This window comes from Homarus americanus, unplaced genomic scaffold (assembly GCF_018991925.1).
Source record: "Homarus americanus isolate GMGI-L3 unplaced genomic scaffold, GMGI_Hamer_2.0 scaffold7329, whole genome shotgun sequence".
Taxonomy (NCBI): domain Eukaryota; kingdom Metazoa; phylum Arthropoda; class Malacostraca; order Decapoda; family Nephropidae; genus Homarus; species Homarus americanus.
This window is the reverse complement of record NW_024722981.1, coordinates 524,246-595,189: the sequence shown is the minus strand read 5'-3', so window position 1 is coordinate 595,189 and position 70,944 is coordinate 524,246. Positions and strand designations below refer to the sequence as shown.

The window sequence follows — 70,944 nt, the reverse complement described above, 5'->3', positions numbered from 1 at the left end:
TGTGAGTTGTCATAACTTATCCGAATTAGTTTATGAAATGAAAAATAAAACAGATTAGATGACTCTCTTACCAGTGTCATCTAAGTTGGCTCTCTACCGTAATAACTACAACAAGAACAGTTAACTTTTTTTGTATTTTAGCTAAATTGTGATTCGACATTTAAAAATATTTAATTAAGTCAGTTACGATCATAGAAGGAACAGCTGACACCCCTTGTTAACCCCAGAGAGTCCTAAGTGACCCCCCCCCCCACTCCTTCCTGTAGGATAAAGAGACCCCAAGGTGCCAACGCAGAAGTAAACAGGTCAAGGAACTAGTCCCCCTCCTCCTCCAGGTGTGTGATTAATGAGGTCGAAGGTAATGGGTTTCTGGAAGTCCCCTGTGGGTGGCCGTCTTCGCCTTCGGGAGGGATTTTTTATCTAGCGGGAGTGTATTACAGGAGATTAGTTAGCAGTCAAGGAACGCTTATGATAGGGAAGAGTAAAGGGGAACAGTCTGCTGGGTTGATGTTCGATATTTAGTAATTAATAACAACCAAGATTAACCTTTGCATCTATTAATTTTTATTGTGTTTGAGTGCAAATTAAAAAAGTCTTATTACTACTACTATTATCATCACTACTACTATTACTACAACTAATACTAATAACGATAATAACACTACCACTATATTATTATTATTACTATTACTATTATCACCATTGCTAATACCAATACTAACACGACTTCTTTATATGAGTTTACACACTGGAGACATTGTCAACATGGCGAGCATACAAATGAAGTGAGTGTTAAGGTAGAGACACACAGGTAGGGTCAAGAGCTTCGGTAAGTGGAGAGACTATCTGAATAAGCGAGAGGAGGAGGATGAAAGATGCTTGGTGTAGGAAGGGGAGTCAACCTGAGATGCCGACAGTGGTAGAGACTTTGAGGAGATGAGGTGAAGGGGGTGAATTTATGTGCAGGTGGATGCAGAAGAAGGTCTATGGGGCTTAAATAAGGTTAAGAGATCAAAAGAAGAGGAAAAGAAAACAGCAAATGATGTTAAAACAATCTATAGAAATAATTGGATGAATCATGGTGGAGATATTATTATTTCTTGTCTCTTTCACCTTTCTCCTTCTCTCACTCCTCTCCTCCCCAATCACTGTCTCATTAACTATCTCTCCAAATTATCTCTCTCTCTCTCTCTCTCTCACACACTGTCAACACCTCATGAGTAGATGGCAACCTCACAATACCTTATTCACCCACACAGGTCACATGAGGTCAAAGTTCTCTCCCAGGGTTAAAGGTCAACTCTTGGTTTCCTTTAGTAGTTCCAAGGATATCGGATGTATAGTGAAAAAGACAGTAGTTAGCCAGCAATTTGGAGATAAATGTGTAGTTATTCAAGGTTACGGGATATTGGTAGTTAAGGAGGAGGGGACATGAATGGTAGGGTGAAGGGAGACGCAGGAAGTGTAAGTGTAAGTGTAAGTGTAAGTGTAAGTGTAAGTGTGTGTAAGTGTAAGTGTAAGTGTGTGTGTGTGTGTTTGTGTGTGTGTGTGTGTGTGTGTTAGATGAGGTTGTTAAAGGTTCAGCCTGTGTCATTCAGTGTTGTTTTTGTTTCACAGGAGGCTAAGACGATGGTTAACTGGCTGTAGTGTATAACTTGGTAGACTCTGATCTATGGTTGGTGTTGTGTGTTATGGTGCCAGAGAGAGAGAGAGATCATTCATTATACAAGTTATAATGAAATAAAACGCCATTTGAGAGCAACACCAAAGATATCTACTCAAACACACACGTCCACCCCATCTCTACACTCTACCATAAAAGTTTACACCAGTGATTTTGCCTCAAGGGTCGTGAGTCTCAGCTGTTCTTGCTTCCTGGCGGCCATCTGGTGTCAGCTGAGAGGGAAAGTAGTCTAAACCCCACCATTACCCTACCGTATGTCACCCACTTGCCGCCTCCTCCTCTGACGTATAACATTGTTTTGATTGTCGTACGGGAGCACACTCATTAACGTACTTTGGCTACTGTTGTTGTGTAACTTTAAAAAATGTTAACGTTTAATATCTAAGAATAATTTAATAGTGAATGAGAGTGACGGTGATGATAATGGTGACTGAGGTGATATACAGGTGATAGGATATGGTGGAGGGTGATGGTGAAATGGTGGGGATTGATGGTGAAATAGTGGAGATTGATAATGAAATAGTGGAGATTAATAGTGAAATGGTGGGGATTGATAACGATGAAAGACAAGATTTTTGGTGATAAAGAAAATACAAAATAATGATGACATAAATGATAATGACAGTGAAAAAGAAGAGGTCCTCCATAAATAATAATGATGACGATTATGATGACGATGATGCTTCAACACACACACACACACACACACACACACACACACACACTGGAATGATGAAGCAGGAGAGAATGATTAGTGAGAGGGAAGAAGTCTGCGGTAAAACAGAAAGTGTGCAGGGTGTGGTGACGGGGAGGAGGGAGGAAGGAGAGACGGAGGAAGGAGGGAAGAAAGGGGTAAGGGGGACTGGAGGTATGAAGGAAGGGGTAAGGGGGACTGGAGGTATGAAGGAAGGGGTAAGGGGGACTGGAGGTATGAAGGGAAGGGGGGGTGTAATGGAAGGATTTTTTTTTTGTGGTGGTGGGAAATATGGTTGAGTCACGTCACTTGATATCTTTGTACGTGCGTAAGAGTACTCATATCACACACACACACACACACACACACACACACACACACACACACACCATTAACTACTGCAATATGAAAAATAAGTATAATAATATTTCATGATTCTTTTTCCACGAGGAGCATTATACATATTATAGTAAGCCAAGTAAACACAGCTATGACCTGGAAAGATATTACCATTACCGTTGATGATAACTGTGATGTACAAGATGATAAAATTTAATAAACAAAGATTATCATGTTGGTGAGAGCTCAACTGGTCAAACGCTTGATGTGGACCGCAATTTAACATAGGAAACTGAATGAATTTGTATCTTATATAATAATCACCAATTTAACAAAATCATATAAAAAAATTAAATATAGGCATTTATATCAATATTCTTTTTTAACCGTTACTCAATTTATAAGAGATTCGTGAAATGTTGAGCAATGAGCCTTTTATGGTAAGACTCAAAGGCCGCAGAAAAACTGTTCAGGTGCCGCATGCGTCACTACAGGTTGGAAGTGGCTGTGAAATTATAATGAGTCATCTTAGAGGGAAACAGATGGGAAAACAAATTATAATGACACTTAGTGATGACAGACTTTATGAGATGTGAGGTGGTGTTGGGTGGGTGAGAAGGAGGGTGTGAGGGTGCAGGGTGTGAGGGGTGGTGGGTGTGAGGGGTGGTGGGTGTGGGTGGTGGGTGTGAGGGTGGTGGGTGTGAGGGTGGGTGGGTGTGAGGGGGTGGTGGGTGTGAGGGGTGGTGGGTGTGAGGGGTGGTGGGTGTGAGGGTGGTGGGTGTGGGGGTGGTGGGTGTGGTGGTGGGGTGGTGGGTGTGGGGTGGTGGGTGTGAGGGATGGTGGGTGTGAGGTGGGTGTGAGGGGTGGTGAGGGGTGGTGGGTGTGAGGGTGGTGGGTGTGTGGTGGGTGTGGGGGGTGGTGTGTGGGGTGCAGGGTGTGGGGTGCAGGGGTGTGAGGGTGTGGTGGGTGTGAGGGTGGTGGGTGTGAGTGGTGGGTGTGAGGGGTGGTGGGTGTGAGGGTAGTGGGTGTGAGGGGTGGTGGGTGGGTGAGAAGGTGGGTGTGGGGTGCAGGGTGTGAGGGGTGGTGGGTGTGGGGGTGGTGGGTGGTGGGTGTGAGGGTGTGGTGGGTGTGGGGGTGGTGGGTGTGGAGGTGGTGGGTGTGGGTGGGTGAGAAGGTGGGTGTGGGGGTGCAGGGTGTGAGGGTGTGGGTGGGTGGGGTGATGGGTGTGGTGTGGGTGTGAGGGGTGGTGGGTGTGATGGGTGCAGGGTGTGAGGGTGGTGGGTGTGAGGGGTGGTGGGTGTGAGGGGTGGTGGTGGGTGTGAGGGGTGGTGGGTGTGAGGGGTGCAGGGTGTGAGGGTGCAGGGTGTGAGGGGTGGTGGGTGTGAGGGGTGGTGGGTGCAAGTCTTCCCCAGCAATTGTTTAGTCTGTTTGTCTGTCTGTCAGTCTTCAGCGTTGAGATGCGATACATATACGCAACAGCTGTCATGGTTCATTGAATATAAGATAACATTAAAGGCAAGAAACAGCAGTCAACACTTACCACTGCTATTGGGATACGGTCCAAACATGGAACAACTCTCGCGGTCCACGGTCCAGGAATGAAACAGCTGGTGCGGTCCACAGGCTAAACAGAGGACAGGTGGCTGTAGATCCTCACTGCCGGGAAAAACAAACATTAACGTTGAACAAATAAAAGGTTCTTATAATTGTCCATTTCTTTTAACTGTGTTCACGTAAGTATTTTTATTTTTATTATTATTATTATTATTATTATTATTATTATTATTATTATTATTATTATTATTATTATTATTATTTCACAAACTCATACATACATTACTACCTATACAAGTTTATATGAGTCTATATAAAAACAAACAAATAAACAAAAAAGAGAAATAAAAGAGGCTTAATGAGACTCAATTTCTTAAACCTTTTCTTCATTAAAAAAACAAAAAAAACAATACTTTTAGAACTCGTAAAAAAAGACTTGTAGTTTTTGTGTTATCTTATTTATATAAAAATTATGATGTCAGTTTTATTATTTTTTTTTCTTCTTTTGTTGGAGTCGAGTACAAGACAGAGACACGATAACAGGAAACAGCAGGGGGGCGGGAGGAGGAGGTGGTAGGGGGCGGGAGGAGATGGTAGAAGGGGTGGTAGGAGATGGTAGAAGGGGTGGAAGGAAGTAGTAGAGAGGGTGGAAAGAAATGGTAGAGGAGTGGGAAGGGTTGGTACTGATGTGGGAAGGAGTGAGGGAGTGCCCCGGGTTACACAATATGGGAGAGGTACAGGTGGTGGTGGGGGGGGGGTGGGGGGGGTTTAGGTAATGCATATAGCCTTGACTTGTACCTTCACCTGCTTCTCATTAACAGGACGGCTATACACTCCTCTTACCTAGGTAACTGACCCTCTTTCCTTTAGACGTAGATGAGGGGAAAATCGAGAGGACTGGTCAAATAGGCCCAAGATTTTTAGGCTTCAAAAAGATAGATAGATAGATAGATAGATAGGGGGAATGGAGGGAAGAAGGAAAGAAGAGTGAGAGTGGGGGGGGAGAAAGAGGGTTTGTGATGTAGATGGAGAAAGAGATAAAATATAATAAGGAATATAAACGGAGGCGAAGAGAGAGAAAAGGAAATTGAAGGGAGAACGAGGTTAAAGGTAGAGATATCCAAAGAGAAAGAGACCCAGTAAGAGAGGAAAGCAAAAGAGAAAAGTAAAATAAAGTGGTGAGAAGAGAGAGAGAGAGGGAGATTAAAACAAAATGGAAACATAATAAGAGTTAGGAATCAATCTCAAGTAACATTCCATTGGTCATCCTTGTAAAGTCGTCCAAAATTACAGGTGTTCATATAATCGTTATCTGGTCTTATTGCCCGAAAACACAGGTATCATCTATGAAAATTGGTCCTATAAATTGACAGTGAACACGTCCCATTAGACTCTAAAGGCTAATAGCTCATTTTTTAATAGTTATGGAACAAGAGTCTTATTTTCTGTACTTTTTTGGTAGATGATTCGCATATTTTTCTACTTTGTTACTCCTGAGATTTTATAAAGAATTGATGTTAAGTAATGGATGGAATTGATAAATAACATGGCCACTTAATCACACTGTAAACATAATTTTGAATGTATTTGTTATACTCTATAAATACTAATCCCACCTACCGACTGATTAATTAGCGGAGATAACTTTTTGATTAGCTAACAAGGATATCTATCTCTCATAATTTTTAATGAACTAGTGTAATTATCATCATTGTTACACGTTTAAGGACCTTAGTTGTTGAAGCGTAGTAGTAACGTGGGAGAATTTTTTTTCTTACTAACTGCCGCAGGGAGAGACACAGAGAGCCAGTGTAGTCATGGTGGTGGAGCCAAGGCAGTAAAAGTGAGCACGGCTGTATCATAAACAAAGATGTTCACGAGTTTCATTTCTTCGTACGTGTCTGGGTCGTAGGTGTTGACGCATGGCTGTCATCTACGTCACCTACATCAGGGTTACTGTTATTTTCTCCCTAAAACAGAAAATCAGGAAAGGGGGGAAGGCGAAACAGGAGGAAGGAAGGGAGTGAAAGAGGAACAGAAGGACGGAAGAGCAGGGAAACAGAGGGAGGGGGGAGGGGGAGAGAAACAGGAGGGAAGGAAAGGGGGAGGGAGAAACAGAGGGAGAGAGACAGAAACAGATGGAGGGAAAGAGAAACAGAAGGGAAAAGGAACCGTAGGGAAGCATCGAAAGAGGAAGGAAAAGAAGGAAGGAAGGAGGGAGGGGGGTGGGGGGGGTAAGGAGAGAGGAACAGCTGGAGGAAGAGAGTAAGGTATAAGAGAGACGTAAGGGGGGTGGGGGAGGGAGAGGGCTGGCAAACATGACCGAGGAGATGGGTCAAAGGCTTACAAAACACACAGTCAGGGAACACATCAAGAGCCGAGCCTCAACACCATGCATTAACACCCATAAGAAGATACAGCAACATAGCAAAGGTTAGCGTGGTGGCTTTGTTCTTGCTGTTACATGTCGTGTCTAAGAGGTTGTATTGATTGCAACATTCTACTTGCACAACTCACTGTAGGTACCATCCCTCTATTGTCATTCATTTCTATAGAATCTTTGTCTTTGAGGCGATATGATTGCATTTTCTTGGTTTTAATTGGGGTTAAATATTTGTGGGGAAATTATATTGTATTTTTTGATAAGGGAAACATTTTAAGGAAATATGGACACGTAAGATGAAATATATAACAAGCAATTACCAGTTATTCGGTATTAATCACAGACTCTGGTAACACAAGGATCATTTTTTCGTGTCGCATTGAAATCACTACAGACGAGGTGGTGATAAGTCGTTAAGTTAACTTATATTTATTGTTTCTTCATTCCCACGCTGCTGGAACAAGTCACAGAGATACAGGTAACTCTACACTCGACACCTTTATAATTATTCATGTGAAATCTTTCTCTTGTGATCTATAGTGACACAGGTTGATGATGACCCTGTTAATAGCACGATTATTGTACTTATAATGATAACAATGGTTTATGATCACCACCTGTACCTGGGTTGAGGTAATTGGCCATCACTTATGACCTGAAGTTAATTAATGATGGAACAAAATATAACAATATTATGTAGTTTCATAACTTATACAAGAAATTAACAATTTGACCTTTCACCAAGTTTCTATTTTTCTCTGTAACTCCAACCTTATCTTCATTTATCATTCTGTTTATTCATCGCATCAAAAACCTAAATGAAATATTATGTTATTGATAAAATATAATCATTAAATTATATTCCCTGGCTATAATGTTGTCTTTCTAAGGATCTTCATTAGCTCAGTGACATCGGTTTCGTCTCTGACTTCGTGAACTTCGCTTCACCGGTAATGAAAGGTTTCTAACTGCTTCCGTTTTGGACAGCATAGTTTCTGCTTGTACTAATATTATCATGCAAAGATTAACGTAAACTCTGACAACGGCCGACATGTGTTGTAATGATACACCTCCTCTGATCACCTTAACAGAAAACACATCCAATAATTTCAATAAGTAAATAACCTTTGACCTCTGATACATCGTTTGGACGCTGCCTCGGGAGTTTAGTCTAGATAGTGCAAAGAACTTAAAGCCAGTGAAATGCCTTAACAGTAACTTGTCTAGAGAGGTGACGGGAACTTCCTGACGATGATTACACAGAAGATGTGATTAGAGTGGTAATTGTGTCTATGACGTCTTAACCGGACCACTTTGAGGTATTGGAGAAAAGTGTTGACCTTGGTATAGGTTGTTGACCCCAAATGACATTCTTCAATTGGACTGATTGAGTAATGACGCCGAAAGTTGGATAAAATGCCCATTTCTGATCATCTATTAACGGAAACTAAACTAAGTCAATAAACGTACAAATGAAAGTAATGAGAATCCACAACACTGATACCAGAACAAACCCTCACAGCTGTTCCGTTCTCAGCACATCAATGAAAAATTTTACCCATCAATTTTATGGTTAACTTAGCCATTATAGTGCCCACTGGGTATAAGAAACAGCCTCTCGCTAACGCCCTTGTGATCTGGTATACCGGACAGCACCACCATTACCTGTCAGAGCGTAAGATGAATAAGACTTACAGATCTAAATCTTCCTTGCTATAAGAAACCTGATATTACCTCACCAAGATCAGCGTAGAGATGAGGAGGGTGAGATGATATTTTCTCTAACATAGCTGTGAGAGTGTCGATGATTTTGTGTATGTATGTGTGTGTGTGTGTGTGTGTGTATTATGTGAAGTTAGTTTAAGTGACGAAGGAATAAAGAAAGTAAATGAGATGTTAAGGAAAAGGACGAAATCGGGGTTCCACAAGAGTGCCAGTTTAGTTGTACTACACACCTTGCCAAGAGCACTGGACCACATCCTCTCACCCCCCACCCCAGCCCCCCTCGGTACTCGTCTGTTAATACAATCCTACAAACATTCATTTCCTCAACAGCTGTCAACTATCACTACATATTTCCCCAAAGCATTAATTATGACAGACCTGTGTTTGTGTTGTTCATTCATTTAGGTTACTGAGTTAATGTAAAGAGTCTCTAGATGTAGGTTAGGTTAGTTTAGGTTAGGTTAGGTTAGGTTAGGTTAGAGGAGAGGCGTGGCAGTACCTGGGGGAGGATCTACGAGCTACATGAGGCGTCTGGAACACACACTTTCACTCCTATGTAATTGAAGTGTTACTGTGTGAGGTTATAAAGGGCCTATGTGCACCTTGAGACACAGCCAGGTGAATAATGACGTAACATCTTCATTAACCTTTACACCGACCATTTATATAACCCCAACTTAACTATATTCATGTATATTCACAAACATATATGTATAATTATAAAACAAATTCATGATCATTTGTTACCTATTCATAGAAGTGAGTTGGATTATCGGGATTATGACTCTACCTGTGTGTGTGTGTGAATCAGCTGAGGAGTAAAGGTGTGTTGACAGTCACCTGGTTGTGTGGTTTTTGTGAGATCATCATCACCTACAGTACACCAGGTGGGGTATGTTATCAAGGGCTCTGACGTCGTGGCTAGATGAAACCAAAACTTATGTGAGAGTTTTTTATAAGTCTAAGATTATTATTATTATTATTGTTAGTTATTATTATTATTATTATTGTTGTTGTTATTGTTATTATTATTGTTAGTTATTGTTATTGTTATTATTATTATTATCATCATCATTAAATAAAGCTACTTTATGTCGGTAGCGCCCCTGGGTTGAGTATAGCGAGGCCAGACAACTAAGGTTATGTCAGGATTATCGACCACTCTCGCCGGTATTAATCGTAAAGACATTAAAAAATCTTCCACTTTGATAACGAGGTTTGTTTTATTTAGTAAATGTTATGTCTTAAGACTAATTCACTTAACAGTAATAATGTTTAAAAACTGATCCTGAGCTTGAGTTGGATTGAATAGACTCATTGCTAGATATTCAGGAATACTAGTTGACCTTCTTTGTGCTGTTTCGTCGTGCGGCTGCAGCTTACAGGTGCGTCAACCAAATAAGCCCAGGTGAGGCCACACGAGCTATCAGCGTAACAAGAGCTTGGGAGTAAGACGCGAGAGGTCTGGACTACACACGCTGCTATACATCAGTCAGTGTTTATCTGATTTACCGTGAAGTCAAACCAAGGTGAACAACTTTTATAAAACGCTTTAACTATTAAGAAGAGCGAGACATTTAAATAAAAAAAAGCTTTAGCCAGAAGTGTAATTACAAATATTGATTTATTTACACGCACGCACGCACGCATACGCACTTGTATTGTTGTCATTGTGACTCAACTTAATATAATGTTAAAACAATAAAGTAATGAGAATCAACAACTACACAACCACTCTACAGACTGAATTAGTTCCAAGCACAGCCATAAAATCACTGCCACAGACAGTCTCGTCCTCCCTGACTCTCTATCCTCACTACTTGCCTTTGACACCCTCAACCTGCCACGTGCTTGTCTATGAACCCAGACACAAATGTACATGTACTGTACGTGGTTTGTTGACAGGGGTATCCAGATCAAGCGACTGTGCACCCCCCCCCCCTAACATAGGCCTCAGAGAACAAGACAGAGTTGATGCCTAACCTAACGTCTCGCCTCGTAAGGACACTGTTGAATTGTATTCTTGTTCAGTCAAAAGGAACCCTTAAAACTGTAATTAGGAAAGAACTTACTGATAAATTTGAAGTAAGCTGACAAGTCTTCCATGATGTATTTGGCTTTCATTTAAAACAAGAGCTTAAATTATCATTCCAACAATATATACATAAGAATGGAGGAAACTACAGCGGGCCTATTATCCCATACTATATAAATTCCTTAAAGAAATAGTAAATCTGAATCAGCCCATAAACAACAACTATCATCTCAATCACTGGAGATTCTTCCAATACCAGAATTTAAAGTAGATGGGTAGAAACAAAACAAACGCGAAAAGAATATTTACGACACAAAGCCATTTAAAATACATTAGCATTGTGAAACCGACAGATACCCATAACTTGTGTTGAAGACAAATGAAAGTATGGAACACGAGACCTCGGTGGGTGTGTGTGTGTGACTTGAACCAATGAACTTGTGGGGTCGGGTTAGGCCTACCCGCCCCCTAGGTGGCCTTGCTCTAGTTAGAGAATGGACCAGTGTCGCTCTATATAAAGGGAGACCAACCTTCCTCACCATCACAATCGACCATGTCTCTCAAAGTAAGGAGCTCTCTGGTGACCTCTCAGTGTTCTGGGCGTCAAAAAAACCACTTAATCTGATTAGTATTTGTTGATATACTGTAATGCCCTTGAGGAACAATCTCGTTAATTCAGGTTTTGTCTCACTCCCACAGACCAATGGCTACCAGTGTATAATATCAGTGTATTGTGTTGCAGGTGGTAATGTTGGTGTGTGTTATGGCGGCGGCTGTGGCCGACAGAGCTCCAGCCTACCCAGAGTATGCGGCGCCCCCAACATACCACATCCCCTCCCCTTATAAGCAGCCCGAGTACCCCACCGTGAGTATAGTACCACCACACCTGTGCACAATGATCCCTCACACTTTTATATATAATTACTAATCCTCTTAACAACACTCAACACATTTTTACTCACCTGTATTATTGTTTTTACTTCTCATCAAACAATATTTTTTTCCATGAATAAAAACATATTTCCTTGTATAAAAGTCATTAAGCAGTTTCTAATTCTCTGTTTCGTCTCTTGTTAACTTTACATATGCATAATTACCAAAATCATTACCTGTTTCAATATCGTAAATCATTTTCCATTTCAATTTATTTATGTATGATAAGCATTCTGTAAAACCTCCAATCATTTTTATTATTTCTTTTGGTTTCAGTAATAATGTTTTGTCATCAGAAAACTGTTATTACTTTTGAATCCAAATTATTTATTTTTGTTGTCACTTATCGCTGATACAATTAGCGGAACATCTTCCTCTAAGTTTTTTGGCCCATTATTTATTCTCCTTGGTTGATCACAATCATTCCAGGTGTCTTTATTATGTAAGATATTTGAGTTAGAACTATTTATTTCTTCTTACCAGGAGCCTCCGAAATATTCTTACAACTACGGTGTCGCCGACGACTACTCCGGCGCTAACTTCGGTCACTCGGAGGCCCGCGACGGCTACAAGACCGAGGGCAGCTACACGGTGGACCTCCCCGACGGCCGAAGACAGACCGTCACCTACGTGGACAATGGCGACGGTTTGGAGGCCGAGGTGACCTACGAGGGAGAAGCCCAGTACCCCGAGTACAAGTCCGCCCCAGCCTACAAGCCCGCCCCAGCCTACAAGCCCGCCCCAGCCTACAAGCCCGCCCCAGCCTACAAGCCAGCACCGGTGTACAAGCCTGCACCAAAGTACCCAGTCTACGGCTAAGTTTTTAAATGTGTTACGAGACGCAAGACCTCAAACCTATATCGGAACCTTAATTTATTTGTTTCAAGAAAAAGGAAGATCTTGGCTACAGGTGACCAGGGAATATTCCATCACCTACCCTGACTCAACCTATAACTCTCAGCCGGAACACCTTCTAATGTATTCATGGCAGATATATTATATGTAATTAATGATTATTTCATTTGTATTTCATTCATAGATATACAGTATATATTGAATTTATCAACTCGTCTTAATTCTATAACCTGTGTGTAGTTATGTGATGTGAACAAAGATGAGACATTACAGGTGATTAAACATTATAATGAACAGGAAGTAAAGAGAAAAGTGTCAGTCAGACTAAAAACATCACACATCACACACAGGATTTTAGGCCGAAACACTTTTCCTCTCGCGATTGAAATTTAAAGTGTCAACACACCTACACACATACAATCTTAATAATTTGTTTCTTTCCTGTGATACAAATTACATCATAAGTAACTCATTTTTATTTTCTTCACCGTACACATTCCGACCCTCTCATCATGTGTGCACAGTGCCTCCCTACCTGCTCCCAAACATACACAGTCCTTTCCTCCCTCCTCCTACCCCCCCCCTCCTTCTCTCCCTCCTTCCTTCTCTCCATCTGTTCCTCCTTTCTTCCCAATTTCCCGCCTTTCCTCTCCCTCCTCCTTCCTTACTAGGTGGTGTAAGTGTGGATCAGCCTCTCTCTCCCTCCCTCTTCCCATATCTCGGCTCATGTGGTTTGGGAGTGGATTAGTCAGCCTTCCAGCCCTCCTTCCCTCCCTCCCACTAACTCTCTCTCTTCGTCCCCCTATATTCAAGGAGTGACCACACCTCCACCCCGAGGATGTACTGCGAAGGAGGAAGAAGGAGGAGGATAGGAGGGAATAGAGACTGGTAATGTATAAGGAGATGGAGGAGGAAGTGTGGGAGGGTGGAAAGGAGAATGAGGGAGGGTGAAGGAGAGTAGAAGGGATGGAGGGAAGTATAAGGAGAAGGGAATATGAAAATAGGAGACGGAGAGAAAAAAAAGAAGAAAGAAAAGGAGTGGAAATGAGATGGAAAGAGAAAAAAAACACACACAGATAGATCTTTCGGTAACAAGACAGGGAAAGAGGAATAACAGACAGAATAAGAGACTGGCAAAAAGCTAGACAGACAGGGAGGAAATATATTGATAAATAATCAGAAGATAAAGGAATTAGATCAAGGATACACACAAACACACCCTCCCACTACAGTCCAACAAATAAATAAATTCACGTCAATAATGAACACCAAAGCCAAGAGGCGTAGAGTGGACAAAGGCAGCATGGTAATGAATGTTGGCTCATGTATGGGAGGGAGGAGGGGGGAGGTTACAGCACCGCCCTTATACCTATGGCGAAAGTACAGGGACGACAGACCGTATATAAACGGCTGCGTGTGCCTCCCTCACCATCACAACTCAGCCATGTCCCTCAAGGTATGGAGGAGATCATCTGCCAGACATAATACAGTGCTCAGTGTGACCAAGTGGAGGCTGAAGCTGTCTGTGGTGTTGAGTGTGAAGGATCTCCCTGATTGGATGACTGTGCTGATATCATAGAACCCAAGAGACACAATTATTTGAGTCAATATTCTGATTTAGAGTTTAAGACCTTGCCAACTCATTACTAGATATTCTTTTACTATGTTGCAGAATTGTAGTTGAATCTGTGACCATGTGTTTTGGAAATGTTGTCATTAAGTAAAGTTTTAAGGTTCACTGATACTGTTAGATTTCGGTGTTGCTAAGACAGATCTTTTGTGGTTGCTGAACAAATTAATCACAGTTTCCCTTCCCGTTTGACTGCTATAAACTGCACTATGTAAAGCCTCTTTCAGTTTTTGTATATTTACATTTTCATTTCAGTTAATCGTTGTTGCCTGCGTGTCAGTGGTGGCCCTGGCCGACCAGGCCCCCGTGTACCCTGCTCCTCCTGCATACGGCTACCCGGCCCCTCCTACCTACAAGGAACCCGAATACCCTGAGGTGAGAACAAACTATATCAATTAACGAACACAACTTGTGTTTTGTTGCAAACATGTCAAAAAATTTTTAGTGTTCTGTTTCTGCCATGTTTTATACAGTGACAGTAATGATAAATATTAGCTGACTAATTGTATTACAAGTGCTATTTCTAAATTCTATACCATACGGCTTCAGGCCCCACCGAAATATGCCTACAACTATGGCGTAGCCGACGATTATTCCGGAGCCAACTTCGCTGCTTCCGAAAACCGCGACGGCTACAAGACCGAGGGCAGCTACACGGTGGACCTCCCCGACGGCCGCAAGCAGACCGTCACCTACGTGGACAACGGAGACGGTCTGGAGGCCGTGGTGACCTACGAGGGCGAGGCCCAGTTCCCAGAGTACCAGCCCTCCTACCCCGCCCCACATCCACCTGTCTACCATCCCGCCCCCTCCTACCCCGCCCCCACTCCACCTGTCCCCACCTACGAAGAGTGAACCAAGTTACACGACGGAGAACTGAATGTCTTGCAACATTAAAAAATTTTATGACGTCTTTATAGATGTACTTGTTTTATTATTTATTGTTCAATGCTTGACTGAATAAATAGTATATACATTATCTGGGATTTTCTCGTCTACTTTTTCCAGTTTTCTTTCAGGTATATTCTTTAACCGCGTGTTACGCACTTGCCATTTTATTCTGGTTATCGCCAGACGATTTTATTCAGCTTAGGGTAACCTGCCGCTGTGAAAGGGTTAAGCCTCTCACCTGTACCTTACGTGTCAAGTGTTAACCAAAAACCGCTGAACAAGTTGATCTACTTATATTTTACAAAACCTCATTGGATTGCGGCGATCAGTGAATTACTTAGAAAATTCCATAATCAATCATAACTATACACATAACTAAGCAACAGTTTAATAAGTCATCGCTCAACGTGTTGTCAGAAGGTTAGAGGCAGATTATAAATTTTCGCTATTTATCGTAGTTACTGGAGTGTCCGGGATCTCTCACGTACACTAATATACAAGGACATTGTTTCTTTATATTTATCACCTGGTCATGTGTGCAGGTATAGACACATATTAGTGCCATTTACCTGTCAGGAATAGACACCGTACAACGCTCTCCTTTCTTTAGTATCCTCTGGTCTTCACAGTTGAGATGAAATGCGGTCGAGTGCGGTGACAGCCATTGTGTCTCCTTGTGTAGTGAGGTCCAGTGTTCCTTGATGCCACGAAAGGCTGATCCACTGTCAAGTTCATTCTGAAAATGACTAAACATATTTATCTTAAAAGGAGGGATCCGCAGGTATAGACATTATTAACAAAGTCTCATATAAATGTAATATTTGTATATGTTTATATATGCAAACATAAATTATTGCATATTTCAGCTATAAACATAAATTTAAGAAAACAAAAATAACATAGACAAGACGGACACATTATAAACAGAACATATAGAAACAAGGTCTGGTGAACAGGTGATCTCCTTCTGTCAGTCATTCTTTCAACACGAGACTTCATAGAGCTGGCTAAGGCAGCTAAAAGTAGAATAACTAATCACACAACAAGTGGAATCATACAAGGTAAGGTGATGCTATCTAGTGTGTGTGTTTGTGGGACATATCGTCTGATTCTTACCCCAGCTTACTTGATCATAATTGGTAAATAATTAAAACAAAATAAAAGTATGAGTTACATTTGTAATTATTAAATCAATCAAAAATACCATAATTACTATGTTATATAAATGATCCCTCAGAAAGCCAATATTTTGTTGATATAAATCAGCTGGAGTCAAAACGCGGGGACTCTTTCAGGTAATTAACTCCCTGTTCTCTGTATACAAAGTTTGGCCTCACCATCAAGGAAGTAAGCAAACAATAAAAAAAAATGCTTAATCACAGTCAAACAAAGACTTAATTACGAACCTTTCTCCCTCTCACTAATGGTACTCACTTCATGTGTTGAGCTCGTTTATCTTCGTTAAAACATCTTGACATTTCAGAGAATTTTAGTGCTCTATTTGCGCAGATACTCGAGTCTTTTACTTCCGCGTGAATTTCGTAGTTGTGGAATCTGACATTATGTCTTGTACGTATATATATGTATCATGTGTTTGTATGCATGTGTATTTGTTTGCATGTACTTAAGCGTGTGCATATATGGTATATGTAGGTGTGTGTGTCTTTCGTACACAGGAATACTAAACTAGCAAGAAAGTCTATCACTTGTTATCAAACGAGTGAACTCTTCAACAAAGTCAAGGGCAGAGCTCCAACTCTACCCTTAATACAATCAGGTAAATGATTCCTTGTATCTAGTGCAACATAGCAGAGAAGGTATGCAATTAACTAATGAATATTAATATACACCTTTCCCCGAGTGAAAGTTTGCATAATTTCAACAACTGTCCAACCGTAAATGTGTGTGAAAATTACTCTGAGATGACTAATTATCACGTAATTCTTCATCGGTAGAGAGTCATAGAGTCAACAGTATAATCTGAATCATTAAAATCTTTCTCGTTACTTTATGAACAATTTAAACGTAGTAAAAAAAAAAATCCTGATAATGTATGGACATTTTAAGCCACATCATAAAGACTTTTGTTAATATTGTAGGAAAATCCCATAAGATAAGTGCCTAAGAAATATCTCCAACGTTGAACAAGAACGAATAATCAGGTCATTGAACAAGAACGAACAATCAGGCCATACGCGGTAATTTGCGGTTTACTCCGGTGATCTGCGGTCATCTTCCCATAAGCTATGTAGAGGGAGATGTGCTCCAGTTGTCTTTCAGATTAAGTAATACACAATATACACATAAGGTATTATCATGACTGTACGTTGCTCTTATGCAGTGACGTAAACTGTATTATTAAAACCAACTAAACACACACAAATATATATACATATTCATCGATCGATAGAACAAGAAAGAAGTAATCAGATACTTATATAGAGAGAGACAGCTTCTCAGACAAACATAATCTATATCCCTTCCTTTTTCATAGACAGAGTGAATGAGAGAGATATATGAAGTGGCTGTCATGTGTGTTGTCCAGGTGTTATGTACGTGTGTGTGTATGGGTGTGTGTACTGTAGGTGTGGTATAGAGGGAGTGTTGGACGGCTTTGAACCACAGAAGGGAAAGCACGATCACCAAGCGCTATATAAGCATGGACGATGGCCCCTCACACATCACAGTATAACAATGGCTCTCAAGGTACTGTACCGGTCTGCTAGGGACAAGTACTTCACCGTCTTCTACTTCTGCGATAAATTAAACGCGTCCTTTTAGATGAATATTCTTTATTCCTAAATATATTTACCAAGTAGCGAGCTTTTTAACGAGTCGAGTCATTATTTACAATAATTACAATATCATTATGTTTTGGTCTATATAACTTTTATATATCCCCACAGTTGATAGTGTTGGTGTGTGTGGCAGTGGTGGTCCTGGGCGATCAGTCCCCCGTGTACCCAGCCCCTCCTGTTTACGGCTATCCTGCCCCGCCCCCTGAGTACCCCGAGGTCAGTAACTATCCCTCACTTCAGCATCAGTGAAGCTACCGAGTCACTGTTCCTATGATGGAATTAATTATAATATAAAAATTATTGGAGAATTACAAATGACTACATGAATTTCATCCTTATTTTCTCTCTGCATTCATTTTCGAATTTCATTGTAATTTCTAATGTATAATAATTTTCCTGCTATAGGATATACATTATGTAAATCATTATGACATTCACAGGTCCCTCCTAAATACACTTACAACTATGGTGTCGCCGACGACTACTCCGGCGCCAACTTCGGTCATTCAGAGAACCGCGACGGCTACAAGACCGAGGGCAGCTACACGGTGGACCTCCCCGACGGCCGCAAGCAGACCGTCACCTACGTGGACAACGGCGACGGTCTGGAGGCCGTAGTGACTTACGAGGGTGAGGCCCAGTACCCCGAGTACCAGCCCTCCTACCCCGCCCCACATCCACCTATCTACCATCCCGCCCCCTCTTACCCCGCCCCCACTCCTCCTGCCCCCACCTACGAAGAAGAGTAATCGAAATACTGTATACACAACTGAGCAGCTTCACCGAGCCTACACGTAAGCCTCTAGTCAACAACCTCATTACCCCGAGAAACTGACGATTAAAACTTAGTGTTTCTCAGTGCATGTTCCTATACCCAGAGATTACAACTATATAATTATCTGTCTAATATATGGTGCCATTGTTGTATGACTCAAATAAAATTTGTTTTCGTCAAAGTCATTTTTACTTGAGAACTCGTCCACCCCTTCTTCCTGTATCTCAGGAAACATAATACCAAATAACTCTGATGACTCTTTGATGACACAAGAAGAAAAATAACCTTGGTTACTGTTCCTACAGCGACACGTAAGTTAAATAATATATGCGTATATATATATATATATATATATATATATATATATATATATATATATATATATATATATATATATATATATATATATATATATATATATATATATATATATATATATATATATAAGAAAGAGGCCACGAACGTACAAGCCTAGTCTGATAAACACTTTGACCGTGACCTATGACCTATTTCTCCCGATAACTTTACTTATTTTGGTCAACATCAAATCCATTTGGTGACTTCATATGAATTGGCCGGTTCATTTTTTGAGGTATTTTATAGCCACATGCATATACTATAAGCCTTGCTTCCCACAGGTGATCGTCTCTTACAGGAGATAGATAATGTAACAACTCAGTGGCTGAGGGTTCTGCATCACGTTCTTTGTCAATATCTTACTGACATTCACTATTGCTGATTACTTTTGAATAATTATCTTGAAGACGGTAATTTGTACGTCAACGGTTATTATCACTTTTACTTGTTCGGTTTGTCATAGAGACCTTGTCTTACATTTCCCATAATAAGGAAGATCGTGTGTACTAAGGCAGAATTCTTAGCACAGACTATTTATACTAACACTTCAAAACTCTGCTACAACTACTTCCATCTATTCAGGGTTTTGCTCTTATTATGATATCCACACTCTAACAGCGATGGACCAAAACCTCCAGATCTCACCAATGGCCATCTGTTACTGTTACATCCTCGTCTGTAGTAATCAGTGGTCGGGATGGCCACCTACCGCTCGCCTCTCGTCTCCACCACATGGTTGTCTGCAGTGATCACAGCTCCATAACCACCCATACTCTGTGCTCCTTTATGATCAAAAACTTCACAACCAGAAGCGTTATTTAGCTCAAGAATTACAAGTACAGATATAGACATGATAACGAGGAAGTACTTCTCGTGTAATGGTCGTAATGAGACGTTAAGACCTATGGAGGAACACAAAGACTTCATCAGCTTGTCTGTGGCCTCGTAAGGTTCCTATCCACTTCCTCTCCTGAAGGTTTTAAAGCCAATAGTTGTTACGGGTAAAGGTAAAGCTTCATAGAACACACATATCCAACAATTAACAAAAGGCACTTGAAAAAAGACACTCAGAATACAAGATCAAGTGTCTACAGGCAGTCCCACAACGTTAGACATACAAACACCCACAAGAACGTACACTGGTATAATTAAAGAAATAAACACAAAAACACTAAAAAAACACCTGATGTACATCCCTCAGTATGACGAGGTTCTGTCTCCGTTGATAATGACGTTACATAGAGATTGATGTATCTGTACTGTTGACCTAAATTTGTACTGATTTTTATGAATAAACTTTTGTAACTTTATTAATATCAACTGAACTCAAATATTCAATTATCTACCTTTTCAGGGATGAGCTATATTCACCTGTACTAACCGATATACAATGAGCTATAAACTATGGTAATAGGGTATTTACTTAACACTAAAAACACGTCACAGTTACAGGGTGACCACGCCCAGTTTACGACTAGTTTAAGACAGTTCTATAAAAGTTACTTCTTCAGATTTCAATTTTTGTGAGAAATGTTTAAATCAGCCATTAGGATGAAACATAGTCACTTATACTGTATATGCAATAAGGAACTGTCTTAAGGAGCTCAACTGTCAGTGTAGAGCAAAATAGTATTCCTTAATATATTTATAAATAATACCACAGATAGATGACGGCCTGGGTATATACGAAGATACACCTGACGCCCTAAGACATAAGACAAGAGGTATCAAATGGTAAATATCTACCAGCTAGAAACAACAGTCAGTCCTCCTCCCTCACTGTTCTGTTGCGTAACTTTGAAACAACAGAGAAAGTAACTCAGTCGACCAGTATATAAACACATGGCCGTCTGTCTCACCATCACAACTCTGCCATGTCCCTCAAGGTACAGACATCCCCCGACAATTGCCCATGGTCCTGTGTTTCTTGTGATTACTACGTTATATGTACACCAGTGTGTATGTGTGTGTGTGTGTGTGTATGTGTGTGTGTGTGTGTGTGTGTGTACTAATTATAATAATTTACATTAATAAGTTGCAATAGAGAGCTTAAAAGCGGCTTAAATCCCGTTTGATACAATTAACGTTGTAGCTAATGTAGCATAATTATCAAATCCAGGTGTAATTACAGTTCACATTGAAGGTTCCCTCAAAAGCAGTTTCAATTTTATGCAAAGAAAAAGTATGTCTGGACAGGTCGGGATTTTTAGCAAGATGAGATAAAAAAAATAAAGACTACACGACGAATACATAAAAAACAACAACAGTTTGTACAGTAATATTTCACGTGGAGTACAGCAAGGTTACAGTCCTCTAGTGAAAAGAAGAATTTCATAATTTCTTGTGGTGATATTCTCATCAGCCTAAGTGGGAGACATATTTATTTCATAGAATGTAATAGCTCTTTCTATTAACGAAGATACTTGTCGCATTCCCACGAGCACCTTTACAGAAGTTATCATTTTTGACAGGTTATCGTCACAGCGTGTGTGGTAATGGTGGCGGTGGCCGACCAGGCTCCTGTGTACCACGCCCCTCCTGCCTATGGCCCGCCTCCCTCCTACCATGCCCCCCAGCCATACCATCAACCCGAGTACCCGGAGGTGAGAAAGTATTTGTGTGTTTGGTGATCAGAATGGATCAACCAATCTCTTGAATTTTGATATTCAAAAATCTTACAGAAATATTACTGTTAATTCGAAGGATTTCCATGTATGGAATACTGTGCAGTGTATTACTAAGTTATTCTTATGATACCTCAACAAAGCCGTGAACATACATAGATTGTAAATTTCTGCACTCCTTCATAAACAGGTTCCTCCCAAGTACACTTATAACTACGGTGTCGCCGACGAATACTCCGGTGCCAACTTCGGTCACTCCGAGGTCCGCGATGGCTACAAGACCGAGGGCAGCTACACGGTGAACCTCCCTGACGGCCGCAAACAGACCGTCACCTACGTAGATAATGGCGACGGTCTGGAGGCCGTGGTGACCTACGAGGGTGAGGCCCAGTACCCTGAACACCAGCCTTCCTATTCTGCTCCTCCCGCACCCTACGCCCCTCTTCCAGCATACGAGCCCGCCCCAGCTTACCCTGCTCCTCCAACCCCAACTTACGCCTAAACCTCTCGTCCAATAATAACAAAATACAGGCAAGACTTTAGGGACCTTTTGATATGGTCTTTGCTCGAGATATAACTGAGTATTATGTATATATATTTGTATAAACTGTCATGGCAATGTTGTGAAATAAACATAATATACTGTAAATCTCTGTATTTAATTGAGAGTTGAAAGCAATTCTCCATCCTAGTTCATTGATGCTTCCCCGTGATGATTATTATACCATCAGAGAGTCAGTAAGATTTATAGAACTTGTTAACATAACATAATGACGCGCTTTGTTTCATTTCTCTCTGCATAAAACCAGCAAAACTGACATATTTATAACAGTTGTCAACAGTAAAACCAGTGCTCGTACATATCCTAATTTGAGAAGAAAATAATTTTATAAAAACCTCTAAGGCCCGAATTCAGAATGCTGGTTTGAAACCGCATGAAGGTTTAAACAAAGGATCGAGCGAAGATTGAAGATTGTTGGTATTCAGAACGCTGGCTTAAACCAACACAAGGATTCAAACCGAGTTTGAGATCGGATATGTCGAACCTCGCGTTAATCCAGCTTGGAGGAAGGTTGAGCGGTCGTTCCGTCATTCAAGATAGCAAGTCAACATGAATTTTGACAGAGTGCGCGTCTCCGCAATATCGTCAGATTGAAAATTTTGTAGAGAGAAAACTGATAGTAGATAGGCAGAATCCTATCACTTTCTTGATGATACGCAATTCAGACAACGACATAGGTTCAGCGAGGGAGATTTCCTTGATATTTTCTGCGATATGGAGCATCTACTTGACAGACCTGTTGACTATGGTTCACCTCTACCTCCCAATCATCACCTGATGATTGCTTTGAGAGTCTTTGCAACGAATAGTTTCCAGGTAAGAAAGGTTCTGGCTACTGAATGAGTTATAGTAATGTGTTACAGCACTTTCGTGTTTCGGGTCCATGAAGATCAAGGGAGTAAATGTAAATATTACAAGTGAGAGTTCCATCGTTGGTTGTGGATTCGCAACGTGAACGTCTTTTGTTTGTGACGTCATTTCTGCCTCGTCCGCTCGCTTTGTTTACTTTAGTATGGGCCCGGCAGTGTTAAGTTAAGTACAGAGTATCTCCTTTCTTATTGTACAGTATGTTTCTAGTGGTATAACGTGTAAACCTTGCTCGACTTTTATAACACCAAGTAAAGTATTATTTGTGAAAGATTATTGTTAATCATATTTTGGAGTTCCACGGAAAATAACTTATACTTTTGTGTTCATTATTTTGTCACTCGGTTGAGTCATTTATTTGATCAGATTTAACTTGTATTTGTTTATTTTTGTACACTCGGTTACTCAGATTTAACTTGTATTTGTTTATTTTTGTTTACATTGTTTATTTGTTAATATATTCTGTTATTAAAACTACTGCATGTATTTCAATATACCCCATAGTAATGAGGTGATAATTTGGTGGGATCTATTCCTGGACCTATAGTACAAAGTGTAATTTGTAAATTTGTGATATTGTTACACCCTTAAGAGGCCCAAGGGTCGTAACATAATGAACACCGAAGCTTCTTTATTTTGATTGTTTTCTTAAGGAAAACTATTTTAATGTATTTTCAATAAACTGTAATTGAATCAATACTGAGTGCATTTTGATTTTAATGCATTAATAAATGAAATTCTTCTTAACATTACTAATCAGGGGAAATGTGGGGTAAAAAGAACAGAAAGAAACCTAACCGAACCTATCCTAGCCAGGTTACTACTCCCTGCATTGATTCATTTTGCTTCGGTTACGAATATTGACACTTGTCCCGGATTGTATCTACATTTTGTATGTAATTGTTCTTCCTCTATGATTTTTTTATAGTATAACAATTTGATTGTAATTATAGTAACTCGTTGAGTCATAGTTGCCGCCATAATCTTGCTTGGAATTGAAGATAATGCAACCGGGATGCAAGCCGATGCTCTGAATATGGATAATCCACTGCAGGAAATCTCGGATCGAGGAATCCCGATTCGCACGCCTGAGCCGAGCTCAAATCACCATTCTGAAAGCAGGTCAAGATATCATATTTTATTTCCCAGTCCCCTGAAAATATATTTTCAAAAGTAGACGGTAAGTAATAATTTAAAGGAGTAATAATTTTATGACCTAACCTAAGTATATGAAAAAAAAATATTCGTGATTTTGTTTACTTTACCAGCTAATGTCGTAACTAATTTTTAGGTCTTCCACATCTTGACTAAAATTATTATTATTATCAATATTATCATTATTAATATTATTATTAACTACGTCATATTTCCATTTGTAATATACATTTTTTCCTTTTGGAAATATTAGATGCAGATTACAAAAAACGATAGCAGGTCTTGTCATTATAAGGCAGTTTGACTTAGCATGCGATAAGATAACACAGAAAATGGGTCTCTTCCCGCATAATGAAAATCGAAACAAAATTTAACTCAATATTTTTAGTATTTTTCCCATCAGAAAACTTACGTGGTTAACAGTGAATACATTATAAGCTCTTGTAAAATTCTTATATGTATGGACGTGAATCTATCATAAAATTGTATTGCAAATAAATTATGGGATCGAATGAAATTTATCCACCCAAACAAACTTCACATGATGAATGACCACCATAACGCTACCTGGGGCGGGTTAGATTAGTTTAGATTAAGTTAGGTTAGGTTAGGTTTGATTAGGTTAGCGTTAGGGTGTTTCATCCCCATGTGAAATACTCTGGGGTGCCTAATCTTCACATGATCCAAATTAATTTACTGTTTCACATCAATAGTAAGATTAAGGTTAAATAATTCTGTACTCTTACGTGAATTAATATTCGAGTCGTGTTCGTATGCGGTATAAGTTTACAAAAGACTCTGTTCTGATGTGTCACAGCAGTTCAAACCATCTCACAATGTTTCTTTTCTCACCCTCTTGTTAGAAATAAAATTAGATAAAAATAAGCAGTTTATAATACATATTTTCTTCTCTGAATTATATCATTATAGATCACAAGGATTTTTTTTAATTTTTTTGGGGGGCATATCACAGAGTAAGACAGGCAGTTTGGAGTTTGATAATCTTGCTGCATATTTGACCAAAACTGTCAAGCCTAAAATAAAAATATCAGAACCCATATTATAATCATTTATATACCTGTAATAAAAAAAAGGAAGAATTATTATCGGTATTGTGGCTTCAAAAGACATTTACAAAGTCGTTCAAGTGTAGACAGTCATGGATCGAGGAAGTAATTTCCCCGTAAGTGAGAAGTGTTAACCACAGCCAGGCGTTACCATAGACATCCCTTAGAGCAGTGTTGTATGACCTTGAAACACGGGGGAAAGTATCGCTCTACCTCTATATAAACACAGCAACTTCTGGCTCATCATCACAACACCATCATGTCCCTCAAGGTACTGACTGCTCTTATCGTGTCGTGTTCTATCATCCAGTACTGCTGTTATGTACTGTAGTGTCGACTGTGCTTACCTTTCAGTGTCATATAGTTAAGATACAGTTATATGGAATAGAATTCTGTATAACGATAGAATAACAGGCATAATCGTCTGGTATTTCCTTGTCTCTGGAAAATGGTGTTTTAATTTTAGTGTTCGAACTTACGCAGTCTTTCGAAAAACCCAGATTCGTATCATATCACCTTAGATTACTTAGAAAATGAGACGAAACTTATTATTGTTAGTGGAATTTACTTAAAATACTTAGAATTCAAATATAAGGAATTTATTTGTACTTATAAAAAAAAATTTTCAGGTTATCGTCGCAGCGTGTGTGGTAGTGGTGGCGGTGGCCGACCAGGCTCCTGTGTACCACGCCCCTCCTGCCTATGGCCCACCTCCCTCCTACCACGCCCCCGACCCCTACCACGCCCCCGACCCCTACCACCAGCCCGAGTACCCAGAGGTAAGACAAAAACATCACATATGATAATCATAGACATATACTGTATGCCTTAATGACGGTTATCATTCTTCTTTCAAACCAAAATTACTTCTATACATATTATGTGAATAAATTCATTATAACATCATTCTCAAATGAAAACAGTAAATATCTGCAACATTATTTACAGGATAACCATAATTGACAATGGTTATGAATTTCATTATACGAATCTCATTTTACAGGTTCCCCCCAAGTACGCCTACAACTACGGCGTCGCCGACGAATACTCCGGCGCCAACTTCGGTCACACTGAGACCCGCGACGGCTACAAGACCGAGGGCAGCTACACGGTGGACCTCCCCGACGGCCGCAAGCAGACCGTCACCTACGTGGACAACGGCGACGGTCTGGAGGCCGTGGTGACCTACGAGGGAGAGGCCCAGTACCCTGAACACAAGCCTTCCTATCCCTCACACCCCGCCCCTTACGCCCCTCCACCACCAGCCTACGAGCCCGCCCCCACCTACCCAGCTCCCCCAGCCTACGCCTAAGCCTCTATTCTCATATAGACAAAAGATTTCAACCAACCAACCATCAGAAGGATTGTTGACATCACCCCATGATGGTTTGTTTAGTTGTGTATATTTCATACTATTTATAATGCAGTGATATGAAATTATTATATTTTATCAGGTAATATTTTGTTTTACGCCCGATGTGTACCTTGATGTGGACTGAGAATGTACCAGATTACCTGAACACAAACCCACAGTTATTTCCCTTGAGGATTAACCACCCTAACGCCTTGACGAGAAATTCAAGTAAAAAAAAAAACCTGCTAGCCCAGTCTTACTGAACTTGAAGTGGAGATCAAATTAATCATCATAATTGTAGACATTAATATTTGGGATGTTAAGCTCAACTGCCCATGTTAATTATGACCAACACTCGTCTGTCTACCGCCTGATAACAAGGAATATGTTAACAGATAACTATGAAGATATACAAACCCAAGTTCATCTTTAACTGACACAAATATTGATACCTTAATTGGATTACATAGCTCCCGTAAACACACTCAGGACTCGCACAAGAACAGAGTAAAATAAAAGGTAGAATTATTCCTTAGCTGCCATAATATTCTCCAAACCCTGACTTCACCATCACTCAACCGCCGACTTAAAAGCCTGAAATCTAGTCTAAAATGGCAGAACAGTGTTAGCTAGCCTCAAGCACCGATACCTCAGACCACCTGCTGCAAACTCTACTCATGGGTGGAGCTTACTCACGACATTCACAACTAATTCTCTCTCTCAGGTGAGGAACTGAACACTCCTCACCTCCTCTAGTCACTACACTCTATATAAACTCCTCGATTGCGTAACCTAAGTTCTTACATTAGAAAGAAACTCCAAATGATTCCAGTTTGTTTATCGAGAAGCATTACCCTGTGATGTGATATTAGGTGTTGTAGGTTTATGTGCTTGGAGGTATGGGGCCTTGATGTGTATGTGGCCTTGTTGTGTACGTGGCCTTGATGTGTACGTACAACATCAGACAGCCTTAAACAACGTCTCTATGAAAACATGAGAAGAATTTTCACGCTGGTCTCCCGTAAAGTATGATCCTCACTGTCACGTCCACTGTCACTGTCACCAGCACTGTCACTGTCACGTCCACTGTCACTAGCACAGTCACTGTTACGTCCACTATCACTGTCACTGTCACCAGCACTGTCACTGTCACGTCCACTGTCACTGTCACTAGCACTGTCACTGTTACGTCCACTGCCACTGTCACCAGCACTGTCACTGTCACGTCCACTGTCACTGTCTCCAACACTGTCACTGTCTCCAACACTGTCACTGTCTCAAACACTGTCACGTCCACTGTCACCTACAGTCACTATCACCTCACTGTCATTGTCACGGGCACTGTCACTGTGACTGTCACCTACACTGTCACTGTCACCAGCACTGTCACTGTCACCAGCAATGTCAGTCACTTAGCTTCACCACCCTCCCACTCTCTCCCTCACAGTGATCACCAAATACCTATCACCTGAGAGTCAGTACACTTAGCCAGGATAAAGACCAAGGTAAACCAACCCAACCACAGTAGTTCTGTCGTTAACACTACTGTATAGTTGATCAGTTCCTTTTTTAAGATAAGCGTAAGGCAATTTATTAATGTATTTATTTATTGTTAATTACTGTTTATTTTGCCTTCTTATTTCGCGAGTTATCAAATGTTCCTTTATTTGTGGGTATACTGTACACTGACTACTCTCTCTGTAATCGCTTTCGCTAACAAACACCTTCATAAAGCTCGTTTCACCACACAGCTTTCACATCATTATTTTCATACAACCATTTTTAAAGAATTTATTGTGTTGCCACCTGTCAGGGAGTATCAAGTGTTTCCCTTCTCCGCCTGAAATTGTTTGTTGTTTCCCTCATAGTTTGCGTTTGTTTATATATATATATATATATATATATATATATATATATATATATATATATATATATATATATATATATATATACATATACAAACCCATATATATTTACTTCGCGATGTAATGATTCATGAGAAAAACCCCACAATGGCAGACAAAGTGGGTTTCTTTTCATACATTATTGTCCACTTTATGGTGACTCTCCGACCATAATGATTCATCTATTTTACTTTTGCTTGTCTGTTTATTCATTTATTCACATTTGTACAGCCGGTGAAGAAATCGAAATTGACTATTACATCAATGGGATAGGGTAGTGTACTCCTCCTACCCTCACCTTTGTCATCCCTTTTGGGGCCTTACAGAAAGTTAAACATCATAACATTGGTACATTGGAAGAATTTTGAACAATGTATTATTTACAGTAATTAAATTAAAATAGATTATTTTGAGAAATACTACATTAAAAGAACAGATAATGTATTCTTACACAGTGTTGTAGAGTATGTACCTCCATTGAGTCATGTGTAAATTCATTATTATTCATACGGCCGGTAATGTTTCATATCAGTGTGAATAAAAATACAACTTTGAGATACTGTAACTTGTGGAAGGCTGTAGTGACCATCACCTTGGCCTGGAAACACTCATAACAGGTGAGGGCCTCGTGTGTTGCAAGTAATATCTGGGTGTAGTCAGGTTGTGTTCTTTAGTAAATGCGCGAGTGACATGTACTTATGAAACACACTTGACACACGTTAGTAAGGAATAGAGGAGGGATATCCTTAAACAAATACGCGCTCGATGCTGACGAACGACGTAAAAATCAATATGTATTTTTCTTAAGACTGCATTTACCAACTCGCTTCGGGCAACTCTTGTAAACTTGACACTGTAGTGAGATACGGCTTATTTTCCAAGTGTGGATTGCCATATAGGGTTAAAAAGTTACAGCCCAAGCGGGACTTATCCATGTATGACATCTATGCCTGTGACATCAATCTTCACAACAGCTCCACACAGTTAACATCCACGAAACCTTCCTCAGTTAAAACGTATCTGAACCGTTCCAAATTCCTCATGGAGACGCTGATCAAATTTACCATCCTCAGCTATAGGCTTCCGTTCACCAGTTCCTGTTTACCTCATTAACGTTGCCTAAGTCCAAGAGATTTCGTTATTCTCAACAAACCATAAGTGACACTTTGTGGTGGTGAGGTACGGTGTCGCATCTGTGCTAATGTTGTCAACAGCCTCAGGTTAAGTGAATTTCCGGCTTTGTTGTATTATGTATTTACTTTCTTTATATCATCTTGACTACAGCGTTTATTGAAGTTATTTCCTGTAGTAATAACAAGTTTATTTTAGTACATTATTACTTTCTTGATTTTTAACAGCTTATTAATAATTTTGGAATTATTATATATTAAAGTGTTCAGTTCGGATTTATAATGAATTAGGAAGTGTGTTTTATTTAACGTGAAATAAGAAAAAATTAACAAATAAATATACTAAACAAGAAGGAAGGAAAGTGATGAACTAGACATCCTTTATCAAGCAATGATAAAAAAAAATATTATGACCTCTAGAACTATATTATTTCCTCCTTTATGTGACCTTTGACCTAACCTTTGGCCATACAGTAAATCTATATCTAGCATTGGATAAAGGTAATGGTAAACAATATTATACAACCGTTCTAGCAATTAATGAACTCTGACTTATCAAATATACTTAAGAAATCTTTATCATCTCCAAGTTAGAATACGTAAGCAATGTAGGTTAAGAAAATCGTACCTCAGCATAAAACACAAAACATTCACACCTCCGGGAAAAAAAATGTAAGAGAATTACTTTATGACTGAAAATACGAGCTGGCATCTTGATTGTGACGGTCGGTTCATTTACTAAAACGTACATACTGTTCCCCTAAAGATGGACTGGGAGATGAATCCAATTAATTATTTCTCCCAGGAAGAACATCATCACCCACTTCCTATATGACAGGAAACAAAATACAGTGGACCTTATTTCGTACCCAGATGATTAATACTGTGGAGGACAGAATTGCAAATAACGAAAGTCAGAAGACGAGCAGATGTGGCGACACAGTCACTAATTATAAGCTAAATGGACTTAAGAATGAGCCTAAGTGGCATAACAGTTGCTTGTTGGAATAATAATAAGCATGCAGCTGATGCAACAGGCGGTAGTTCTGTGTTTGGGGAAACTCTGGCCAACCTAAAATTAGTCAAGCCAACGCTCAAACGGGTGTGCTCTCTAGTCTCTAATAACTCCTTAATGGCGGTAATATTTTCACTAATCAGTAATACATTATACCGAAATTATCTTGCACTTTATGACCACGTTACATTTAATTGATGAGGCAATGTAACAGCTCATGTTCTTCAAGATGATTAATCGAGTCACTAGAGGTGTCTGGCAATAGAACTAACCGGAACAGCTGAGAACATCTGCGGACGTTTATAAGTGAAGGGACGCCCACCGCCTCGCAGTACAACCATGTCCGGCAAGGTAAGTAGTGTGTAAATGTCTTCCGTTCTTTAACATGCACGAATCAACCATAATAATATCAACTAAATGACAATATTATGATTGTACAGTCGGGGTCAAAAGTTCGCTCCTTCCCAAAAATGAAGCAGCATCGACCCCAAACGAGATGCAACAGTTTGGGTAAGTCAACTCAGAGACTCATTCCTGTGAATCAGTTTCACCACGGGGAGCAAAATTTGTTCACAACTGTACATGCCCTATATCTGTTGAGTAAAGTCTAATAACATATGCATAAAATATGATTTACTCAGCATTCTATATTTCTAAATTGTACATAAGTGTGATACTAAATGGTAGTCAAAATATATTATACATACATGCAGACAAAACACAAGAGGCAGTAAAAAACACAAACATTTTCTGCTTAAAATATTCAACATGAATTACTGAAACTCAAACAATCGTACCCGACTTGTTTTTCCTCGTAGCTACGGTTAAAACACATATCTAATCACTCTATTGGAAACTATATGGACACACCTTTGAAAATCGAGGTCAAAGAGTTGTGTTGTGTTGTGTCGCGTTGCAGGTGTTGAGTAGTGTTGTGTTGTATTGCAGGTGTTGATCGTCGCCTGTGTTGCCCTAGTGGCACTGATCCACCCAGTCTCGTCTTTCATCAGTCTACCCAACCCTACCATATTCTACCCCTCACGCCCCCTACGCCCTCGTCCCTACCCGTTTTATAGACATCCAGTTCGACCTTACCCCTCTAGAGCACCTATGACGTATTCCACCCGCTCACCTCCACCCAGAACCTATACCAGGCACCCACCTACACCCAGAACTTACCCCACGCACCCACCTACACCCAGAACTTACCCCACGCACCCACCTACACCCAGAACTTACCCCACGCACCCACCTACACCCAGAACTTACCCCACGCACCCACCTACACCTAGAACTTACTCCACGCACCCACCTACACCCAGAACTTACCCCACGCACCCACCTACACCCAAACTTACCCCACGTACCCACCCACACCCAGAACTTACCCCACGCACCCACCTCCACACCTAGAACTTACTCCACGCACCCACCCACACCTAGAACTTACCCCACGCACCCACCTACACCCAAAACTTACCCCACGTACCCACCCACACCCAGAACTTACCCCACGCACCCACCTACACCAGAACTTACTCCACGCACCCACCTACACCCAGAACTTACCCCACGCACCCACCCACACCTAGAACTTACCCACGCACCCACCTACACCTAGAACTTACACCTAGAACTTACTCCACGCACCCACCTACACCCAAAACTTACCCCACGTACCCACCCCACACCCAGAACTTACCCCACGCACCCACCTACACCCAGAACTACCCACACCCAGAACTTACCCCACGCACCCACCTACACCCAGAACTTACCCCACGCACCCACCTACACCCAGAACTTACCCCACGCACCCACCTACACCCAGAACTTACCCCACGCACCCACCTACACCCAGAACTTACCCCACGCACCCACCTACACCCAGAACTTACCCCACCCGCCCACCTCCACCACCCACAGTCTATCCCACCCACCGCCCACCACCCAGGACCTACCACACCCGTCCACTTTCCACAGCTGCGCCTCCTGTACCCCCTACTACTGCGTCTTACTCTCCACCAGTAAACTATCCCGTCTCCTCGTCGCCTCCTCTATCACCTCCCCCGGCGTACGCTCCACCCCACCCCACCCCCTACGAGGAACCAAAATACCCAGAAGTAAGTAACACGTGTTGATTTTTCCCTCCCTCAGTAACTTTTGTCTTATTCTTTCCTAGCATGAAAAGTTTTGCTTTACATCACCGATCAATTTACTCATTATAAACACAACAAATCATTGGATTATGAAGATATTAATCGATTTTCCTACTCTGGTAATGGAATGGAATACAATTTTAAGTGGACCATTAATTACTGATGATATAAAAGGTAAACAAATACATTTAATAGCTAATTATTACTGTGTTTAGAAATTTCTGGCTTCTGTTATCGTGAGACAAAAGAGTCTTAAAGAACACCATGTTTATTTGATGTGATGTGTCTTCCCTCTTTCAGGAGACCCCAAATTACGCCTACTCCTACGCCGTCGTAGGTGACCGCTACTCTGGTCCCAACTACGACCACTCCGAGACCCGCGACGGCTACAAGACCCAGGGCAGCTACTCTATAGACCTCCCCGACGGCCGCAGGCAAGTCGTGACGTACGTGGACACTGGCAATGGTCTGATGGCAGATATTACCTTTGAGGGGGAAATCAAGCTTCCCCCTAGCTACGCACCTGCCCCTAGCTACACACCTGCCCCTAGCTACACACCTGCCCCTAGCTACACACCTGCCCCGAGCCATGACCTTATTCCCAGCTACATTGGCGGTCCCAGCTACAAACCCGCGCCCTCACACCGTCCGTACGCTTAAGTGTCATTCACTGAAGTAGTTTTATTCTACTGGTTGACTGTTCAGGGATTTCACTCCATGTTTGTTATAGTGTGTCATTTTACCATATATCATCAGTAGTTACCAAGCAGCGCACGCTCTTACTAACTACCTTCTGTTAAAATTTCTTATTCTAGTGATATATTAATAATAGGATTACCATAGACTCATCAGGTAGACGATAATACACACGGAAGCTACCTGTACACTGAGGCTACCTGTACACTGAGGCTACCTGTACACTGAGGCTACCTGTACACGGAAGCTACCTGTACACGGAAGCTACCTGTACACTGAGGCTACCTGTACACGGAAGCTACCTGTACACGGAAGCTACCTGTACACTGAGGCTACCTGTACACTGAGGCTACCTGTACACTGAGGCTACCTGTACACGGAAGCTACCTGTACACGGAAGCTACCTGTACACTGAGGCTACCTGTACACGGAAGCTACCTGTACACGGAAGCTACATGTAGACGGAAGGTACCTGTACAAAGAGAGAATATGTATATAAACCCCCTTTTTTTATTTATTTTGTAGCTCGGTTCACTGCTGAGAATCGAGGGTATGAGAGACTATAATATATCCCATTGAAATTGTACGATCATTGGAAAAATCAACTAAACATTGAAAAATTTGTTTGTTTGAGAAAAAATAAATAAAATATCAACATTATAGACAATTTTAAAACTATGGACATTCTGATCTTTATAAAGTGTTACGTATATCTTATCATTTGCAAGAAGGATACGGAAGAATTCTACAACCTTGAGATAAGACACATTCCGTCAGGGTTTAAAATATCTTTGAACCCAGAATAAATTTTAGAACTTCGTCAGTCAGATCTATAACATCAAATCTAATCCTGTTTCATTCACTTATACATTCACTGAGAGAACTTTTTTTTTACCAGCCTATGAACCGCTCGTAAAACCTGGCTCATGAGGGAGATATGAAGGTCTACCATGGAAAGGAGTTCTGATGACACGCTCTACTTAATTACACCTGCGTGACTTACAAGAGAATGACACAAGGGCTTTGGAAATATAAGACTAAGCTAGATAAATAACTACTACTTATCTATATTTAACATTGTAATTCAAAACAATATTAATAACTAGTGTAATGGGGAAAAATTATTGAAAACTCTATTGCAAAAAGACTTGTGTATGGAATTGATCTATTGGTACAACAGTGATTGAAAGCCTTACGTCTGTCCTTACCTCTCGACTTTCTCACCTCTCCATACCTGCATCATCTCTCTCTCCTGCATTCTCAACAGTTATCAAACATCTTTTATCTCTGTTTTACCTGTACCGAGAAAATCTGAATAATAATTAAGATAAAAGTACCAGAAATCTCTTTTGTGTTTATTGATTAGTAAAATACAGGTATATAATTTCAGGTCTTGAAATACCTAAGATTGTTAATTGTAATTCTAATTTAACACGTAAAGGATAGTATTTTTTCGTGTCTGATTTTCTTGTATGGTTTAGTCTCGTGTTAATGCTGAGAGAAGGAGATAGTGAACTAGACAAGAAGAGAAAATCAAGAATTATTTATTGATTGTTAGGTCACACTTGAAAAAAAAAAAGATTCTCTGTACGTGAAAATTATCCATCAGTCAGATAAAAGAAGGTGTGTATTGGACTTAGGAAACGGAGAAAAAATCTGAAATTCACAAATGCAAATAAAGTAGATGACAACATTTAATTTGATGGGAACCGTGGAACGAGTATTTCTTGGTTCATTGAGGAGTGTACGATACCCTCAAATGTCCTATGGCTCAATTGTCTTGTATATTAACGTGATACCTAACCAATTATTCTTTCATTTTACTTTACCTGTATCTGTTTAATCATAAATTCTGGCCAATAACCTTGATCTTTAAACTTGACCTTCATGTTAGTTAGGCCAAGCACCATGTGAGGAATCTAGGTAAAAGGTCCGTCAGTCTTGAAAACTAGATCGCACGCAGACCCATCATAAACGCTGACACATGAACGGACGAACTGGGTTACAGGATTGATTATTCTACTCGTCACAAGAAACTCTTACAAACTCTACACAAAATATCTGTCGTATTCGAACGTTGACTATTGACGTCACAGTTTCACTCTAGTCGACAACAAACAACAACAGATATAAAAGAGTTAAGGAAGTTTAAGAGTTACTTTATTTACCAAATTTTGTAGAAGTGAATGAAAAGACATTTAAAGTTTCTTTCTCCAGCCACTGTGCACAAACGCGACCATTGCATATGTAAATAATAATAATCAGTGTCCGTACAGTACCTGAAAATGCATATTTGTAACTTACCTTATCTATAATATTTTCTCTCATACCAGTTTACTGTAACAAATCACGTTTAACTGTCACTGAACACGAATAACGTCAAGAAAAAGGTAAATCAATGTTAAGAAAAACACTCATACAGATAATTATAACTCCTCCATATGTCACAAACTTCTCGGTGATCTTTACAAACTGTTTCCACTGTTCCTTATAGAGCAACATACATTTTCTTGATCATAACAGAAGTCAATATAAATAATCACTATCTCCTATATATAAGACAGTGACTCACTAGTTCTCATCAATTACTATATTGTATAAATGTTGGTGTATAGTCGATACTGATATGTCAAGAGATGAGAATTAATTATGATTTGGCTTATGTTCAGAAACACAAGATTAATGAAATTTTTATCAGGAGTCATATGCCATAAACAAGAGTAAATGCTAGACGTAATTTTTTTACACTTAGAAAGCATATCACCCTCCAGATGTGTCTTAGAAAATAAACTTTCTAATACTTTACTATCATTAGCCATCGGGTGCAACATGGAAACGGGACACGAGTATAACTTTCAAGCTTCTTAACATGTAAGGGATGTGAATCAAGCCCAACAACTGGTATTTTTACTTGAAAATTATGGAGATTGGAGACCGTCATCACCGTCGACAGATGACTGACACGAGGCATTATCGTCGTGAACAGTAAGAGTTTCTGATATATAAGAGAGGAATGACTCCCCCTTCACCATCACTCGACAGTTATGTTTCTCAGGGTAAGGCGAGCGCCACTGTACACCAGTCGCAGTAGTAGATTTAAGGGAGATGGTCGCCTCGGTGTCTTGGTATTTTCAAAACAGTATTTTTGTGAGAATTAATTTACTTTCTACCAGAGATATAGAACGTTAGTGGCTTTGTTTATGGTAGAGACAGTGTTGTATGTGTATCCTGGTCACTATACTGCCTCGGTGGATGGAGCGTAAACAGTATAATGTCCTACATAGACACAGATTTGTTATCCTTCATAGACGACTTTTGTTTAGTGTGTTTATAAGTGTCGTAAGTGTGTGTGAACTGTGAATATACTTTAATACAGACCAGAAATTTATTCATTCATATTTTTAAATTTACGATGATGTATTATTTCATTAATTCAGGAAGCTTGTATAAATGTTTTGAAAAGTAATAAGGTTTGATGTGTCTGTACGTGTATTTTGTATAGAGTGTTTTATTTTTTGTATGTCCCTGTATTGTAAAAATATCTCAAGTTCACCTGTCTGATACATGAAACACAAGCGCTGACGATATAAACTAAGGGAGGTTAGGTTAAATTAGGTTAGTTAGTCTTCTGACAGTCATGGATGCTCTCACACACCACAGGTTATCGTTGTGGCGTGTGCCGTCGCAGGGGCCCTGGGCGACCACCTACCCAGGCAACAGGACCCCAAGTCCTTCGATGATCGTCAACCTCCTGCCAATACTCACGGTGATCCTGAACTTCCAAAGATGTCATATGATCGTCCTGAGCCTTCACCCATATCCTACCCCGAGCCTCAGCCCTCAGTGGCGTCCTACGATGCCCCTGAGCCTACACCCACATCCTACCCCGAGCCTCAGCCCCCAGTGGTGTCCTACGATGCCCCTGAGCCTTCACCCATATCCTACCCCGAGCCTCAGCCCCCAGTGGTGTCCTTCGATGCCCCTCCAGCCCCATCTTACTCCACCCCTGCCACACCAGTCCTATCCTACCAGCCTCCAGCCCCATCTTACCAGCCACTAGCCCCGGTTCCAGCCCCATCCTCCTACCCCGCTCCTCCAGCCCCAACCTACCCCGCCCCTCCAAAACATTCCTCCTACCCTCCGCGCCCCTCCTGCCCCATCCTCCTACCTTCATCCCCATCCTACCCCGCCCCTCCAGCCCCATCCTACCCCGCCCCTCCAGCCCCATCCTACCTGACCTCCATCCCCATCCTACCCCGACCTCCATCTCCATCCTACCCCACCCTCCAGCCCCATCCTACTCCCCGCCCCTCCAGCCCCATCCCTACCCCGGACCTCCATCCCCATTCTCCCACCCCGCCCCTCCAGCCCCCCCATCCCACCCCTGACCCCTCCAGCCCCATCCTACTCCCCTGCCCTCCAGCCCCATCCCACCTGACCCTCCATCCCCATCCTACCCCCGCCCCTCCAGCCCCATCCCTACCCCGACCTCCATCCCCATCCTACCCCGCCTCCAGCCTCCATCCCCTGACCCTCCATCCCCATCCCACCCCGCCCTCCAGCCCCATCCTACCCCCGGACCCTCCATCCCCATCCTACCCCGCCCCTCCAGCCCCATCCCACCCCTGACCCTCCATCCCCATCCTACCCCGCCCCTCCAGCCCCATCCTACCCCTGACCTCCTGCCCCATCCTCCTACCCCGCCCCCCAGCCCCATCCTACCCCTGACCCTCCAGCCCCATCCTACTCCCTGACCCTCCATCCCCATCCTACCTGACCCTCCATCCCCCATCCCACTCTGCCCCTCCAGCCCCATCCACCCCGCCCCTCCAGCCCCATCCTACCCCGCCCCCCAGCCCCTATCCTACTCCTGCCCCTGCCCCCACAGTGAGCCATAATACCCCTGATGTAAGTACAACAGTCTTTCTGTACTTTAAACCATAGAAGAAAATACATCTAGTGAAACCTCTATTTACCGGACTGTATAAAGAGGAGCCTGAGCGTTATATTGCTGACACATTTAATTGATTTTATATCTTTTATCTTAAATTTGGACCATAATGAGCTCATCGGTTCTCGGTTATTCATATTCCTACCATTAGAGACATTTCCTTATTTTTCTATAATTTTAGTATAATTAAAATTTCTGAATAACGACTAGTCATATACAGTAGTCTGTACATAGTGGAGGGCACACACAGCTGTCCTTATATCTAAAGTCGATGTTAATCGTTTAGTCTCTAACATTAAATATCTCTTCAGTTATGCAGCAATTCTCTTCATAAGGGAAACTCTCTTAGGTAATGTGATGTTTGTCACCTTTAGGAACCACCTAAATATTCCTTCGCGTACAACGTCGTCGACGACAACGCTGGTCTAAACTTCGGCCACTCGGAGGCCCGCGACGGAGACAACACCGAAGGCAGCTACAATGTGGACCTCCCCGACGGTCGTAAAAAGACCGTCACTTACGTGGACAACGGCGACGGCTTAGAAGCGGTGGTGTCCTATGAAGGAGACATCCGGCCTGTCCCATACCGTGGCCCCGCTCCCTCCTACCCTTCTCCCCCTGCCTCCTTCCCTCCTCCCAGCAACAACCTCTACCCTAGTGAGCCCGCACCTCCCGCCATGTTATACACCTAAGTCAGTGTTTAAGGTTAGGTTACCAGTATCTAGTCCCTACACGTACCTGTATATTATAGGTGTTATGTTGTATTGTTATTAACTTTATATTGAACATTAAATAAAGCCATAAAAATTGCCATTTTCTCTGAGACATGACAACACCAGCCAATACTTTCAGGTAAGACGTATAAAAACTACATAGAAAATGTATGTAAATAGAATAAATTCAGAAAATATTCTTCTAGAATACAAAGTATAAATATTTTTGATACACTTTAAAGAAAATAATGAAAAGACAGACAAGCAGATAAACAAAGAGTAAATGATAGAAGACAAGAATTCTTTCACCACCTGGAATCAATCAATCAAAAAACAAATAACTAATAAGATATAAGGATAAGATGGTCAACAGTCCGCTCTGTTATACACTTTGAAAACAAACACAAACGTAAACAACATGATACATAGACCAGAGGGAAGACTTGATCACAGAATTAAACAACCAACTCCTTAGGGACTGACTCCCGGAGTTTTAATTACGCTCTTCCGTCGTGTTTACAACCCGTCTTTAAAAAAAATGAGTCACAAAGGGCACCGCAGTGCAGCTCTCGACAGGGAGGTGTGGCGGTAAAATTAACTTATCATACTAGGCCGGAACCAGACACTCTGACGCAAAATGTCAGGAGATAGACGATATGTGACACCACGGTGGGTAGTAGTAGTAGTAGTAGTAGTAGTACATACACACTCACAAATACACATCCATCTTATACAAGTTAAGCTCATAAATTTGTATTCATTAATATTAAGAAGTGTGATTCATTAAAATGAACGAATTACAATAATATTCTTCAGCAATAGATTCAGATATCAGATTTGCCCCCGAGGGGGCTAGTTTATTGGGCACCCCCTTACATCCTGTGCAAGGTGAAACGCAGAAGCGTTTACAGCGCCCAACAGGGAAGTATGAAAAGTTCATACTTGCCTTTATGACTCGTACATTAAGGGCGTAAAAGCCTGAAGGGTCATAGGTTCTGTCAAGTTACATAAAGTGAGAGAATGATGAGTGTGTGGGGGGAAAGTTCCCGGTACATTTTATCTGTTTATGGCAAAGAGTGGCAGGTCCCTAGTGCCAGGCCTGTGACTAGGAGGAGGGTCTTAAGCAATAGATAAAAGTAATAGACGTATCTTAAATAGCCGATTGCAACATTTAAAAAAATCAAGTAAAACCTTAGGTATGTTGTCTTAACCTCTAGAGTATGATGTTTAAACCCCTTGAGTACAAAGACTTGATCCCTTGAGTATGATGTTTTAACCCCTCGAGTACAAAGACTTGATCCCTTGAGTATGATGTTTTAACCCCTTGAGTACAAAGACTTGATCCCTTGAGTATGATGTTTTAACCCCTTGAGTACAAAGACTTGATCCCTTGAGTATGATGTTTTAACCCCTTGAGTACAAAGACTTGATCCTTTGAGTACGATGTCTTCCTCCATTATCACAATCCCTTCTACCCAAACTTTTCAGCTCACATCCACGAATATTTTCAGTAGTTATTCCTTAAATAGTTTTGGAGATAACACGATCCTCTTCCTCTTCCCAAGCATCACTACTTTCACTTACACCGTCTTATCATACTAATGTTCAGCTTACAAATAACAAGAATTATGTGCCATAGAAGGGGTTATGCAGCCCATTAAAAAAAAAAGGTTAAAATTCAAAGTGGTAATATAAATCTGTAGGAAGGAGGCAGAAGACAGACTAGGAGAAAAGTTGAAGAGCCTGAATTAAGTCAACCGAGCTAGAGAGAGAGGAGAGAAATATGACTTGGACAGGTGCCTTAAAAAGTCATTCCCTCCCCATGTGATATTTGTTATAAAGACATACAAAGGAAATTGACGCTTATGAAAAATGAACAGGGTCGAAAACAACAAATTAGTACACAAAACACATAATAATCTGACTTTCTTTTTATATTGCTTCTCGTCCATCAATTAAAAAAACAGCTGACGATGGGACGACTACTTGTAAAGGATGAGACAAGAGGAAAAAGTTGCCTTAAACATCACCGTTAGTGGTGGTCACCTCGCGTGCATAACATGGGTATCTTTTTCATCAAGTACAAAAAAATATATAAAATTATATTACCCATAATAATTAAAAAGCTGAGGGCGGTACTGAAGAGAGGGAGAAAGGATCTTCATTAATCATAGATGTGGAGAAGATGAAAGTCTAAGATAAATGAGCAGGTAAATCACAAGAACAGTAATTATCAGCAGAAAATAGAACTTTTGTCAATACATCATAGTCTACGGTTAAAGTAACAGTGGCATCAATCATTTAAAAATAAAATAAATTTACTAATATATTTAGTAGTTTCAGGGGAATTAATTTTAATTCCCGCGATAAATATAATAGGCAAGTCATTCAGTTCATCTCATAATAACACTAATGAATTTTATAAAAAATTATTAGAAAAACAAAGTGCCTCAACAACACCTCTGTGACAGCTGCAATAATTGTTGGTAGTAAAAGTCTCAGGATATATAAGGGTCGGAGCGGCCTCTTCACCATCACACAACAGCCATGTCTCTCAAGGTAAGGTGACCACCGATAACAAGTTGTGAAACACAAGCAGTTAGTCTGAGAAACACACATAGTTTCAATTCATTGACTTTATCTTGCATGTTGCAGATAACCACCATCCTGTCTGTCGCCGTGCTGGCCCTGGCCGACTATCCTTCAAGATACCCACCACCACCATCTCCCCAATCCTACCACGCCCCTCCATCACCGTCCTATCCTCCTCCCCCATCCCCATCCTACCCCACCCCCGCCCATTATGGTCAGCCACAGTATCCTGAAGTAAGTACCGCCCCTTCTATGTTGTACTCGTTAAACACTCCTCGCTAACTCCACAAATACTCAACCATACTATGACCTGAGCCTAACTCCTCAGTCACTCCACTCAACAATTGTCCGGATTATCCTGACAGTAGTAAATATCTCCAAAATTATCTTTTAAACTTTGCCAAGCTTGTATGAATGTTGAATGCTTATTTAATCAAGTTCATTAACAAGTCAGCACCTGAAAGAATTCATATAACTGTCTCTTTAGGGATCAGTCCCAATAGGACATAATCAATCTTTACACTTCTTATTTATCGATAAGTACATCACCATTAACGTCAACCTGTATCAGCCCACCGTTATCAGGGATTCTTCCATGTGTTTCCACATACAGTATTCGTGTTTTGGGTCTTTATTATCCGCTATGGTCTCCCAATATTCCTAATGTCATATATCCATCTGGTAGTTAACATCAGTTAAATGAAGGTTATGTTCATTCCTACAGCTTTGGTTGTGTAATTTAACTTAACGAAGGAGACTACAAAAATACATACAATTATTTTACTAGTGGCATCAATGAATGCAACCTTTAGTCTTCAAGTATTATGTTTAAATAGTTTCACCAGATTAAAAGAAGCACAAACACAGGGATTTCCAATAACATGACATTAATTTTACAAATGAACAGCTGTGTTAGATTGAACAGGTAAAATCATGACTTTAAAATATTTATAACAACACTCCAATAAATAAAACTTTTTAAAGCCTTTGATCATTAGATATTATGGTAATTCATACCAGTTAGGAAAATGCTCCCGATTTTTATTTATTTTAAACATGTGCTCTTCCTCGCCTCCAGGAGCCGCCTAAATACTCCTTCGGGTACAACGTTAAGGACGACAACGATGGTGTAAACTTCGGCCACTCGGAGGCCCGCGACGGAGACAACACCGAGGGCAGCTATAATGTGGACCTCCCCGACGGTCGGACAAAGACCGTCACTTACGTGGACAACGGCGACGGTCTAAAGGCTGATGTGACCTTCAAGGGCAACATCCAGCCTGTCCCCAGCTACAATCCTGCCCCCAGCTACAATCCTTCCCCCAGCTACAACCCTACACCCAGCTACTATCCCGCCCCCAGCTACAACCCTACACCCAGCTACAACCCTACACCCAGCTACTATCCCGCCCCCAGCTACAATCCTACACCCAGCTACTATCCCGCCCCCAGCTACAACCCCACACCCAGCTACCCCCCTCCACCAACGCCAATATACGGCTAAGTTAGTTATCAACATTTTGATCATCTACCAACTAATGCCTTGTCACTGGCTGCCCACGTGTGTTGATAATGTCGTGTTTTGAAAAATGTTTATTGGAAATATTAAATAAATTATCTAAATAGTTTTTGTATATCACTAACCACTAACGATGCTTGAAACGACTTAAAATAGAATGATTCTCATAATTACATCAACAAAACAGATACATTTGTCAATTTGATAGATAATACAAAAAAGTTAATATTCCTGTTGTCCTCGGAGTAATCTGGCAAATATTTTACGAATATTACTTGCGTCTTAATGTTCGAATCTCACGAAGATTAGGCATCCCGGTTAGCGTCAGGGTGTTTAAACTTCAGGTAACTTCGGGTAACGAATCTAGTTTAGATTTAAATGTTCTTTTTCCTTGAAAGTTCATCACCATTATGGTCTGTAGGGTAAGTATGGTGTCCACCAGTAGAATTGGCCACAACCGTTCAAGAAAATACACTTTATAATATATATCTCAGTGTGCACATTAAGATGAATGATGCCATTATTTAAGCCTGCTTGGAGTCGCTCACACTGAAGGAAAGAGACTTGGCTGTTCTACGCATCACCCTAAAATATTCTTTATGTATATTATCTGGTCACTAAACTATTTTAAAATGTAATACTTACGAAATTTTGTATAAAGGAAATCAAATTTAGATTTATGAAAAGTAAAAACAGTATATTAAACCGGAGAGCTGTGGCATCCCGAAGTTCATTATACAGGTTGACCATCACTGGACCCTCCTCAGTCTCTACACCTGTTAAGAAAAGTCATTTATAATGGCTTGACGTTTAGAAGGAGGGGAACTAACTCTCTCAGGAATCAGATGGTAACATTAGTTCTTGAAACAAATGAGATTATAAGGTAAAAAGAAAAATATTTGTTTAAAGCTTTTGTCACTACAGACGTTGTTAGTTTATGCGGAATGTGACTACATCCTCACCTTAATGAGTCTCCACAAACATTTATCATAAGAATATTAATCGCAATCTATGTTTGCCGTCCCAGCCCCACCCCATCTCTATGGACTCACAGACTACAAGTATCCTTGTGGATACCAAGACTTTGTATCCGTGACCGTAAGATTGTTTATCCCATCTTTGTCACCAGTTGTCGGTAGTTCCCTGTGGCAGATGCGGTGAACTTTGGTCGTTCTCACAAACGATTAAGAGGAATTAGAAAGTATATTTTTCCATCGTATTAACGCGTTAGGGTGTTATTCGAAAATCTATTTGACTTGACACATGAAACAATACCTTAATTTCAAGAACCTTTTTGCTCATACTAAGAATAAATAATTTAATAATAATTAGTAACTGGAGTTGTAAAAAAAGTGCCAAATAGGCCAAGTTATACCACTTTCATTGGAACATACACTGACAACTCGAAGAGCCCCGCCCACCTGGTACGATGTCCTCCGTAAACTTCCTGACCTCTCGTATGTCTATGGGAAAGGGTCGCGGAAAGGGGACGTGATTGCTGCCCGTATCATCATTGCGTATGACTTTGCTTGGGAGATTGGTATCCCCGCATCCCCTGAGCAACGCTCTTGTGCATTATGCAGAAGACCCGACAGCAGCACCCTTATCCACTACCTCCTAAGATGTCCCCACACACAACGCTTCCGTGACGCCTGCTGGACCACCACTCCCCGACCCCCTGACGGAGATACGATGATCCTCCCAATACTGGCCAGATATTATGTAAATAACATTGAATATGTGTTAAAGGAATATCCTTCCTTCCTTAGGCTTTAGTAAGTCCCTTTATAATATTTATACCGTATATACTTGTGACACTTGCCAGATGCTTCTGGTGTTATTGTACAGGGGTACCTAGTGACAGCACTAGGATCCCGCTTCCTCTTTCAAGGAATAAACAATTGAAATTGAAATTGAATTGAACTAGAAGAGGAATTTTGTATGTGGGGTCAACAAAGGGGACAATCGCTTACAAAGGTGCAGTTATTCTCCAAACTACCTTATTCAGCAATGGGACACCACGAATAAAACACCCACCCTTAACTAGACTCCACATTCACTAGCCGTGCCAGGCCAGTCGCAGTCAGGACATGAAACTTTGCTTGACAGAGTTCCTCCTCGCGAGAGCAGAAAAACCTACGATCTACAACAATGAAGTCGAATAAACTTCTGTGTTTCTAGACTGGTAAGTCACTGTTCCCTTACATTGTACAGTATATTCTTATCACAGATTGTTGCGTGTTGTATTCATATTTACAATTAACTTCATAGTTCAACTTTTTCTGGTCAGGATTAAAATAATTTCATTAACTTTGCTCCTTATTTCAATCTGTTAGTTTGTTTTGCCTATTAATATTGACTAAATACTTGTTTCTTTTGTCTGTACATTGTTGCTTTTTTCCTCCATATTTATATGAAGCCGTTTAGTGTTTCACACAGCATATAACTCCAAGAAAAGTCGCCTAAAGTTATAGTTCCTATTGACCATAATTTAATAAGTCACAAGCGAATTTATTATCAGTAGTAAACATAACTTTTGTCCAACGCATAACAGTCTGCGGTTCAAGAAAAAGTGAGTCATTTAGTTAGCAGGGACACTGACATGCTCATACTGATGAACTTACTCATTTGTTGAGAATTTACTTTCTAATTCGTTCAATAATATTTTCTGGAAATTATAATGTCCATCTCATAATAACATGAATGAATTTTATTATTTGTTTTAGAAAAACATTCCTGATTTATCATAATAAATCTCCCAACACAGTGCCTCAACAACACCTCGGGTGACAGCTGCAATAATTGTTGGGAGTAAAAGTCTCAGGATATATAAGGGTCGGAGCGGCTTCTTCACCATCACACAACAGCCATGTCTCTCAAGGTAAGGTGACCACCGATAACAGGTTGTGTAACACAAGCAGTTAGTCTGAGAAACACACATACTTTCAATTCATTGACTTTATGTTGCATGTTGCAGATAACCACCATCCTGTCTGTCGCCGTGCTGGCCCTGGCCGACTATCCTTCAAGATACCCACCACCACCATCTCCCCAATCCTACCACGCCCCTCCATCACCGTCCTATCCTCCTCCCCCTTCCCCATCCTACCCCACCCCCGCCCATTATGGTCAGCCACAGTATCCTGACGTAAGTACCGCCCCTTCTATGTTGTACTCGTTAAACACTCCTCGCTAACTCCACAAATACTCAGCCTCACTCCTCAGTCACTCCACTCAACAATTGTCTGGATTATCCTGACAGTAGTAAATATCTACAACATTATCTTTTAAGCTTCCCTACGCTTGTATGAATGTTGAATGCTTATTTAATCAAGTTCATTAACAAGTCAGCACCCACCAAAAATATATATCAACTGAAGAGTAGCCCCAATAAGACATAACTAATCTTTACACTTCTTATTTATTCGATAAGTACATCACCATTCTAATACAACTGTTATATTCCTTTGTAAAATTAATGTGAATTTATTGGAAATTGCTGTGTTTGTGTTTCTTTTATTCTGGTGAAACTATTTAAACAATATACTAGTACCACCTGAATGTAAGAGTTGCATTCCTTAATACCACACTAAAATAATCGGATATATTTTTAATATTCTCCTCCGTTAAAATATTTATAACAACAACTCTCATAAATGAAACCTGTTTAAAGCCTTTGATCATTAGATATTATGGTAATTCATACCAGTTAGTAAAACGCTCCTGAAAAAAGTGTTAAATCATGTGCTCTTCCTCATCTCCAGGAGCCGCCCAAATATTCCTTCGGATACAACGTTAAGGACGACAACGATGGTGTAAACTTCGGCCACTCGGAGGCCCGCGACGGAGACAACACCGAGGGCAGCTACAATGTGGACCTCCCCGACGGTCGTACAAAGACCGTCACTTACGTGGACAACGGCGACGGTCTGAAGGCTGACGTGACCATTGGAGGGAACATCAAGCCTGTCCCCAGCTACAACCCCGTCCCCAGCTATAACCCCGTCTCCAGCTACAATCCCGGCCCCAACTACAACCCCGTACCCAGCTACTATCCCGCCCCCAGCTACAACCCAGAACCCAGCTACAACCCAGAACCCAGCTACAACCCAGAACCCAGCTACAACTCAGAACCCAGCTACAACCCAGAACCCAGCTACAACCCAGAACCCAGCTACAACCCAGAACCCAGCTACAACTCAGAACCGAGCTACAACCCAGAACCCAGCTATTACCCCGAACCCAGCTCCTACCCCGAACCCATCTATTACCCTGTCCCCAGCTATAACCCTCCTCCGCCATCATACAGCTAAAGCCGGCTTTATATGTTGATTGTTTACCTAGAACAATACTTTGTTACTGGCTGCCCACACTTGTTATATTTTTGTCTCCGAGATCACTTGTCAGAAGCATACAATAAAATCAAATCTCAATTGTTTATTATACTTTAACTGCATCATTTAGTTCTACGAATATTCCTCCTGGCTGACATATTTGCAGAGGACATTTTTTTCTTAGCCAGACTAAGCTTGTGACAATAATGATGGTTCACCTTTTCTCGATTTATCAGTACCTTTGCAAGATTATTAAAACTTTTTATACAAAATTGGCTTACATAATTTTCATGAATAAACTAAATTAATGATAAAATCACGGCCAGTAAGACTAAGACTGCTTTGGACACATAATTCAGTGTTTCAGAATAATATTCTAAATGATCATCCTAAGGAGCCTTGAGTAAAGTAATCGGTTTTCACAAGAAAAATATGAACGAAATAATAACTCAACCGAAAGCATCTGCTATTTCTTATTAGAAATATAGTATACGCACAATTAACGTATGATATCACTATAACTAAAACTATGAACAATTAGTATATGAGAGCATGAAGCGAGTGTTGGGAGCTTCGTAAACTGGACCAAATGAAGCATCCGGCCAGTAATTTGATGACCTCTGCTGGACAGTGGTGCGCAGGAGTCATTTGAAACAACAATGAGGTTACGTGATAGACGTTACATGTATCAGTATTTACTAGACACTTGATCATAGTTTAATTACCGTCGGTGATGTGATTATATAAAACGAATGAATGTAGCCCATATTTATATTAATGTTACTGTGTGTTAGACAGGGGCTAATGAGTGAAGAACTGAAAATACTAACTCCATATACATTTTAAGAAATAAATAATTGTTGCCTTCCAAATATGATCATCAAACATTTACGATAAGTCAGCAAAACACAAGAGCAGCAGATCTTAAAGTATATATACGTCTTTCTCAACATTCTTTCTTAACCTTTTACATGTTAAATTTTTTTAGACAAGCTTTATACCCTAGGGCTGTCAATGCCAACCCTTGAATCCTATAGAAGATATAACACAAAATGTCAAGTCTTTTTTTTATTATTATAATATAACACAGTGAAAAAATATGGATAATTTCTTGGAAGTCTGAAAAGTCGAAAAGAAAGGTTGACCAAAAAGAAAGTAACAGTGAAACACGCAAATGAATTCCACAGGAGTTAGATCAGGTACAGTACTTTCTCGGGGGTAGGGGTTTGGTTGTAGTCTTGTTTACTGTACGTTGTCGAGTAGGAGAGGACACACTAAATATTCTCCAGATATAAGAATACACAATGTAATTTCCTAACTATATAATAACTGTAAAAAGGTTATAGATTATTTAGAGCCAAACCCCCAGGTAGATGGTCATTTATGTACATGAAAATAAATTCTAGTATGAGTATTCAGTTGTATGCATGGCACTGTGAAACTAAACTCCCCGACCACCAATGAAAAATATGATAATTTAACCATGAAAGTGGAGAAAGTGGTCATAAAAATATTAATAAGGAAAGCAGGTGTATATAAATAGACATAGGCCAGGTGCAACGATAATATGACCCACAGTTATAACTAAAATAACAGTAATTATGGTCCAGTTTCGGCATAATAGCGAGCTGTTGAGGTTTGCGTGTGTTGATCAGTTCGGAGAAACCTTCTTAATGTCTCCTCCAAGCTCAAAGTTTCTCATCCTATTTGTAAATGTCTTGATTTTTATTCCCTCTATCTAAAATGATTCAAAATATACGAAGACAATGAGACTTATAGAAGATTATATAGTACTGTCAGCATTTGAGGTCAGGTCTTAAAGTCTCAGCCACAGTGAGCGAGGGCGCAGTTTTCCTCCGTCTGGTCGGCTGGGCGGGTGGCAACATCAGCCGTGGGGTTCCTGCCGGGGTAAGAGTTACTAGCGTATATATATGAACTCTCGTTTCCTCAGCGTCACACTGCAACCATGTTCCTCAAGGTAAAGATGGGGGAATAGCGTGAACTAGTGCAGTGTGTGTGTGTATGTGTGTGTGTGTACTCTACAATATAAACACCTTCTATAGGCTTTAAAAATCCCAGGTCTTGCATAAATGATTGAAATACTCTTAATATAGAAAAAAGCTAAATCTCAAATTCCCCAAACTGGTATTAACAAGGTGATGAGGTTTATGCATATCTTCCTGTACTTTGAAGGTCTTTTAATTTACAGTATAGGGCAGTTTACATAGTGAGGTTTTCTTTATCAGTAAACCCACAACATTTATCACTTTATAGATATTAAACAGAAGTATAATGACTTCCTTAAGCTCAGGTTCACAGAAGGTTTTGGAAACTACTTTTTATACAATCCTTTATGTTAAAATCAATATCTTCGTATAAAATAAAAAAATAAAAAAATCTGATAGGAGATGTATTATTATTATTATTATTATGATTATTATGATTATTATTATTATTAGTCTCTATAAGCTCAATTTGTGTTTGTATTACAGATAGTCACCGCGGTGTGTGTGGTCGTGGTTACAGCAGAACATCGTCCCCCAGAATTTGGTGCTCGTATCCCCTCCCTTAAGGCGCCCACCCATGCCCAGTTAACTGCTGAACATACTACCGGTCTTACCACTTCCCTCCACCTCCGTCCTACTCCGCCCCGCCTCTCCAGCCCCGTCCCTCCGCCCCGCCTCTCCAGCCCCGTCCTAGCACTCCGCCCAGCCCTCCTACTCAGCCCGTCCTACTCCGCCCCAGCCCTCTCCAGCCCTGTCCTGCCCTCAAAGAGCCTCTGGCACCATACCTAAACTATATCTCCCGTCCACCACCACCACCCAGATATCCAACCACCCGTCCACCACCACCACCCAGATATCCAACCACCCGTCCACCTACACCACCCAGATCAATCACCCGTCCACCACACCAGATATCCAACCACCCGTCCACCACCACCACCATATCCAACCACCACCACATATCCAACCACCACCACCACCACCCAGATATCCAACCACCCGTCCACCACCACCCAGATATCCAACCACCCGTCCAACCACCACCCAGATATCCAACCACCCCACCACCACCACCCAGATATCCAACCACCCGTCCACACCACCACCCAGATATCCAACCACCCGTCCACCACCACCACCCAGATATCCAACCACCCGTCCACCACCACCACCCAGATATCCAACCACCGTCCACCACCACCACCCAGATATCCAACCACCCGTCCATCAACCACCACCACCACCATAACCACCCGTCCATCACCACCACAGATATCCACCCACCCGTCCATCACCACCACCCAGATATCCACCCAATCACCACCACCACCCACCACCACCACCACCATATATCCAACCACCCGTCACCACCACCACCCAGATATCCACCCACCCACCCACCACCCAGCCGCCACCACCACCACACCACCCAGCCACCACCACCACCACACCACCCAGCCGCCACCACCACCACCTCTACCACCCAGCCACCACCACCACCACCACCCCTACCACCCAGTCACCACCACCACCCCCTACCACCCAGTCACCACCACCCCCACCCCCTACATACACAACGCCATCGGTTCCAGCCACTAAATATAACACCACCTCATCAAACACATCACCCACGCACATCACTGACACAGCCCCATCCCAGCCGATCCCTGTGCCTTACCCTATCAACGTGGTCCTCCTTCGACCCACCGGTGAGCCAGGACCACCATGCAGAAGGTGTAAAGGACCTCTCATACTGAACCTCCAACCTCTAGATACAACAGTGGAACCGTATTGTAAGTGTTAGCCTTTAACTCTCGTATATCCTCTTTATCCTCCTCCTCTTCTTCTTCTTTGGCTCCTATACCCCTTAGCTCTAAGTCGCCATTAATGACATGAGGGTTGATATCTGTGTTTACATCTGACACATTCTATCCCAGGTCATTATCACTGTTTATATGTGAACCGTTTCGGGGTACACGTAAATAAGAGAGAAAAGTTTACAAAAAAAAAATGCCAAAATCATAGTCAATGCTTAATCATATTGAAATAAGTTTGACACAACAACACAAACATTAAGCTGGTTTATCTTCTTCTTTCTCAAATCTTTTCATGTACTCGAACCTTTATCTGCCCGAAGCTATATTTCACGAAAGAGATTGTGAAATTTGGAAGCTCATCTTGTTAAACTGTCTTGATTAAAACTACATTTCTTACCTAAGGAGTTTACTGTGGTTACGACGTCGGCACTTACTACTCCAGCGCCAACTATAGTCATTCTAAGAGAACCACAATGGCTACAAGACCGAGGGCAGCTACACGGTGGACCTCCTCGAACGGCCGCAAGCAGACCGTCAACTACGTATTATAACAACCAACCCATCCAACGCTTAACCCAGTTTGTTTTAGTTTTTTTTTTTGTAAATAGTTTGACATATTGCTATTTATTTATTATAACACTGTATCATAAACACATAACTAAAAATGCCTGTGTTTTCACTTCCCCAAATTCATAATGCTAACTAGAATGGCATTTAATAGCTTTCAGGCATTATTTCTAGTGATATAAACAAGAAAATAATAACATATTCCCATCAGACGTGACACAGGTAACTCCAAGAGAACAGAACTCTGGCCAATAATAACAGAGAAGACTAAAAACTGAATTCGTCTGAGATACTTTCACAATATCCTTACACAAGAAACTGAGATGAAAGCCGGTTCACGAATTCACACCTACACTCAGCTTAGGGATACAACAGGAACCATAACTCCTCAACATAAAAGGGATCTAAGGCGGGGCTAAAGGGTACCACACTAAAAGAGATATAATGCAAGGTGTATTTATTCTCAGTTGAACCCCGTGTTGATGAAGCGAGCAAACAAACTGACGAACCATCCCTGTAAAAACCCGCAAACCAGACAGAGGTATATATATACAAGCTTATTAACATATTATCTAGACTTTGCAATAAGTTTCTCACAAAGTAACAGTTAAACGTTCCAACTCGCCTACCCACAAACCCACAAGCCTCTGTGATGTCTGCCGTTAATTCCAGTTCCTCATTAGAGAAACTGATGCTAAAATAAGAGGCGCTTTGGCTCAAACTACATCAACTGTTGTCGCAATATTTTAACTTGATCAAAACTAACCTAACATAACGAAACTAGCCTAACCTAACCAAACTAGCCTAACTTAACGAAACTATCCTAACTGAACCAAATCTAAATTAACCTAACCTAACTTAGCTTAACTAAATATAACTTGAACTAACCTGACTTTAACCTAACTTTCCTAATCCTACCCTAATATAACCTAACCTCCTAACCTAACTTAACATATCCTAACTAAACCAACAACCTCATTTAACCTCATGAACATAACCTGATCTCACTGAACATATACTAACTTAACGTAACCTAACATAGCTTGACCATAACATCTGAAACGCCATCTATGCTTTGACTAAATTTTTTTTTTTAATTTCATAACGTAAATAACTAATAATTAACAATAAAACATTTAATACAAATATCTTCAACATAAACATAAGTCAACATTTGTTTTCCATCCAACAACCAAAAAATAAAAATCTTCAATAAATTTTAAAATGAAAAATCACACTTCCTGAAATTCATAATTTTTTTTTTACAAGAGATGGAATTATTGATGGAAATTAATTATCAAAACAAGTAGAGACGAGTCAAATTATCATAATTACTTAATGTTCAAAATTCTAATTAAAAACAAGGAATATCACCTTTTTAGCTTCGATCTAAGTAACGTAGACAAGAAACTTCAAAATCAAATCACATTACAAATCCACTTACAAATACAGACGATATACAAAAGATACACTTCAAAAAATCTAAATCACTACCACAGACAAGACTCATTCGTCGCGATACAACGCTCAGTCGATATCCAAGAAGCGAATGATGTCAGAACTCTAAATAACCAAGAGGTAGTTTAACCCATTATATGAGCCAAGGTTGGATTGGTTAGTTGACAAATATAGTAAAAGTGTGTGGTGAGACAAGCCGCAGTTTTGCCTCCACCGCCCCCAGCCCCTAACTAAGACTTACCTTCGTGTACATAATTCACTCGATACTTATTGATTTAAAGTTATAATAAATGTTAGAGACAGTTTCTATAACACGTAGCCACAGCGGTTATGTGATTTTTGTTTTTGTTTTTGTACATGTGATATAAAATGACTCCACTACTTATATCAATGTGTTTAGTTGTGGTAATATTCCTCCTCTTGCTTTTCTTCCTTCATCTCCTCCTCCTCCTCCATCTCCTCCTCTTCCTCCTCATCTTCCTCCATCTCCTCCTCGACAAGGCACCACTAACCATCTAGTATACACCTGTAGCTTCATTCATGTCAGCATCACCCACCAACAGCACGACCTTCCTCAGAAATCATTCGACACTGTCCCCTGTGTTCATTCACACACTGTTACTTTCTTGATCCCCAGTTCTCTCATTTTTCATTGTATCCTTCATCTTATCCTTCTATATCCTTCTTGGCTACCCCTATCCTTCCTACCATCCACCTTTGAAGGATGCTTTCTTAGCAATATTCAATTTCCCAAAAGTACAGTGCATACCACCTTTATATAAATATGTTGTCACCATTAACTCGCAACTACAATACAAAGCAAAACAGTTAATTTAGCAGCATGTACCTTACCTTACACGAGGAGGGGGCTAGACCATATACCCTGTATTATACGTATTTATATAAAAGAACAAATTAGAAATCCACATTAGTGTAATATAATCATACAACTTCTAAAATGATAACTATTGTGTTGAATAAAAATCTGATTTACAACAGGTAACGAATTTATCTAATTATTTAATCATACCTAATGGGCTTTGGTCTCCATTCCAAACACTATCATGTTTATGTCAATTAAACTCCCCACAGACACTCAGGTGATGACGTCAGGTATCCGTAAATGAACGACCATGAACGTACGGGAGAAAGGTTTGTGTTGGTATATAAGTAACCTGGCGCCCTCTACCTCATAACACTCTCTGCCATCATGTCTCTTAAGGTAGCCATCTAAGGAAACTGAGCAACACGGTTCATGACTCCAGAATACGAAAAAGATTGAGAAAAAAATCCAATAGGGGTGAGACAGATGTGCTTGTGATAACTCGACCAAGTTATGATAAAGTTTGTGTTGTGTTTTACAGATCGTCGTAGTGGTGTGTGTGGCCACGGTGGTTCTGGCTGATCGTCCTAGGTACACCTCTCCTACGGACTACTCCCCGGCCTCCTCCTACCCCTCCCACCACCAGCAGGAAGACTACCCTGACGTGAGTATCGGACCTTCCTTGAGATGGTCACAATTTGTCAAAATAATTGAAATTTAGTTAAGACTTTATTCACGTCATCCACTCACCTGTTCATCTTCTCCGCCACCTATTGATCAGGTCAATGTATTGTGACGACTTATGTGATAAGTACCAAGGCAGGTACTAGGGACCTCTGCCAATTGATAGGCTTTTAATCTTCACTGGCGTCACCCTTCGAGATGGTCTGCGGCTTAGTGTCATGCAAGGAAACTGCCTACACTCGATGTTCAGGCTGCCAACTGTTGCTCTACTAGCCTGACAACTGCCTATGAAATGAAGTCTTTAATAAATTCCGTGTGTTTTCTAGGCTCCCCCAAAGTACACCTACAACTACGGCGTTGCCGACGACTACTCCGGCGCCAACTTCGGTCACTCAGAAGCCCGCGACGGCTACAAGACCGAGGGCAGCTACACGGTGGACCTCCCCGACGGCCGAACACAGACCGTCACCTACGTGGACAACGGCGACGGTCTGGAGGCCGTGGTGACCTACGAGGGTGAGGCCCAGTACCCTGAATACAACCCTGCCCCAGCCTACCAGCCTTCCCCAGCCTACAAACCCGCCCCAGCCTATAAACCTGCTCCAGCCTACCAACCCGCCCCGGCCTACCAACCCGCCCCAGCCTATAAGCCTGCTCCAGCCTACCAACCAGCCCCAGTCTACCAACCTGCCCCAGCAGCCTGCCCCAGCCCCAGCCTGACCAGCCCTGCCCCAGCCTACCAGCCTGCCCCAGCCTACCAGCCTGCTCCAGCCTACCAACCTGCCCCAGCCTACCAACCCGCTCCTAGATATCCTGCCCCTCACCCCCCGACCTACGCCTAACTCGAAGCTCTACCACTTCATCTCATTAAAACAACACGAGTAAAGAGACCCTCCCCGATTTACTGTATTCCCTCGAGAGCCCCTCCGACTAACCACGCCTCTGCTTCGTCTAACTCGCGCAACAAAATTTCAAGAGTAATAGTATGTTTGTCGATAATTTCCTTCCTGTTGAGTTGTCAAAATTCTCGTATTCATTGTTTTAAATCATTTCAGTACTCATATCCCTGTATATAGTGAGAGTATCCTCTGTAATATTTTGGAAGGTTCGTGTTAGAATAATCACTGTTAGGTTGGAGAAAAATAAACCAGGAACAGCAAGACAGAGACCAATATCGACTTGATGTTAATAATTTACTCGTAGATTCCAAATAATATGTAGAAATTTACGATGTTGATAATAAAAAACCGATAAGCCACAAGAGTTGTTCTTACGCAAACATAAAGGAATATTAACAGCAATTGGGTAAACAACTAATGGTATGGTTGAGGTAGTTCAACTGAGGCTTCATTCTGGCAATACTGAGGTCAAGTCTGAGCTCAGTGTGAGTGAGCGGGTGGTCGGCTGAGTTAGTTTTTCAGTTTGCTGAGTCAGTGTTCCGAAAGAGTGGACTGGGACGTTCTATTCAGGTGGGAAACAGTATTATAAGATTGTCCCAAGTTACAGTATTTTAGATTACGTGAAGTGTTTACCCTCGTAACGAGTACTACGGCCCCAACAATTGTATCAACACAGGGTCCTTTAAGCTCTACCTACATACATCTGAGGTGGTGCAGCCAATCAAAAGTATACATACGGTATGAGGAAGGTTCTGGGGTGGGGAAGAGAGGAGTCGTTAATCTTATATGACGACGCACGAAATTAAATCATTTGGGACATATTTTCTCAATGGTATTAGTAAACATTTTCAACAACTAGCAATTGCAATGTCTTCGAGTTTGTGTAATAACTAATTAATGCTCTAATGTCCAGCCTCGTGATATATTTGGGGCCGGAATGGTTGTCAATCAGTTATATATTTCGTGATTTTTTCAACCATATGATATGACTATTGTCCTGTAGAGTCTATGTACATGAACCGTATTTACCATGATATAACTCGTACTGTCGATCCAGAACCAGGTGAAGCTCGTTCCGGAGTTATCTTCTAATAGGAATATGTTGAGATTCATATAGGGAACTTAAGCAACTGAGGCCATCCGTTATTACCTTATATATTTTGATCTTTAACGTCATTAACATTAGTGTCTAAAACTGTTAGCGTCTAATTTTCTAACATTTCACACATTTCAGAACTGGATCTGAAATAATCGAGAACTATGGACATGTGCTCGACCGCTGAGAAGTCATCCTCTTGCTAACCATTATTAAAAACAGTTTTTAATGAAAGTTGACACCTGTTCAACTATAACTTTCCAAATAACAAAAGCAATAGTAAAAGTGAGGCCGCCACCTAGATACTTTTACGTTTGACTGTGTATTTGTGTAGTGCCTTTTGAGGTGTTTATAACGTCTATTATAATATCCCTTGCCCTTCTATAGTATAAACTGGGCAAGTGTCAGCGTTCTGGTCTTTCTTGGTAAGTGACGTAGCTGAGTGTCTGTGTCATGTGCGTCAAACCTTCCGTTGCACCAGACCATCCAGTTGTATATACGCATGCGCTGGATTTACCTGGAATTTCTGTCGTATGTAAACTTAAACTAACCAAAACTAATTTTCCTTAACATGTTACTTTATGCCCGGATCTTCCTTGTGGATAATGTTTAGACAGCTGGTTGGCGAATCGAGAACTAGTATAGAATATTTTTTAAAGACGTTGAAGGAACGCTCTGATAGCACAGACAAACAAAACAAACACGCCCATGTTACTTTATGCCCGGATCTTCCTTGTGGATAATGTTTAGACAGCTGGTTGGCGAATCGAGAACAAGTATAGAATATTTTTTAAAGACGTTGAAGGAACGCTCTGATAGCACAGACAAACAAACAAACACGCCCAGTCGCTCAAATGACCATGTGTTGTGTCAGTGCCAATGTGATTTAATAGTTCCCGATTATATAAAAAAAATCGAAATCAATTATGTTTAAGTTATATAATAAAAAATCGAATAATAATCTTTGATCTTCCAACACTGGATTTGATTGCTAGGGACATCAAACGTGAGGCCAAAGCTCGTGGCAGAGTGACTGAGGGAGGTGTGGGATGAGTGAACAGTTGATGCCTGCCTCGTGTTGTGGGAGGGGTGAACCTAAGTGCAGGAATACACGAAATAAAAGTACACTTACGACCAAGATTACCTCCATGTTTGGCTAAGGGATCTACTAGTAGGCCATTTATGTTATTAGTTTACTGTGTAGTTAGCAACAGGGTGTTTTACTGTATAAATTGTCAAACAAGATTTTGAAGAAATAGATATTAACTCTTTAGAGAGCAAAATATCCCTTGGGTATTTTATTGTGGCTAAAACGAGACGATTTTATTCAGCTGAGGGAAGCCACAGCCTGCTAAAACGAGTTAAAATCCCACTCCACCTCCCTCTTATTTACCTGACCCTCATTTAGCCAACATTATATTGTCATTAACACCGCCAATGAACGTCCTTTAAGGTCATGTCACGGCCAGTTATAACCTACAGTACGCCCCTCCGTCTTCTCCTCCTTACTATTCAATCATCAGAGCATTCGTTAATTAAATGTCAGATTATGTACTTATAATATATTCCAGGTGTAAAGAGAGACATAGAACACATAATAATAGTCACAAATTAAACACTATTAAACACTCCTGCCTACGTGGGAGACATAATAAAGGCTTAGATCTCTCTCCCCTACAGCTGTCCTAGGAAGAAACAGTCTAACAGTGACCGCCAGACACCTAGATGAGTGGAGAGCAATGGTCTTGGTCTCACAGTCGCCGGGTCGGGGCGAATCTCCAGGCCTCGCAGTCGCCGGGTCGGGGCACAGACTCTACCACAGAAGTCAAATAAACTACCCTAGATAAACTAAATAAATATAAAAAATAAAACAAGTTGCCAAAATTGTCTGATCTGATTATCTAAATATGGATCTAAGGCGGGGCTGAGGGGTAACATATTTAAAAGAGATATAATGCAAGGTGTTTAGATTCTCAGCTAAACCCTGTGTTGATGAAACGAGCAAGCAAGCTAACAAACCATCCCTGTGTAACCCGCTAAGCAGACAGAGGTTTACTGTATGTTCTGATTGTTTCCCCCAGCGCCCACCTCAAAGTACTACATAATCATTACAATGCTATAAACAGACAAGAGACAATGGCTATGATTTATAAAGGGATTAACACATTATATGACAGTTAGAAGTAAACATTACAGGGTCTTGATAGCGAACATAAAAACCAACAGAAAAAGACCATGAGAGGTAATTATGAAATCGGGAACAACCATGAACCTTTGACAGCCACTTTACAACTCAGAAATTCTACTTCTGTGGAGCCTGAAGGACAGGGTGTACGGTGCTAAACACTCAACACTGCAAATATTACTGGAGATGATTGAGGAGGAACGCAACACCGGGCTGACCTGTTCACCACTGTACGACGGCCTGTGATGACATGTTGTGGTGCAGTTGGTGGACGTTTTGAACATTTGACATAAGATGACCATTGTTTGTTGTTCTCACTTGATCATTTGTGTATATACAACAGCTGCTTTTTATTCAGTGTGATAGGTACTGAAGATACACTCATTCAGAATGTGTTTACCTTATTTTGATAATTGTAATCAATGTACGTTACTACTATTTCAAACACTAAATGATAATCATTCACTTATACTGTATGAACATCTTTACTTAGGAAATATTTTATTTTTATTTTAACTGTTCACTCATAACTGTACATTTCCTCTCTTACTTATAAGATTCACTCACGTATTGATGTCACGGAGGGTTGTGTCGAAACAACCAATGATGCAAGCAAGAAGACTATAAGTCGATAATGAGGTGCGGTTGAGAACTCATCTTTTCTCAACTGATTGGTCTCCACGCCCCTTATCTCTCCTCTGATTGGTTCAGACGCCCTTTGTCTCGTCTGATTGGCTTACATGTCCTTGAGTTGATTCTGAAACAAACCACATAATCTTATATATATATATATATATATATATATATATATATATATATATATATATATATATATATATATATATATATATATATATATATATATATATATATATATATATATATATATATATATATATAATGCTCATTAAGGATAATTACGAAATAGCAATAACATCTATGAAATTGTTTTTTGGAAACTTCTGACTGGCCATAGACGAGCATGTAGATAATCCTATTGTATAAATGAATAGCTTCAAACGTAACTTAACAGAACCTAATGTAACCTAACCTACTTTAGGCATATTGTAACCATTTTATGATGGTAAACGACGTCTAAAATTAAACAGAGCACAAATTTTACTTTATGACATATAGGAAGTTGAAGTGAAGGTGGTGAGGTGTTGTGTCACCACCTTACCTCTATGGAACACATGCGCGAGTAACAGCAGCAGAGGTTCCCAGTATGTAAGAACTGTGTGGAAATGATAACAAAAGTGAGGAGGCAAGATAACGAATAGACGACTTACAGGGAGAAAATTAAGTGGATAGGATAATGGTAAAAAGATTAGTGAAGGCTACACCGAGGCGAGTGGGACAATGAGGAAATACTGGCAAGGAGAGAGAGTGAATGAGGGAAGAAGGTGGTGGGGGGGGGATCCGAGAGTGACGTGAAGTGATTGTGTTAGGAAGGATTTGAGCAAGTCTGACTAAGAAGTTAAGTGGAAGACAATGGCAAAGGATACAGAAGTGTGAGGAGAGAAGATAAACAAGCAGGAGTTATACACTAAAGGAGGAACACAGCTACAAAGGAGACAACTTGATGACACTTGATTGACAACATGTAAGAAATAACTTTGAAACACTTGTATTTTTTCGAGTTTCTATGCTCTAGTACTTGTATTATGTATAAATATATAAATGTATATATGTATGTATTGTATGTATGTATGTATGTATGTATGTATGTATGTATGTATGTATGTATGTATGTATGTATGTATGTATGTATGCATGTATGCATGTATGTATGTATGTATGTATGTAATAATAATAATAATAATAATAAACGGTTTATTAATAGAGTTGCAGCCGGTGGCTGAAAATATACAGACTTACATTTGATTTAGACAAAATTATATAATATGCATTGAATACATTTACAGGGCTGTCCAGTACACAAATCAGGAGTTGTTTATTATTTTAACAATAGATGGGATGGTGCTGTTCTTATATCTATCGGTGCGGGCTCTTATGGGCTGAATTTTGTTGTAGTGGCGGACTGCACGAGGTGGGTGGGGGGCTGCCGGTGGCAGGAGGTGGCGATGACGAGGGTGGTGCAGTAGTCCACTGCCAAACCTTTCCAGTGCTTGGTGGTGGAAGTCACTGAGGGATGGCATTTCCAGGGTGGAGAGAGCGTTGGAGTACCCGGAGTACTCTGCGCCGAGTATGATTCTGCAGGCCCTTTTCTGTACCTTCTCTAGCTGACGTCGTTGGGTATGTATGTATGTATGTACGTATGTTCATAGATGCAGCCATGTTAGTATTGTTGGTATTGTTCAACACCACAAGAAGCGACAGAGGAAGTTGAGAGGAACAGCAGTTAAGCAGAGTATTAACTGGCGACTATTTTAAGCATGTTGGTGAGAGTGGTGGCGAGGGAGATGAGCACAGACTGACCACACCGTGTATTCTGCCGCTGAGGAAAGAAGAGATGAATTGAAACTCTGTGTGGTGTTCGTTTATGATTTGGGTGTATTTCTCCCACCTAATTAATCATACAAACCAGGCAATTAATCGGTGGTCAGCCAAGGTGTAAAGTCAATGCTTACCCCCGAACACGTTACTATGGATAGTTATAGAAACAGAATGAATTATAATTAGATGTCAAGAATAGCCCCACTCCCCCCCCCCTCCTCTCTCCCAAATGCCAGTGTAAACAATAGCAAATTTTTCCCATAAACACTACATATTAACACACAACAGACACTCATAAACACTACTGAAGAACTTATTACACATATTTAAAAAATATATATATTATTTCTATTTAATTTTTTTTTAAATTGGAAAACTGTTTTCAACTTTGGAAAATTTTGGAAAATTTTGGAAAATTTTAAAAATTCCATGGACCAATGAGAGATTCATTCCCTGTACCGACTAGAGCTCTCCATTCCCTTGACCAACCAGAGCTCCATTTCCCCTTTGCCACTGACTTACACATGGTACACAACGATATAATACGTATTTTATGGTCGTTTTTCTTGTAAGAGTAGCTGTTTGTAGTTCCTGTTATCGTAGGAATATCCGGGCATAAAGTTACATGTAAAGGAAAGATAGTTTAAGTTAGTTTAAGTTTACATACGACAGAAATTCCAGGTAAATCCAGCGCATGCGTATATACAACTGGATGGTCTGGTGCAACGGAAGGTGACGCACATGACACAGACACTCAGCTACGTCACTTACCAAGAAAGACCAGAACGCTGACACTTGCCCAGTTTATACTATAGAAGGACAAGGGATATTATAATAGACGTTATAAGCACCTCAAAAGGCACTACACAAATACACAGTCAAACGTAAAAGTATCTAGGTGGCGGCCTCACTTTTACTATTGCTTTTGTTATTTGGAAAGTTGTAATTGAACAGGTGTCACGTACGATGTTACTATCAACGTGTTCCCGTTTTGGAAGATTAAAAGATTATTATTTGATTTTTTTTAATATATTATCAACTGAAAAGTGATTGATCTCGATTTTTTTGTATATAATGAGGAACTATTAAATGACATACATACATACATACATACATACATACATACATACATACATACATCCTTTTAAATCTTCCCCCACACATGACCATCACGCTTATAACAATATCAACAAAAAAGTAATAGCGGAACTTAACCTAACATGACCTGGTTGTGAGGCTGTGTAGGCGAACCTCCCAGCCCTTGCGAGGGAGCCTTCAGTGACAGTACAGTATATAAGCGGGAATACAGCCCTCTCACCATCACACTCCAACCATGGCTCTCAAGGTACGTCCACTCACCAACCTTCTCCCACACACGCTCTAATAGCAGTTTCATTTCCTACTGACGAAGCTCTTCATTGCATAATACCAAAAACTGGACTCCAGCTCCACGAGGATTATTTTCAGTCGATGTTTATTGAGAAGGCAAATAACACAGGACACCCCAGGGACAATGGTTCATGTAACTGATCTATGACAGCTTATGAATTGAATGTTAATGCTGTTCTGTGTAGCGAGGCCACGAAATGTTTTATACTGCCTGGATATAATTTATCGAGGCCAAAGTGTACGTGTCGTGTTTTACAGATCGTGGTCGTCATATGTGTGGCAGTCGTGGCCCTGGCCGATCAGCCTACCAGGTATTCTCCAGCATCATCACACCCCGCCCCCTCACACCACCAACAAGACGACGACTACCCTGACGTGAGTGAAGAGAGATCCTTTCTGAAATAGAAGGATGTATTATCACACAATTATCTTTCCATAACTTCATAATATCATTCAAGAAACCAGCTCATAGTCACACTTTATTTCCACCTAAGATTTAAGGCTGCACAAACTAAGATCAAACCACATCGTTACCCTAAAACTATTCGTTAACTACAAGGTTCGTTGTCCCTTATCAAGACAATATTTCTCTTGGTTGTATTAACCACTAACATTTGCCTTTTGTCTTTATTATCCAGATTATTACTTTTGGTCTCTAGAACATGTACGAGTAAGGTAGGCTCTCGCCGATAATATAATGAGCCAAAATATGCTCTGAGCTTCACTTCTTTATCTCGGAAAACATCCCAAATCATTATATTCATCAGTTTCGTAAACAAATACCACAGTTAACATATCGTTAATTAAGTCATCATCCTCTTCATTCATAAACACAGACATTGTCATCCCCTTGTCATCAAGTGGATTTCACGAATGTTCACTTTCTCAGGTTCCTCCCAAGTATGAATATAACTACGGCGTCGCCGACCAATATACCGGCGCCAACTTCGGTCACTCCGAGGTCCGCGACGGCTACAAGACCGAGGGCAGCTACACGGTAGACCTCCCCGACGGCCGCAAGCAGACCGTCAACTACGTGGACAATGGCGACGGTCTGGAGGCCGTAGTGACCTACGAGGGTGAGGCCCAGTACTCCGAAAACAACCCTGCCCCAGCCTACAAGCCCTCTCCCACTTACAAACCTGAACCCACTTATCGACCAAGCTATGAACCTGCTCCTACCTACAAACCCGCTCCCACCTACAAACCTGAACCCACTTATCGACCAAGCTATGAACCTGCTCCTACCTACAAACCCGCTCCCACCTACAAACCTGAACCCACTTATCGACCAAGCTATGAGCCTGCACCAAAATACCCTGTTCCAAGCTACGAGTCAACCCCTAGTCACCCTCCCCCTGCACACGGGCCTAGCTATCACGTGCCCATTTACAACGACTTCCCTAGCTACCCCGCCTACGAACCATCCCCAGCTTACGACCCGCCCCAAAATTACCAAGCCGAACCCCAGCTATAGCTATGACCCTGCCCCTAGCTATGACCCTTCCCCTAGCTATGACCCTGCCCCAAGCTATGACTCTTCCCCTAGCTATGACTCTTCCCCTAGCTATGACCCTGCCCCTAGTTATCCCTCCTCGTCATCTCCATCATACGCCTAGGTAAATTAGGTACATTTTTAAGTATATTATGTTACTCATTGTTTCATTATTAAAATAAGTTTATAAAAAAGCTACATCTTGTTTTCTTTACAAACGAACGAAGATATTACAGTTTCGACGGAGATACAAACACAGGTGTAGTGTTAATTTAAAGCTCCCTGTATAATAGGAAATAATCATACTATATTATTACTGTACCGTGAAACCATTACAATTAAACTTTTTTTCATATGATTGGTTAATCTAAGTAGCAGTGAAATTACGATGAGATTTTACAACAAAGCCAAAGCTAACATAAGTTACGGTATATCTGAAGGTCTTGTAGCATAGACAAAAATCTCATTCTCCTACAGACAGACTATAAGTCATCTGTTCGTGTCCTGTCAGTCAGAAAATCTGTGATCGGATCAAAGAATAGGTCCTGTAGTAATGTATTAATGTCTAAGGGTCAGTCGTTTGTGGGTTACTTTGTCGAAGTTTGTCCCACGTCATTGCTCTTTGGTCGTCTAATAGAAAATGTATCATATACGGTTACCTATGTTGTTATTATATGTCCTCTAAGGTGCAGATAGATTTATATTAAGTCATCTCACTACTACAACTACTACTACTATTTTTTTTAATGGCCTCCAGCCTCCCCCAATAGCCACACCTTCGCCGCCATTTTATTACCTTAAAATTAACTATCCTAATACATAAGTAGCTACCCTGGCTGTGTTGAGTTAGTTGAGCCGCAGATGTATGCGGCATTCAGTGACTGTTGCCTCAAAGTCGATATCTGAGACTGTTGTCTGCTTTGGGGCCAATGCTCTCGTTCCCCTGAGGCAAAGCAATGCAGACCTAAGCAGAGAGAAGGGCAGTCGACATCTCAACCAGGCTGTAACATAACTTCTGAGCTGCTGCTTCCGTTCAGATAACACCCCGCAATATTGGAAATTAATGATAATAATACTAATATGGTAAAGTATTTTTTGAGGTTATCTTATTATTACTACGCTTCAACATCGTCTTACTGTAGTAACTATTACAGTAGTCCATTTACCATTAAAAATATGAAAGATATAACTCTATGGATACTAATATTTACGGATATGAATGGACGATTAAACTGACCATGGTCGTACATGTTAGTTAACGTAAGTCCAGACGATTCATATTATGTTCAGTAGCCCATAAAACATGTAGCTATAACTTCTTTATTGAGTCCCCCAGAGAGACGTCCGTTTTCTCACCGTTTTCTCTCATGTATCTCAGAGACTCTGATATTTCTTAATTCCGCATATGGTGTTCAGAGATCCCTTGTGAGTGATGTTGAAAGCTTCAACTGTATTTACTTTTCGTGAAATTGTCAAACAAGTTCAGATTAGAGTCTGCCAGTAGAAGTGACATATCATGACATCGTCCTTGGGGACACCGTGAGTTTCCAACTGCTAATGAAGTTAGATAATTTTGATTCCCAATCATCAGAGAATGTGATGTTTGTATTGAAATTATTGTCAGTTTTATATTTTAGAAATTAATTAATATCCTGAAATATTATGTCAATCTTCTTATCTCCAGAATCTAACGACAAACTCTCAATAGGCTCTTGTCTATATTTTGATGAGGTCGTAAGAAAGACGTTATCAGCTTGTGTATTTGACATAAATTTCACTATTGCCTGGCAAGCTCGAACTCTGATTAGTTTGTAAACAATAGACGTAAGAAATTTATCTGGCCTATGACACTGATTTTCATAGCCAAATGTACAGCAAGTGATTTAAATGAGGTGTATGTCAATGCACGAATTGGCCTTTCAGCATGCCTGAAGTTTCCAATTACATGGTATATAACAGCGTGCATGGGGAAGTCACCTTTTCTGATGCTCTCTCAGCGTATCTCAGGTAGGTAATTAGTGCCTCACGCCCACCATATTAAGTGAATTTAACTCAGTTGAACTTTGTTGAATATCAGTGCTCATGTTTTAACATAGTTGAAAGTTTCACGTGCCAAGTAAGAATTAACGTAACTTAATCTGTGTCGACGCTATGCGTCTTCCTTGCCAGATGTATGTGATTATTTGTAATTGAGTTCAGACTTTTCTGATGCTCTCTCATCATATCTCAGGCATGGTGTGTCTTGTGGCTGATAGCTTCAGCTACCGGGGAGCGGTAGCTGAGGGTACCAGCAGGGCAGGATGTCCTTAATTCAGCGACATGAAATTCAGAGGGAGTGACACGCTGGGAGCTAGCCATGGGAGGATAAGTTTCACTAGTCCCGTGCGCCAGAGTCCATCCGACCCTATGAGTGTGCTTCACTTGTTTGTTTTGGTAAACACCAGCGAGTGAACCTGGTATACTAATCTCAATTATATAGCAAAATTATAATTGTCCCACTTGAGTATTGAAACCACGAAACATTGCTATTACCAGTATTAGAGTTGTTATATGAGTTTTACCATCCATATTGTACTCCCAACTGAGATGCTGGTGCATGTTTCCACGTTGTTCATTCAGTAATAACATGATGTAATAAGTAATATATTAATATCACTGATATTAGCAAGTGTGTAAAGTGACCACCTTTATTGTCAAGGAAATAATATAACAGTTGTTTGATGTTGTAACACATAACTGAAGATCTATTTTGTTACGTATAAAGTAAGGCCTTGTGGTCCATTCTTGTCTGAGTGTGTTCAACTTCTCATACTATTCACAGTTGATTTTAATAAATATTAATTTAGTATTGTATCACCGCTCCTTTACTGCTAACAATTGGTTCTCAGAAAATAAACACTGTAACCCACGTACCTAAGCTCGTCTACCACGCTACCAAACACTTTTAATGATACCAGTTATATTCTAATAAAGGCCTAGGTGGTGGCAGCCTACCGTGGAAGTATAATAATTATACTAATAGATGTTGTTATAGAATTATGTGGTTTTCCCAAGTTAATCCATAGAATATAATATAACTAAGCACAACTGAGAATAGTAGTAAGACGAAATGCACCAACAATAAGCACTGATAAATACTGAAAGAAGTAAGAGAAAAGTATAAGAAACAAATAATAACATTGAAAGTAATATATAAGATCTAGCAAAGAAAGATAAAGAATATTGAAATACATAAATAAATAACAACATTGAAAGAAATACCTAGAAATTAACTTAGAAAAGAATTAGCAAGTAAATGAGAAAATAAAAGTTACACGTAATATAACTAAGAAAATTAAAGAAGATTATATAAGACATGGAAATAACTTAGAAAACATAACCAAAGAAATTAAAGAAAGTGATATAAGTTATACTAACAGTAAATAAATAGAAAACAATAAATTATAAAAGAAAAAAATCTCTCCTCTTATAGACGTGTATTAATCAGTTAGTGAAATATAAATAACAGAACCTTTGATCCCCCCACCTCCTTATACGATAATTCCTTTTAAGACACAATCCGAGATATGCTAGAGACTGTTAATTGGTTGAAAATGTCCAAAGGAGGGCCAACAGACTGATGTTTGCTATACGGAACCTCAGCCACCCAGAGAGATTAGAGCGCCTGCAACTGCCTAGCTTAAACTACAAACGGGCAAGGGGCGACCTAATTAACGTGTATAAACATCTCAGAGGGCACTACTCGTCCAATGTATGCATATCTGGAGTTGGTGGACGCCCGCTCTACAAGGGGTCACAGGCTCACAGCTCGAGGTTGAAAAAGCCCTCCGGATCAGTGGCGAAGAGGATAAAAATAAAAGCAATTAAAAAAAGATTGTTCTTTAATTTGTAATTACTTTCTGAATAGCAGCTTGACACTGACCAAGAAATTCTACCTTTATAATGTAAATAATTCACATAACAAAATGTAAAAGACAAAAACAAAAAAAAATTCTTACTACTTCAGTTAACTTTAACACAGGTCTGAATCCAAACACTACAAACCCACTAAGATTCAGAAAAATGTTCAAACCCTTACGTAGAACATTACTTGATTTTTTCTAAATATTGGAACCAGATTGTTATGATAGAAACATTCCTACTTAAATAAGTCAGTATGAAGTGTATGTACAATGAAGTTTAACAGTTTCACTATTTGGTAACATGACTTGGTTACCTCCGCAGCCAGGTGTAGGGGTTCAGGTGTAGGGGTTCACTCGTCAGCTGGCCAGAGTTGCCAACATAGGGACTTTGTAGCTAGATCTAGAGCTTTTTGTTTTGTTCTAGCGACATTTTAGAGCGATTTGAGACTTGTCCCAAATCTAGAGATATCCACAGAAATCTAGCGACTTTCTGGATACTTTTGGACTGTCCATGAAAACTCAGTTTTCCTAATTTCGAGCCATAATATATAGCAACGGGGTTACAGGGACAATAAATAATAAGAAAAGTTTAATACATTTGAAGGGGTCGTGGTACAGAAGGAGGGACACGTCTATTTCCTGATCACTTGATGTCAGCCCGTCCATGGCTAATGTTGCCGTGTGTCATTTATTTGTCTATTACCTTCGCCTTTGTAGCACCTGGGTAACTTACCTTTTTGTCAGATATGCAATATGAATTTCATTAATACGCTAAATTTTAAAGAATATTAGCAAAACATCTTATAGAATTAATTCTATCAAGCCTGCGTGGTTCCAAACTTCTCATACGCGTCCACCATGGGTGACCCATAGACTCCATACAGTTGCCCCGACACTGTTCACCCGCTTTGCCAAAAACCATCAAGGAAAGTTTCCGCTTGTTTGCATGCTGTTTATTAATTTGAACCCTTCATAGTCCCAATAGAAAATGGGTAAGCCACAGTATTCGCAGCGATTTAGGAAGGAATGGCTCAGAGATGACAGATACAAAAATTGGCTTCTGGAGGTGCCAGGAGATAATAAAAAAGGATTTTGTAAATTTTGCAAGTGTACTTTGTCTGCTAAGTTGTGCGACATTGAAAAACACAAAAACACTAAAAAACACAAGAAAGCAGAAGAGCCGTTTAGTGCAGAAAGACAGACAATTTTACCATTCAAGAAACTTGGGAATAATAGCTAGCGACTTTCCATGGAAGATTTAGCTACATTTAGCTACTTTTAGGTACCAGCCTAGCGACATGTGAAGACCCGAGTTGGCAACACTGCAGCTGGCCTCCAGTGTAAACAAGACAGTCACTTCCTGAGGAGTCTTGATTTAGTGACCGGAAATTGTCTTTAATAGGTATTGAGTTACTTTTATTTAAATATGATAAAGTTATAAGTTGTCTGTATCTATCAAAAACATTATATTATAGTGTTTTTAGCCTTGAGTTATGTGTGGAACAGATGGTGTCCACATAGAGCATAGAATAAGATTTGCTGTATAACCATAGTGATAAGAACGGGGATAATGGATGTTTACTACTTCTTGTGATGGTTACCCCCCATGAAAGTTCTATGGGTTTAAAATGTGTAATTTTGAGGAAAATGTGAATGATTTACTGGACTCTGTGTGTGAGGTTATAGCTAATCTGAGATAATGCTTAACGACTCTGGCGTGTCCTCAGTGCCAACTTGAGGAAATTACTGCATATAAAATAAAAGCTTTCTTGCCTTGAGACACTTAGAAAAGTGCACAACAGATACAATTTGCATAATATAACCAAGATAAAGTAATTTTATGTCGTACTTTCAAATACTAAGATATGCTAATGCTCCTTAAACTTATAAGTCTCACATATGTCCCAGTCTGGATTTTTGCAGGCATAGAAACCTTACCTCCAGAAAGACTTAATATACCTAGAGAAAGTGCAACACATTGTAACTTAGATGGTTCCTGAATTAAAGCATCTCGATTATCCAATGAGACCGAGGGCCTTAGGACTAACGCCCAGAGTTTTTATTACCCTCTTCTATTGACGCGGGTTGTCGTGTTTACAATCAGAGTTAAAAAAAGTTTAAGTCACGAAAGTCACCGCACTGCAGTACTTGATGGGGAGTTGTGGCGGTAAAATTAACTAATTCCAATATTATAAGTTAATTTTACCACCACACCTTCCCATCAAGCACTGCAGTGTGGTGTCCTTTGTGACTCAAATTTTTTTAAAACTCTGAATGTAAGCATGAAGACCCTTGTTAACGGAAGACGGTGATTAAAACTCCGGGCATAACTCTCTTCAGTCAAGACAAAATAGGGTGGCTCTCTTAGAGACATTCAAAATCTTCTAAAGGATGGAAAATATGAACCCGCGCCATTTTTTCATGATGTTGTGCACCAGCAACACGAGGTGACACAACTTCAAGCTTGCCAACATATTATACTGGACGAATATAAGGAAATACTTCTTCATGCAGAGTGTGGTAGACCTGTGGAATGGTCTGCCAACTCAAGCTGTGGAACCGAGAAAGGAACTGGAGATATCCTTCACAGGTCATTGACCTTTTTTCCTTGGCATGGCTATATGATTATTTATGTCTATTAGGTGGATCTGTGTCTGTCGTACAGGTATTTGTTTCAGATCAAACTGATTTTCTTAAAAATGATATTTTTCTTTTAGAAGAATAAAATACTGTACAAGACAACTATAGTATTTTAGGTCAGGTTAAGTTAACTAGTGTAAGGTTTAGTAGGTTAGATTGGTTCTTGTAAAAGAAAAATATTTCCTTGAAGATTAGATAGCTTTTCAACCCAAAACAAACATGAAGGACACT

The 70,944-nt window shown here is 40.5% G+C and overlaps 12 protein-coding genes across 14 annotated transcripts in view; all 12 read left to right on the top strand.

Annotated features, from left to right (window-relative positions):
• Window positions 1-10,966: 10,966 nt before the first annotated feature.
• On the top strand, window positions 10,967-12,409 carry LOC121863211 (cuticle protein 7-like). The gene is made up of 3 exons (XM_042361696.1): window positions 10,967-10,979; window positions 11,157-11,279; window positions 11,831-12,409. The coding sequence occupies exons 1-3, from the start codon at window positions 10,968-10,970 to the stop codon at window positions 12,164-12,166; spliced, it is 471 nt and encodes a 156-aa protein (XP_042217630.1). The 5' UTR covers window position 10,967; the 3' UTR covers window positions 12,167-12,409.
• Window positions 12,410-13,609: 1,200 nt separating this feature from the next.
• On the top strand, window positions 13,610-14,811 carry LOC121863210 (larval cuticle protein A2B-like). The gene is made up of 3 exons (XM_042361694.1): window positions 13,610-13,658; window positions 14,088-14,207; window positions 14,382-14,811. Exons 1-3 carry the CDS (start codon window positions 13,647-13,649, stop codon window positions 14,685-14,687), a joined length of 438 nt encoding a protein of 145 aa, XP_042217628.1. The 5' UTR covers window positions 13,610-13,646; the 3' UTR covers window positions 14,688-14,811.
• A 2,598-nt stretch (window positions 14,812-17,409) lies between these two features.
• Window positions 17,410-18,477, top strand: LOC121863209 (cuticle protein 7-like). Its single transcript, XM_042361693.1, has 3 exons — window positions 17,410-17,429; window positions 17,630-17,737; window positions 17,962-18,477. Exons 1-3 carry the CDS (start codon window positions 17,418-17,420, stop codon window positions 18,268-18,270), a joined length of 429 nt encoding a protein of 142 aa, XP_042217627.1. The 5' UTR covers window positions 17,410-17,417; the 3' UTR covers window positions 18,271-18,477.
• A 2,042-nt stretch (window positions 18,478-20,519) lies between these two features.
• On the top strand, window positions 20,520-21,926 carry LOC121863208 (cuticle protein 7-like). Its single transcript, XM_042361692.1, has 3 exons — window positions 20,520-20,539; window positions 21,125-21,256; window positions 21,468-21,926. The coding sequence occupies exons 1-3, from the start codon at window positions 20,528-20,530 to the stop codon at window positions 21,777-21,779; spliced, it is 456 nt and encodes a 151-aa protein (XP_042217626.1). The 5' UTR covers window positions 20,520-20,527; the 3' UTR covers window positions 21,780-21,926.
• A 3,260-nt stretch (window positions 21,927-25,186) lies between these two features.
• Window positions 25,187-26,386, top strand: LOC121863205 (cuticle protein 8-like). The gene is made up of 3 exons (XM_042361691.1): window positions 25,187-25,199; window positions 25,558-25,707; window positions 25,932-26,386. Exons 1-3 carry the CDS (start codon window positions 25,188-25,190, stop codon window positions 26,238-26,240), a joined length of 471 nt encoding a protein of 156 aa, XP_042217625.1. The 5' UTR covers window position 25,187; the 3' UTR covers window positions 26,241-26,386.
• A 6,193-nt stretch (window positions 26,387-32,579) lies between these two features.
• On the top strand, window positions 32,580-33,150 carry LOC121863196 (cuticle protein 19.8-like). The gene is made up of 2 exons (XM_042361679.1): window positions 32,580-32,609; window positions 32,791-33,150. The coding sequence occupies exons 1-2, from the start codon at window positions 32,580-32,582 to the stop codon at window positions 33,148-33,150; spliced, it is 390 nt and encodes a 129-aa protein (XP_042217613.1).
• A 3,076-nt stretch (window positions 33,151-36,226) lies between these two features.
• On the top strand, window positions 36,227-38,829 carry LOC121863195 (extensin-like). Its single transcript, XM_042361678.1, has 3 exons — window positions 36,227-36,242; window positions 36,847-37,383; window positions 38,512-38,829. Exons 1-3 carry the CDS (start codon window positions 36,231-36,233, stop codon window positions 38,827-38,829), a joined length of 867 nt encoding a protein of 288 aa, XP_042217612.1. The 5' UTR covers window positions 36,227-36,230.
• Window positions 38,830-41,385: 2,556 nt separating this feature from the next.
• LOC121863204 (DNA-directed RNA polymerase II subunit RPB1-like) lies at window positions 41,386-43,068 on the top strand. The gene is made up of 3 exons (XM_042361690.1): window positions 41,386-41,409; window positions 41,506-41,676; window positions 42,521-43,068. Exons 1-3 carry the CDS (start codon window positions 41,398-41,400, stop codon window positions 42,944-42,946), a joined length of 609 nt encoding a protein of 202 aa, XP_042217624.1. The 5' UTR covers window positions 41,386-41,397; the 3' UTR covers window positions 42,947-43,068.
• Window positions 43,069-45,796: 2,728 nt separating this feature from the next.
• Window positions 45,797-47,399, top strand: LOC121863203 (adhesive plaque matrix protein-like). Of its 2 annotated transcripts, XM_042361689.1 has the most exons (4): window positions 45,797-45,842; window positions 45,939-46,109; window positions 46,726-46,933; window positions 46,970-47,399. In XM_042361689.1, exons 1-4 carry the CDS (start codon window positions 45,831-45,833, stop codon window positions 47,272-47,274), a joined length of 696 nt encoding a protein of 231 aa, XP_042217623.1. In that variant the 5' UTR covers window positions 45,797-45,830; the 3' UTR covers window positions 47,275-47,399. The 2 variants fall into 2 exon arrangements, with proteins under 2 accessions (XP_042217623.1, XP_042217622.1); XM_042361688.1 differs by having other exon boundaries at window positions 46,726-47,399.
• Window positions 47,400-54,350: 6,951 nt separating this feature from the next.
• LOC121863202 (adhesive plaque matrix protein-like) lies at window positions 54,351-55,908 on the top strand. Its single transcript, XM_042361687.1, has 3 exons — window positions 54,351-54,365; window positions 54,508-54,630; window positions 54,977-55,908. The coding sequence occupies exons 1-3, from the start codon at window positions 54,354-54,356 to the stop codon at window positions 55,490-55,492; spliced, it is 651 nt and encodes a 216-aa protein (XP_042217621.1). The 5' UTR covers window positions 54,351-54,353; the 3' UTR covers window positions 55,493-55,908.
• Window positions 55,909-62,618: 6,710 nt separating this feature from the next.
• On the top strand, window positions 62,619-64,153 carry LOC121863194 (adhesive plaque matrix protein-like). Its single transcript, XM_042361677.1, has 3 exons — window positions 62,619-62,632; window positions 62,935-63,051; window positions 63,566-64,153. Exons 1-3 carry the CDS (start codon window positions 62,621-62,623, stop codon window positions 64,151-64,153), a joined length of 717 nt encoding a protein of 238 aa, XP_042217611.1. The 5' UTR covers window positions 62,619-62,620.
• Window positions 64,154-69,374: 5,221 nt separating this feature from the next.
• Window positions 69,375-70,944, top strand: part of LOC121863199 (golgin-45-like) — a 13,540-nt gene continuing 11,970 nt past the window's right edge. For both annotated transcript variants that reach the window (XM_042361682.1, XM_042361681.1), the window contains exon 1: window positions 69,375-69,475. The gene's annotated coding sequence lies outside the window, so the exon portion shown is untranslated. The remainder of the gene's footprint in view (window positions 69,476-70,944) is intronic.

Bases quoted from the DNA above. Each gene is read 5' to 3' on its own strand.
- LOC121863211 (XM_042361696.1), top strand. The intron at 11,280-11,830 runs GTGAGTATAGTA...TCTTCTTACCAG, and splicing joins AGCAGCCCGAGTACCCCACC to GAGCCTCCGAAATATTCTTA.
- LOC121863210 (XM_042361694.1), top strand. The intron at 14,208-14,381 runs GTGAGAACAAAC...ATACGGCTTCAG, and splicing joins AGGAACCCGAATACCCTGAG to GCCCCACCGAAATATGCCTA.
- LOC121863209 (XM_042361693.1), top strand. The intron at 17,738-17,961 runs GTCAGTAACTAT...TGACATTCACAG, and splicing joins CGCCCCCTGAGTACCCCGAG to GTCCCTCCTAAATACACTTA.
- LOC121863208 (XM_042361692.1), top strand. The intron at 21,257-21,467 runs GTGAGAAAGTAT...CTTCATAAACAG, and splicing joins ATCAACCCGAGTACCCGGAG to GTTCCTCCCAAGTACACTTA.
- LOC121863205 (XM_042361691.1), top strand. The intron at 25,708-25,931 runs GTAAGACAAAAA...CTCATTTTACAG, and splicing joins ACCAGCCCGAGTACCCAGAG to GTTCCCCCCAAGTACGCCTA.
- LOC121863196 (XM_042361679.1), top strand. From the start codon at position 32,580: ATGAAGATATTAATCGATTTTCCTACTCTG. The intron at 32,610-32,790 runs GTAATGGAATGG...TCCCTCTTTCAG, and splicing joins TAATCGATTTTCCTACTCTG to GAGACCCCAAATTACGCCTA.
- LOC121863195 (XM_042361678.1), top strand. The intron at 37,384-38,511 runs GCCCCATCCTAC...TGTCACCTTTAG, and splicing joins CATCCTACCCCGCCCCTCCA to GAACCACCTAAATATTCCTT.
- LOC121863204 (XM_042361690.1), top strand. The intron at 41,677-42,520 runs GTAAGTACCGCC...CCTCGCCTCCAG, and splicing joins GTCAGCCACAGTATCCTGAA to GAGCCGCCTAAATACTCCTT.
- LOC121863203 (XM_042361688.1), top strand. The intron at 46,110-46,725 runs GTAAGTACCGCC...CCTCATCTCCAG, and splicing joins GTCAGCCACAGTATCCTGAC to GAGCCGCCCAAATATTCCTT.
- LOC121863202 (XM_042361687.1), top strand. The intron at 54,631-54,976 runs GTGAGTATCGGA...TGTGTTTTCTAG, and splicing joins AGCAGGAAGACTACCCTGAC to GCTCCCCCAAAGTACACCTA.
- LOC121863194 (XM_042361677.1), top strand. The intron at 63,052-63,565 runs GTGAGTGAAGAG...TCACTTTCTCAG, and splicing joins AAGACGACGACTACCCTGAC to GTTCCTCCCAAGTATGAATA.